This window comes from Miscanthus floridulus, chromosome 18 (assembly GCF_019320115.1).
Source record: "Miscanthus floridulus cultivar M001 chromosome 18, ASM1932011v1, whole genome shotgun sequence".
Lineage (NCBI taxonomy): Eukaryota > Viridiplantae > Streptophyta > Magnoliopsida > Poales > Poaceae > Miscanthus > Miscanthus floridulus.
In genome coordinates, this window is record NC_089597.1 from 85,982,367 (window position 1) to 86,054,455 (window position 72,089).

At 44.1% G+C, this 72,089-nt stretch overlaps 1 protein-coding gene and 1 non-coding gene across 4 annotated transcripts; one reads left to right on the top strand and one right to left on the bottom strand.

Moving 5' to 3' along the window:
- The first annotated feature begins 22,968 nt into the window (after positions 1-22,968).
- Positions 22,969-23,076, top strand: LOC136524912 (small nucleolar RNA R71). The gene has a single exon (XR_010776260.1). It is a non-coding gene; the product is annotated as a small nucleolar RNA R71 (small nucleolar RNA).
- Positions 23,077-33,085: 10,009 nt separating this feature from the next.
- On the bottom strand, positions 33,086-35,414 carry LOC136521621 (cytochrome P450 711A1-like). 3 transcript variants are annotated; one of them, XM_066515371.1, is made up of 5 exons: positions 35,026-35,414; positions 34,728-34,880; positions 33,927-34,618; positions 33,853-33,890; positions 33,086-33,771 (listed from the first exon to the last, which is right to left on the bottom strand). In XM_066515371.1, exons 1-5 carry the CDS (start codon positions 35,253-35,255, stop codon positions 33,133-33,135), a joined length of 1,752 nt encoding a protein of 583 aa, XP_066371468.1. In that variant the 5' UTR covers positions 35,256-35,414; the 3' UTR covers positions 33,086-33,132. The 3 variants fall into 3 exon arrangements, with proteins under 3 accessions (XP_066371468.1, XP_066371470.1, XP_066371467.1); XM_066515373.1 differs by having other exon boundaries at positions 33,086-33,587; positions 33,676-33,771; positions 33,853-34,618; XM_066515370.1 differs by having other exon boundaries at positions 33,853-34,618.
- Between the last annotated feature and the right edge of the window lie 36,675 nt (positions 35,415-72,089).

Consider the following 72,089-nt stretch of genomic DNA (forward strand, 5'->3'; position numbering starts at 1 on the left):
ACTTGATGCAAAGTCATTGAAAACACTTATGAGGATGCATTCATTACATCATTTCATATTATACATGTCATCATATATGCATTCATGATATCTTAATTCATGCTCATGCATATCGGATCATCCAAAGAAATAACCCTGTTGGAGTTCAACGAAGAGGAGGAGGAGGATCAGCATGAGATGCCTTAGGCTGTAGCTCCAGGAGAAGAGGAGTAGACTCTCAAAGATCTCCCTGAGTGCTCGGATCATCGACCAACCTCTTTCCTCAAAGGCAAGCCCCAGAGCATTCTAAGTCTCCTATGTTTTACAAAATATTACTTGAGTCCTTTATGTTTGATGCATTAGGTTATAAGAGTTGATTGGAAACACTTGGTGCATAGAACTACCTTGTCTACTTACATATACTTTTAACCGTGTGTAGGTCTAGGATTGAATATATGCTTAGCCATGCTTAGACCGATAGAAGTCGGGTGATTTCCTATTGCCTGTGAGATATAGGTGGATACCGAAGCACGGTTGGCTATATTTGCTATCGTGAAAAAGAACCATGGATTAATGTAAATGGAGGCCAGATGGAGTCTATGTGTAGGTTGACTCATGTGATTTCATCTATACCGATTAAGGACCGTACCGTTGTTGGGCGCTTCTAACAAGATTGAACACATGCCTATCACTTAGCTGGCTGGATAACTCATTCTGACCATGAAGCTGAGTAGCTCAACTCAGGTCAGGCCCTATTCTATAAAAGTGCACACTCTGGATGGTAGTAAGGATGTGCGGGGAGCCAGATGTGAGCCCAAGGGTAGGCCAAGCCTGAATGTCCTAGCAGCTGGTTGTCCCTAATTGTGCGGGGCTAGGTGAACCCATGAAATGTGGACCTGAGTTGTACCAAAGGTGACCTAAGGTGACCATTGATCTGGTCTACCTGGGATTGTGTTAGGAATAAATTCCCAGCTGGTTGAAATCGATTCGAATCACTATCTCTCCCGGACAGTGAGAAACTTGGCTAGTACCAACATCATAGTAACTATGTTATGGAACATGATGGTTCGAATAAATATGGAATGACTACAGTGGCTATGGTTACTATTGTATGCTACTAAATGATATACTACATGTTTGGCATTGGTTAGTTGCTAATCTAGAGATGAATAGCTATAATTAACTTGGTGACCGAATATTAATTGTACAACTGAGTTAGTCGCTTTTATGCAAAATGTTGTCAAGCAATCTCCACTTATAAAGCCTCGCATAATCCTTGGAGTCACTTTGTTTTTGGTTTATGATGGGTAAGTCTAGCTGAGTACCTTCTCATACTCAGGGTTTTATTCCCATTGTTGTAGATGGTACACTTTATCATAGCTATTGCAAGAACTGCTTCTGTCCTGCCATGGACAAGGAGTGACCCTAGGCAGGCATATCTTATTAATCCTTCTTATATGCTTTTGTGGGAGTGTGTGGGGGTATGGCCCCTGGTATACACAAGACAAGACATGGGCCGCACTAATAGAGGTGGCCCAGCCCACAAGATCAAGGCGTGCACGGCGTTGCTCGATGTGCACCGTAAGCTATTGTATAGTACCAAATAGGATACTTTTCGTGTAACCCTACCCCTCTAGAGTATATAAGGAGAGGCAGGGGTCCCCTAGAGGATATATTGATCTACTCGATATCTTAATGCAATGCATCAGAACACTGGATGTAGGTATTACGTCATACTGACGGCCAAACCTGTCTAAATCTTGTGTCTTGGTGCTTGTATTACCATCTCGCTCCTGATCTCGCTCACCTCTATGACAAATCTACAATCGTGGGATACCCCTCAATGGACTGCCAAGCATCTTTTGTTGATAGTTGGCACACTAGGTAGGGGTGTGCGCTTGATCCTTGGTGGGCCAGATGGGATCTCAAGATTGACACAGCTTGTGGCAACCTAACTTCCTACGGCGGTGTCCTTCAGCAGCCCTATGGGCTCGACATGTGGCGCATGCATCACCTCCCGATGACATCGATGTATCAACTATGCCCATGGGTTCAGTCCCTCGCACGGCTAATGCAGTCCAACAAGGCTAGCATCAACTATGGCTCACCGAATAATCCACTCAACCGCCGATCAAGCTAAGTCATAGCTTTAATAGTTTTCTAAATATTCTACAATCTCCGTATATCACCATAATGTTTCTCCGAGCTATTTTCTCCATGTTTGCTCTCCAAATGATTTTCTAAACCACCGAATAGTCATGTTGATGCTCGGACACCTCTAGAGATGGCCCTATCTCTGGCTCCTCCCTACACGTGCACGAGCATCTGCCCTCTGCGTTATGGGTGATCGGCAGCGGCTTCTTAGCCATGCCTGTTCCTCCTACACGTGCACGGGCTCCGCACTCCGCATTATGGTTAACAGGCTTGCTAGGGCTAGAGACTTAGCTACACACTAACTGTTCGGGTAGTTTATATTAAATACATCTTCACACAAACTAATCACCGAGCTACTTACGCTATTTCATCGCCATTGCTCATTTTTCTCCGGAGTTCATATATTTGTACATCATGTACTATCCGTTCTACATATTTGTATTGCAGGATCATTGGAACCACCTGGTGCTCGGGCTTCTCCATCGATCAACTGGTCGGACCGCTAGGTCCATAGACTTCGTCGCTGACTAGTTGATCGGACTATTCGTCGGTCGCTTCTACTCAATGTTCACTTCACCGCCGACTAGTTGACCAAACTGTTCATCACTCGTGCTTCATCATCAGCTACTCCAGTTACTCCTTGACCCTCAGATTCTTCATGCTCGAGGACTAAGTGGGCACACTTCACCTCACTTCACCTTGTGGACATTGCCAGCTACGCCGGGGACTCCTCGGTGCTCAGACATCGCTAGCTACGCTAGGAACTCCTCGATGTTCAGACATCGCCAGCTATGTCAGGGACTCCTCGGTGTGTGGACATCGCTAGCTATGTCGACAACTCCTCACTACTTGGACACCGCTGCCTACGCTAGGGACTCCTCGGTGCTCAGGCATCGTGATGTAGACTAGGCCTGATCTTTCGAAAGGTATGATAGCGTCGATTGGTGGAGACTCGACGTTCATGATCTAGGCCGAGGTAGACTTGAACTTGACTTGCTTTGGGCCTCCACCTCGGGGATTTGAACCGAATTAGCCTCGGACCTCCTTCTTGACTTGGACACCCTTGCTGGCCTCCTACCCCTCCATACCATGCGCCAAACATGGTCATATGCATGGGTGTCATGTCCTCATCATCCTCCCCTTCTTGACAAAAAGCCATCCTCGGCGTCGATTGTGCTTGAAACTGATCCTGCACAACATAAAGGAGAACGGGGTTATGAAGACAAAGGGAACTAAAATAATTGTGAGAAGGAACGTGGCCATGTTTCCAAGTTTCTAGCATGTCATCTCGCATAAAAATTTCAGCAAGCATGTAGACTCCATGATTCAAATGCACATGATGTATGTCAACACTATCTTGCAAAAGATTAGAACTAACCAAAGACAATGTAGGAATAGATGGTCTAGCAGACATAGGTAGCAACCAATAATGCTTCCCTTCTTGGAAGTGAACTTGTTTCTTTGAGGAACATGAGGAAATGTTTGTATTATTATGGCTGCCCTCTAAACGATCATAATCTTGTACAACAAAAGGAGAATTCATATTACTACGAATGTATACTCGATGTATCATATATTGTCCCTTGTTGTTATATTTGCTAATAACATGTTATGTATGTTTAGAAAACCAAGGCAAATTAGCATATTTAAAAAGTCTCTCCTCCAAACAATCTAGGTTACACAAAACATCAAATTCAATGTAACCCAAAGTATGTAAAGAAGATAACAGTTTGAACTCATCAGTTTTAGTAGCAATATGAATAATATGTTTATTTTCAGCACAAGTGACTGGTTCCAAAACATGTAAAACTGAAGCATCATCAACCAATTCATCTTTATCACAAGGAACTTCAAGCAAATTATAATGGTATAGAGATAAATTAAGAGAGGGTTCCACTAACAATTGCTCTATGATAGCATGGTTTGTGGAAAAAATTAGTACATTAAAACAATTCTCACCTTCCATGAGTGTAGCACCATGGGCATTACCTGTGTTCTCAGCAAAAGTAATAGGTGCATTGTGAAGTGATGGTTCTGAATTTGCATATGAGGTTGTGAGCTCCTCATTTGCTTCTATGTCATCCTCTTGCTTATGTATGTTATCCTATAGAAGGTTAGTCAACAACAGACTCTTCCTCTAAATGGTGTACTTCATCATATAAAGTCAAAACAGGAGGTGGATTAACAAAGGTTTCTCGCATAAGAAGTTTCATATCATTCCAAATTTGAGGTTTATCAGAAGGATCTAAAGACTCCCACCAAGATAAAGCAGAATGTCACAAAACACTAGCTGCATTTTATACCTTCCTCCTTGGACACATAAAGCGAGTAGCAAATATGTTATCTATGGCAATTTCCCACTCCATGTACTCATCAGCACCTATACCATCATAAGTCGGTGGATACAAATAATCTGTCATTGTTAGAAGACAACAAAAGACAACAAAAAAGTATTATCCCTACCAACTACTTAGGTTGTGGACAAGGAAAAACAAGGCACTCAACTCTCAAGCATCTTACCATGGTCTTACAATTGTTCTTATCAAAGCAACATGCGGTGCAATCGGTCGGTGACTATGATACTGTTGTAGTTTGAGTGTAACAGTTGCAAGGCGAACCTATACTTGGTTAGAAGAAAGTGGAGCTTGGACAGACACAATATAGTAGTAAGGAATAGTAAAATTAGCAACTGAATAGCAAAGCTGAATAAGTATCCCAAGTACTTGTCTTAGTTGCTAGCCTACTCACGTTCCAAGTACCAGATGTATCAAGTGATGTGAACAGCAAGAAGATTAGGAATAAGGTAGAAATCAGCACATACAAACATAGCTCAAATGGCGCTCTCTATGTGCTCCTCTAGATATTGTTCCACTTTGCCCCTATCTTTTTTCTCTATTTTTGGGTTGTCGTTGTTTTTTTGGGATTCTTTGACTTTTTATTTTTATTTTTTTGATATTGTTTCTTCACTTAGGAGCACAAAAGAAGTAACCATAGAAAATATGAGCTTAAACAAGTGAAAGGCGTGGCCTGTGGAAATTTTAGAAGATGTGCTCAAAATCGACAAAAATCTTGTGACCACGAAAAGATGATCTTGTGACCAGTTTTTGGCCAAAATAAAAATTTTCGAACCCGATGAGGCTAGGGATGGACGAATCTGAAATTTTTTTCTAATTGATTTTGATATATGGAACATCGAAATCCGTGTTCGTATGTGAAAACTAGACTAGTTTTAAGAACTGACTCTGAATTAGAGGACAAAACAGGAATAATGCGTGCAAAATTGGTCACGGCAGCAAGGATTTGATGGAAACAGTGAAGACAAGTGTAACAAATTAGATGGCGTGGACTAGGGTTTGATGGATATAAAGGAAACATAGCAAGACTTGAAGGTGTTCACGGATTATGATGAAAAACAAAGAGAAAAACACAAACTGGACTAAAAAACGATCTAAAACTAGCAACCAGAACTTGTCCTAGGACACAAACTCAATAACGCAAACCAGAGATGAAATTGCATGGCACAACGAGGCTATAGGATAGGGAATAGGTGGTGGTGTACTTTTTTGGCTTTTTGTGGACTATAGGTAATGCAAAAACAGCAATAATCTAAAGGGAAAAACAAAGTTATACCTAACGGGCAACAAGGTCTCTGATATCACTTTATGTACACTAGGCCTAATCTTCTAAAAGATATGATAGTGTCGATTGGTAAAGACTTGATGTTCATGATCTAGGCTTCGAACCAAGACTGATTCGAACCCCCACAACTATTACACCACTGCTCTGTTGGTTATCAATCACGCGAACGTGATTGACCTCGCCGAGAAGGCTTTCCTGCAAGCGAATCGAGAACACAAGCAAGAATGGGATGAACGCAATTTGAAATTGCAAATAAATATGAGGCTTATGATAATGAGAAGGAATTCAAGTCTTTATTTAAAATGACTAATTGCCACAGGCGAACAAGATCAAGAACTGGGGCCCAGGTTCACAGCAAGCAGCCTTGGCGGCACAGTTGCAGCAAAATGATGTCTGTTTCATGAGGAAATCAAGAACTAAACAAAACCCCAAACCCTAAGGAGAGTGACAAATGCTATTTATAGAGTCTTGGGTGTCACCCCCCTGGACGCTACACCTAATGGGCCCAAACACGATACACAGTCCAACGGACCAAAAGAGGGTGTCGCAGCACTATGGCAGATTTTGGACACTAACTTCTTTCAATGATTCCTATTGATTACGAATGTCTTTTGATGTGAGACCACTTGTATTGGATTCCTTATCAAATTAGCTTTCCAACCATATGTGGATTGTCAAAAACAGAGTCCGGATGTGTCCTGGGTGACCGGTTTAAGGTAGACTAGTACTAGAGGCCGAGGCAGACTCGAACTTGAGTTGCTTTGGGCCTCCACCTCGGGGATTCGAACCGAATTAGCCTTGGACCTCCTTCTTGACTTGGACACCCTTGCTGGCCTCCTACCCCTCCATACCATGCACCAAACATGGTCATATGCATGGGTGTCATGTCCTCATCACATCACCGCCTACGCCGGGGACTCCTCGGTGCGTGGACATCGCTAGCTACATCGGGGACTCCTCACTGCTCAGACGTAACCAGCTGTGCCGGGGACTCCTCGGTGCTCAGACATCACCGTCTACACCGGGGACTCCTCGGTGCTCCAACATTGCTAGCTACGTCGGGGACTCCTCGGTGCTTGGACATCGCCGCCTACGTCAGGGACTCCTCGGTGCTCCGACATCGTTAGCTGCGTCAGAGACTCCTCGGTGCTCGGACATCACCGCCTACACTAGGGACTCCTCGGTGCTCAAACATCACTGCCTACGTTGGGGACTCCTCGGTGCTCGGACATCGCCACCCATGACCGGGGACTCCTCGGTCCTTGGACATCGCCACCTACGCTGGGGACTCCTCGGTGCTCCAACATCGCTAGCTAGGTCGGGGACTCCACGGCGCTCGAACATCACTCTTGGTGGTCAGATCTTGCTATGTCTCATCAGTATGCTATCAAGTTGTTCCATGTTGTTCGGATCAGGGTGTTGATCTTGGGCAGCACATCTGGGGTCTTGATATGCGCATGTCGGATGACGTCGGCAAAGCTTTCAGACTTCTTTTTCTTTGACCCTGCTACAAGATTCATTCTTCATCTTCCAGCAGGCTCGAGGACTAAGTGGGCACACTTCACCTTATGGTGAATGTGCGCTTTTCTCATCTCAAGCCTACGCCCGGGGATTGGCTGCCTGCTTGGCTAGTCTTCTACTTTCTGACCCTGGCACCACGTGACTACGTCACCTACTGTCAGGCTCGAGGACTAACTATGGGGGTATGGTCCCCGGTATCCACAAGACAAGACATGGGCCACACCATCAGAGGTGGCCTAGCCCACAAGATCAAGGCATGCACAGCGTTGTTGGCGTGCACCGCAAGCTATTGTATAGTACCAAATAGTATACTTTCCTTGTAACCCTACCCCTCCATAGTATATAAGGAGAGGCAGGGGTCCCCTAGCAGACAAGATACATACATCTACAATCATGTGATATCATACGATAGCTAATACAAACCAACAGACCATAGGAGTAGAGTATTATGTCATACTAATGGCATGAACCTATCTAACTTGTGTGTCTCTATTGCCTTCTTGTTCTTGATCTCACGCTCCTTTGCCGATCAATCTACCTTTGTGGGATACCCCTCAGAGGACTACCGATGATATTCTGTCGATAGTTGGCATGCCAGGTAGGGGTTTGCGCTTGATCCTTGGTGGGCCAAATGGGATCTCAACATCGACACCGCTCGTGGCAACCTGACTTCCTGTGGTGGCGTCCTTCAGTAGCCCTATGGGCTCGACATGCGGTGCATGCATCACCTCCCGATGACATCGATGTATCAACTACGCCCATGGGTTTAGGCCCTCGCACGGCTAACGCAGTCCAACAAGGCCGGCATCAACTATGGCTCATCGAATAATCCACTTGACCGTCGATCAAGCTAAGTCAAAGCTTTAATAGTTTTCTAAATATTCTACAATCTCCGTATATCGCCATAATGTTTCTCTGAGATGTTTTCTCCATGTTTGCTCTCCAAATGATTTTCCAAACCCCAGAACAATCATGTTAATGCTCAGACGCCTCCAGAGATGGCCATATCTCCGGCTCCTCCCCACACGTGCACGAGCGTCTACCCTCTACGTTATGGGTGGTCAGCAGCGGCTCCTTAGCGACGCCTATTCCTCCTACACGTGCAGGGCTCCGTGCTCCATGTTATGGTTAACAGGCTAGCTAGGGCTAGAGACTCAGCTACACAGAATGGTTCAGGCGGTTTATATTAAATACATCTTCACACCAACTAATCACCGAGCTACTTACGCTATTTCATCACCATTGCTGATTTTTCTCCAGAGTTCATATATTTGTACATCATGTACTACCCATTCTACATATTTGTATTGCAGGATCATCGTCCAGGTGATCAGACCACCTGGTGCTCGGGCTTCTCCATTGATCAACTAGTCGGACCGCTAGGTTCATAGACTTCGTCGCCGACCAATTGATTGGACTGTTCGCCGATCGCTTCTACTCAATGTTCACTTTGCCGCCAACCAGTTGACCAGACTGTTCGTCGCTTGTGCTTCATCACTAGCTACGTTGGTTACTCCTCGGTGCTCGGATTCTTTATGCTCAAGGACAAAGTGGGCATACTTCACCGCACTTCACCTTATGGACTTCACCACCTACGTGGGGGACTCCTCGGTGCTCAGACATCGCCACCTACACCGGGGACTCCTCGGTGCTTGGACATCACCAACTACGTCATGGACTCCTCGGTGCTCAGACATCGCCAGCTACGTTGGGGACTCCTCGGTGCTCGAACATAGCCCACTACACTAGGGACTCCTTGGTGCTTGGACATCATCTCCTACGTGGGGGACTCCTTAGTGCTCGGACACCGCCAGCTACGCACGGGGACTCCTCGGGGCTCAAACATCGCCGCCTACGCTAGGGACTCCTCGATGCTCAGACATCACTAGCTATGCCAGGGACTCCTCAGTGCTCAGACCTCGCCAGCTTCGCCGGGAACTCCTCGCTGCTCGGATGTCGCCAGCTATGCCAGACATCGCCGCCTATGCTAGGAACTCCTTGGTGCTCGAACAATCGCTAGCTATGCTGGGGACTCCTCGGTGCTCAGACATCACTAGCTATGCTAGGACTCCTCGGTGCTCAGACATCGCTAGCTACATCAGGGACTCCTCAAACATCGCCAGCTATGCTGGGGACTCCTCAGTGCTCGGACATCGCCAGCTATGCCGAGGACTCCTCGGCGCTCGGACATTGCTAGCTACGCTAGGACTCCTCGATGCTTGGACCTTGCCAGCTGCACTGAGGACTCCTTGGTGCTCGGACATTGCCGCCTATGCTGGGGACTCCTCGGTACTTGGACATCGCCAGCAACACTAGGGACACCTTAGTGCTCGAACATCGCTAGCTACATTGGGGAGGGACACCTTAGTGCTTGAACATCGCTAGCTACGCTGGGGACTCCTCGCTGCTTGGACATCGCCAGCTACATCGGGGACTCCTAGGTGCTCGGACATCGCCCGCTACACCAAGGACTCCTTGGTGCTCGGACATCACTGCCTATGTCGGGGACTCCTCGGTGCTCGGACATTGCCAGCTAAGCCGGGGCCTCCTCAGTGCTCGGACATCGCCAGCTATGTCGGGAACTCCTCAGTGCTTGGACGTCGCCAGCTACACCGAGGTTCCTCGGCGCTAGGACATCGCCCTTGGTGGTTGGATCTTGCTATGTCTCATCGGTGTGCTATCAAGCTGCTCCATGCTACTCGGATTAGGGTGCTGATCTTAGGCAGCACATCTAGGGTCTTGATACGCGCATGTCGGATGACATCGGCAAAGCTTTTAGACTTCTTTTTCTTTGACCCTACTACAAGATTCATTCTTCATCTTCCAACAGGCTTAGGGACTAAGTGGGCACACTTCACCTTGCGATGAATGTGCGCTTTTCTTATCTTGAGGCTACGCCCGGGGACTGGCTGCCTACTCAGCTGGTCTCCTACTTTCTAACCCTGGCACCATGTGACTACGTCACCTACTATCAGGCTCAGGGACTAACTATGGGGGTATGGCCCCCGGTATCCATAAGATAAGACATGGGACGCACCATCAGAGGTGGCCCAGCCCACAAGATCAAGGCGTGCACGGCACTGGTCGACGTGCACCGTAAGATATTGTATAGTACCAAATAGGTTACTTTTCTTGTAACCTACCCCTCTAGAGTATATAAAGAGAGTTAGGGGTCCCCTAGAGGATATATTGATCTACTCAATATCTTAATGCAATATATCAGAACACAGGATGTAGGTATTATGTCATACTGATGGCTGAACCTGTTAAAATCTTGTGTCTTGGTGCTTGTATTACCATCTTGCTCCTGATCTCGCTCACCTCTACAACAAATCTACCATCGTGGGATACCCATCGGTGGATTACCGAGCATCTTTTGTCGACAGAGTGAGATCATGAACTGGCACTATGTATTTGAACTATGATGGCAGATGTTAGTTTCAAACTTTAATTTGCTTCTGCTACTATTTACTAAACTTGGTTTGTAATAACCTTAATTCATACTCTGATGAATGAACGGTATTTGTGAACATTATATAACATGTGACATGTATGTTGAATCATGAATGATCTTGGTTGTATGTTGATGGTTAATCGAGACCTGTTGTGGTACTCAACGGACAACTGGGTTTATATGGGCTCAAGTATGACAGTGCGACCGCTTGTGGGCTGCCATTGTACTTGTGCTCTTATAAATTGGTTGGTTCTGTGACAAGGATTATCTAAGAAGGTAGCTACCAATAATAAAATTCTAGAAAATATAAGCAATAGAATGGATAGCTTTGCTTCTACCATTAAGAACCAGCATAGCTTTAATAAAATGATAGAATCATAAATAGCTTAGCTAGTGGCTGCTGTTCCTCCATCCGACAAAGGTAAGATTCCAAGGCAACCAGAAGATCTAGAAACTACAAATCTTGTCGATATTCATAATGCAGCTTACTACTACATGGAGCCATCGATGAGAAGGTGGATAGATTATACCTTGCCAGAAAAAGAAGAGCGATCCAGGGAGACCTATCATCCCCATCGCCATTGGACCTCACATCTTCTAGGAAGTTGTTTGTGATTTCAGAGCAAGTGTCAACATCATGCCAAAGGTAATTTATGAGAAAATCCTAGGAGATCCTTTGTTATACACAAATATATGTTTGCATCTTGCAGATCAGTCACTCTGCTACCCCAAGGGAGTTCTTGAAGATGCCATTATTCGAGTGGGACAATCATATGTTCCCGTAGACTTTATGGTTTTGGAAATAGGTGGAGATGAAAGGGCACCCATCATCTTGGGCAACCTTTCAAACAAGAAAGAAAAGTTTTCTTTCAAGAATCATCTCATGCAATCTCCTAGACATCGGCAAACACCATACCCGTCCAAAGAGACAACAGTGACTAAGAAGAAGAACAATAGAAGAAGAAGGAAGAACAAGGTCAGGCAACCACAAGAAGAATCAGTCAACATGATCAACACACTTAGATCAGAGTACGACCACCTCCTCGCTTCACAATTCCTTACCAAGAAGGATAATCCTAGTGTGCCGACAATTGAGTGTACAATTGGACAAAGAATCTTACATAAAACCTTCTACGACATTGGATCAGGTGTCAATATAATGTCCAAGGTAACATATCAATATTTATTTGGTGACAAACCTTTGTTCCCTACATATATGCAATCGCAGATGACGAACCAATCAATCCGATTTCCGGAGGGAATGGCGAAAGATGTCATGGTAAGAATACATGATCACTTTGCCCCTGCCGACTTCATGGTTCTAGACATAGGTGAAGAAGATGATGATACACCCATCATCCTAGGAAGATTGTTTCTCAACACCACCAATGCAATCATCTATGTCGGATCTGGACAAGTCCACTTCTAATTCCCTAGAAAAAGATACGTTGTTATTTCAATAGTTATACTATTTATGAGCAGCTGAAGAAGAATCGCTCTAGGAGGAGATGTCGATCATCCCAATGTCAAGGGAACCAACCCCTGTGGAATGAATGGGAGGAAGATGAACAACCTAAAGAATTTGTAAAAAAGGAACTTACACCACATAAGCCAAGCCCACCAGCCAAGTAGGTGTGGAAGGAGAAGGTAACATCATCAGAATCACAAGAGGTGCAACCATTAGGGTCTCCATCACCGAGATCAGATGATGCACCCGAAGAATGCATAAGACTAGAGTAACGTCCTATCCAGAGGACTTAAAAATCTGAACCCTCGCCGTGAGGTAATATCGGTAGTTATCCATATTTATTTTTAGTATTGCATGAATTCTTCTTACTTTAGCATATGTACTTTTCTACATTAGCATTGCATTAGTTAAAAATATATGCATACATCTAGTTGTATTTCATTTTCTACATATAAAGAAAAATAAAAAGTTTTATTACTATAGATCATCATCGCATAAGAAAAGAAAATAAAAATATTATTGCATCCTTAATCCCCATGTGAATAATTTTCATGGTGTAATAAGCTCAAGGAATATTCACTGTGGTGGCATAAATATAAATATATATATATATATACTATGCCTACATATTTTCTTTCTTGCATGAAAAAAATATAGAAATCCAAAAATATTAGATAGACATCCTGTTAAAATTCTGCCATTAGAAAATCTATCTAAACCCATAAGAACAAATCTCTGAATGGCTGACCACTAACCCCTTATCTTAATTGAGCCATGAGTTTGTTCTTGTTGGAGTATTTTGTAGGATGATTCACATGATCAAGAGCAAGTTCCCTTAGTTGTCTTCATCTCGCTCACTCATGGATGAGAAGGACATACACCGACAAACCCGCTTTGAGAAAGATCAATCAACATCCAACAATCGACCGCGACAACATCTAGCTTAGGGGAGGAGCATCCCTCGTGTATCTAGCTAAGTATTTTCTTCCCTTAGTTTTACTATTAGTAAGTTTGCTTTATATTAGCTAAAGAAATAAAAAGATGCATAACAAAATAAAAATTTATCTTAGCCAGTTATATATATATTATAAGGTGTGATCTTAAAACTTGAAAATAAAATAAAAAGGTGTGTTTAGTTTGATTTTTAAGAGTTGAATAAAAAAATAAAGGACTATGAAGATAATCTCTTACAATGAAAATGATGAATAGTTGCTCTATCGTAATTCATTTCAAGTACCTAGTTTTCAGCCTTGAATTCTTCCAAGTTTTGGATAAGATTGTTTTGATATAAGAATTTACTCTGAGCTTGAAACTCATGGGTAGCATATGCTTAATCTAAGTCTAGATAATTGATGGATATGATATGATATGAGAAAGTCTGAGCTGTTGTTTATCTTGTTCCAAGTGATACTAGAGTTCCGTAGATTTATCTTTTGAAAAATATAAAAATGCTTCATGATGAGTTCCTTGTATGACAAAGCTTGAATTCCTATGAGAGCCATAAATGATATTTAGACTAGGAAAACTTCTACTCATATATACTGCATATTTTTGCATTGAGTTTAGTCAAGCTTTGTTGACCCTTATGAGAGGTTTATCATGCTCTTAAAATCATGATCACATACACACCACACGCATATGCACTACTCCTACACTGGGGGTAGGCGCAAACACATGTCATTCCATTTAGATCCACTTAAAAATGTTTTACTCCTACACTAGGAGTAAACACCAAAAATATACCCTATAGGATATCCCCTAAATAAATGCTCCAAGTTCTTGTTAGTATCTCTCAAAAGTTTTGTAGCAGAAAAGAAGCATTGGGCTATGCAAAAGTTATTGCAAAAAAAGAAAGTGTATTGAAAAAAATGGATAAGTGTCCGAGATATCTAAAACAATGGGTACTCAGATGCTCGCCTAAAAAAGAGAAGAAAGAAAGAGATGAATAAGATAGCCCATGTTTTCTTGCAAGGTTATGTTTTCAAATTCCAGAAAAAGAGATAAGTTTTCAAGGAGCAAAGTAGAATTAGGTTAGCCACCATATATATCATACATTCACACACATGAACATCTTGATTTGATTGTATGACTCAACTCTCTTTGAATCTGAGGTTTGACTTTACAATATATGTATTGCAAGTATGCTCTTTCATGCTTTTTCCACTCCTATGAGCTCCACATAAGCCTTAGTTGTAAGAAAAGAAAGGCATAACATCATTATTGTCTTAGTAAGGATCCACAAATACCACATATATTAAGAGACTTGAGAGTGTCATACAATGGAAGCTCTGAGTTTTATTTTGAAAACTTACAAAAACTCTAGAATAATGGTTGAGCAAAGAACTTGAGACATAGTGCTTGACCTGATCATTCTATCTTTCAATTGCTCAAGACCCATGTGAAGGCTAAGAAGCCCCATGGTTGAAGGTAATATGGGTGAGATTAAAAGTCAGATCAGTTCATTCTAATCCGGAGGACAATTCTTGTTTGAATGCATGTGTACTTTTAAGGAGTTGCTTCGATATTTTCAAAACTCCTAATCCATTTTGCTAAGTTTAATTTTGCTAAGGGACTAGCAAAGGTTAAGCTTGGGGGAGCTTGTTGATGGTAGTTAACAACCATTATAAACCATCAAAGAAACATGAATAAGGGCATAAATATGATCACCAACAAAGGTCTTCAGGGTTTAAACTAATAAATTGCATGAGTTTTGGTGAATTTGTATTTTCTGCAGGGTTTAACCAGAAAACTATCAAGGTGGACCTACATGTCAGATTTAATTGCACTTATCCACCATGAAACGGACACTAGAAGGTTCTAGAGGACACCAGAGGACACCCCGCCGAGACAGAGAGGCAGAGAACAGCCCCACCTATAGGCCACCTAGCCCCTAGGGCCCACTGTCAGCCTTTGTGTTGCAATGTTGGTTCTCCACCGCCTTCTAGGTTGTATCTACACCGTACCTTAAGTTAGTTTGATCCAAGGGCTCATGTTTGATGCTATGGGCTATATATACCAGCCCCTGCCACCCCCTAAGGCATCAAGTCATTTGAGAAGACAGAAACCCTAATCATACTCAGAGCTCCACCATATTCTAGGGCATAGCTAATTAGGTTAGGTCTAGAAGGAGAGAAGCATCCTTCACTTGGATTCCCGATCGTGTCAAGAGCGTGGTTTGGTATAATCCTTGTACCCCCTCTCTTTTGTATCTCCATTATTTTTATATGCTTGCTACAATTGTTATGACAATATTAGTATTCATCTTATTCATGTTCTTTGTTATAATGTTCATCGTCTACTTTGATTATATACTTAGTATAGCTAGTTTATTATTATGTTTATGCATAAGTTCGTAAAGCGCTCGCTCCAAAGTACACGGGGTGAGTGGTCGACATTGTGTAAGCGTGGTGCTTATATGTTGTTTACGTGCAAATACACCCTATATTTTGGGCCATGTGGTAGATCATGGATGTGACACTCCCGTTGAGTCCTTTGTAGTCCATTTCCCAAATATAGATATACAAGTAGGATCTAGTTATGAAGGAAGACAAGCTCTGTTCTTAATCTTCCTTAGTAATATCCCTTACATGTAGATATAAAGATGATCTAAGCCATGATTACTAAGTGTAACTGCACTAATCAATGTATGCTTTGACTTGTACTTAAGAATGACTTAGGAATTATTCCTCTAATATTCTACCTGATCATGCTAATGCCATAGAAAGGAGTACTCTGAGTGATTTATTATTATTGATGATCAATACTTATCATATATATATATATATATATATATCTTATCCTATGACTTGCTCCTGTTATGAGTAGAATATTGGTTATGGTTTACTTCTCTATCAATAGTATAAGTTATCAATACATGTCCATGCTAGACCTTCCCTATGGTAAAATATAAATAACGATACCTAGAATACTCTTGGGTGAAGTGCTATAATGGTATAATTATCCGTGTGCTTGCATATTCCTTTTCATTCATATATCTTTATATTCTTTCTAGTCACATAAAATGATAAAGAACTACTTAGTATCATTCTAGTACTGATGCTAGGTAGTACCAAAAAGCATCTCTGGCACCATCACTAGGGATGACAACCTAGTAAAGTAATGTTAGGAGATGTAGGTAATTAATAGGTGGCTACTAAAACAAGTGACAAGTTAATAAATTCCAACTATCGACCGTTGTGCAACTTGCTGAGTAGCTAGAGAGGTTGGCTGTTGGACTGAATAAGCTTGGTTTTGTCTAGTAGGCTATTGATCCCTCTACGTGATAGGGGCACTTGGTGATTGTTGTGCTAGTGGTTGCCCCCTGTCATCTGACCTTTGCCCCCTATCGTTGGTAAGGCTTGATCTTGCCCTCCTGCTATTCGATAGGACTTGACCTTGCCCTCCTGCGGTTAGCTGACCATGAAAATCTAGGGCTTGTCCTCCTTGAAGCCGCTACATTGGTGCCTGCTTGAACTGTCCATCATTCGGCTACTGACTAGAGCTAGGTACACTACCTCCCATAGCTGAAGCATTAAAGCTATTAAAATATGATGGCCCTACTTGATCAACCGATACCCTAAAGAAAACTTCTTTCATGATGTTGCCAATCATATTGGCTAGCACCTGATTGTGAATCATGAAGGCTTCATGAATAGTCTTGTGAACCATCTAGGTGGCAATTCTGGCCTCAGCTTCTTTATTCGGATCACTCTGCCCATGCAGGAGGACCCTTAGCAATGGAGTCTTCTGAATGACTGAATCACGCGTCCTACTGTAAGATAGCAGGCACTTCTCTCTGAATTCTTCTACTACCTTGTTGATGAGTGCCCTTTGCTTGTCGGGCAAGTCTTCAAGGTTGACCTTGAGGATCGTCTGATTGTCCATGTCGATGATTGTGGTCCCACTAGGCGTGCCAAGTTATGTGTCGACGGCAAAAAGTGACAGGCCACCAGGACACATAGCAAGCTGAGAGAAACCACGTGGAGTAGATCCCGAGCTCTCCTCGAACTTAGAAGGACAGTGGACTAGATGATCGTGACCAAGGGCGTGCCAGTCAATTTGACCCTGTAATTGACAAGGATAGAAAATTGATCAGTAATTTAAGGTGGAACATGCCGGTGTTTGTCCAGATAGTTCCAAATATGTGGCTAAGTAGCCGATGAAATAGGCTATCGACTAGAGAGTCGATATCCAGCATGTTCACGATGCATGGTAAGCAAAATAAACATATCAGCAAGGGAAAATTGGTCTTGTACCATCGAAAGATTGTCATATCCAAAAAATACCATTCAAATTTTGCCACTCCATAAAATACCATCGAAAGAATGCATCGTCGCATGGGTATAGCATTTAATCATGTTTGAGCAAACGTCGTTGCCTCCGACAAGCTCCTCCCCTTCTCCTTCCTAAGGTGAGTGCGGCCGCTGCCTCTGCTCTAGGTGGGACCCGTTCCAGAGGGAGAGAGCAGAGCGACGGTAGAGACTACCTTGGTGCTGGTGGTGCTCAGCTCTAGCCTGGTGCGGCGTAGCTCCAGTGGAGGCGGCTTTGCCGAGACGGGGCGAGTCACGAGCATGGCACCAGTGGTGTAGGGCATCGGCGTAGGAGTGCTCGACGGTAGCGTCCAAGGCAAGGATAGGCGCCGGGCTTGAGCTCCAAGTGACAAAAGACAGAAATGCTCTGGCTCATCACGGTCAAAGGCACGAGACGCTCGATCACAGCAGTCCAGGCTACCCCGCAAGAAAGCAAGGCGGCAACCAATGCAAGAGGGCAACACTTATGGGCTATGGGATGTGGGGGAAGCCGCTAGTGATATGATACATGAAGGAGACACAACGTCGCGCTATCGAGTAGCAGACAACCACGCGTGGCCAAGCGCCGACCTAGTAGATCTAGCCGCCCGTGTCCCTACAAGCCAACAGACAGCAGCAGGACGACGGTGACACCAGGCAGGTAGGCTTGTGCATGCATGAGGAAAAGGTGACAACGATGGTGTGGGATGCTGCATGATGACTAGGACGCGTCCTACCATGACCTGCAACTCAGCAATGTGCGGCGCATCGACACCGCGGTAAGGGTGGGGTATGGGAGCTCCTATAGGTTCCCGACCAAGACCGATGCCACGCAGGAGCCCATCATGCACTCCTTCTCCATGGACTACATCATGGGTGGCCTCGGCCGGAAGCTGCAAACTAAGGAGCCTACGTCTGGTAGCTCAGGGAAGGCCAGTCCGAGCCATGCCAACAATGGCAGCAGTAGCAACGTTACTGACCACGGTGCTGGCGAGATGAATGGCTGATTTCAGTGGCTGGTGGCGGCAAACTTAGGTGAGCACCGACCGGCAGTAGCTGGAGCAGTCCCACCTAGAGCAGAGGCAGGAACCATACTCACCTCATGAAGGACAAGGGGAGGAGCTTGATGGAGGCGATGATGTTTGCTCAAAATGTGATAGAATGCTATATCTAGGTGATGATGCATTCTTTCAATGGTATTTTATGGAGCGGCAAAGTTTCAATGGTATTTTCTAGATACGGTGATCTTTCAATGCTGAGACCAATTTTCCCTATCAGCAATTGTCAGTTACTCAAATATATAGATCTTAACTAGCCGATGATCATGAAAACATGCCAAAGATGTAAGGATGGGCATGTAAGCATTCATATGAGAAACATACTAGTTTTCAACCAAGATGAAAACAAAAAAAAGCATGTAAATAGCCAGTACATCCTCAATAAAATAGGCTATCGGCTAAAACAGCCGATTCCAGTGATCTTGTCGTATAGCATACGATCACTCATCCGTTGAATATGAATAAATCTACAAACAACTAGACTCAATCTATTGTACCATCAATAGGTGGAGTCATCTGATGTGGCATTGACAATAGGACCCTAGATCAGAGACCAGCAGTCGATAGATCTACTTATATTGCAAACAAATTGTGAACGCATATTATACGCATGGAAGCTCATGCCATCGGCTAAATAGCCGATGGACACATAGCGGGTGATTGACGCCATGCTCTTCTTAATAGATAGATCTATTAACCGACAATGTCCAATCTAACACGCTATCAACAAATCAAGTCGGCTGATGCAGCATTGATAGCAGAGTCATATCGGATACTGGTGATCAATGAATCTATCTCTTAATAGAACACGACTTCAAACACCCACCTTGTGTGATCAGGATTGAGGTAGATTAGTAATCAAACAAGATCTAATGTCAAGAATTGAATTCAACCATAAATATGTCTAGCAGACGATAGATCAAAATAATAAGACTAATAAAACTCAATCTAGATCGAGCAATTGGTGATATTGTGTTAAATAGTAAACTATTTAGCACAATATCGATAACTTTGATTAATACCAACGTTTATAAGAGATTAGTCATCTGTTGCAGCCTTGTAAAGGTTGATATGAATCAATAACTAATCTATACCTTGATTTGTAAGAGATCAATCGTCTGTTGCAGCCTTACAAATAACAATATAGATCAATAACTAACTTATACTATGACTTGCAAGATATTAGTCATCTGTTGCAGCCTCACAAGTAATAATATAAGTCATGATGGATACTCACAGACAAGCCAGAGGTTAGATTGTCCGATGTAGCCCTGCTTGCCCAAAGAACTCGTCGAAATCTACTCTACTCCTACTCCTAAGGGGTGGCATAAGCCAAAAAGTAAAGGTACTTGTTTGGTTGATCGATGAAAGATGTCCATTATAATAGATGGGGTTCAATATTTATACCCAAGGCTAGACTATGAGTCCTGCTCGAATAAGACCGATCTCAAACTTTGGAAAAGAAAATGAAACATCCTAATTTAAGATAACTTGGACTCCAAGCTTCCCTTTCTATAGAGTCCGCCATGCTTTCCTGCTCCCGATCAATGCCATTCTCATCGCCGAAGTCTCTTCGAGAAGATGATGTTATCAAAATCCAGCCAACTCTGAACAGCGCTTTGACCAGCCGATTCTGAATTCATCACGGCTCTTTTTGGTACATCCTGAATTATGGGTCTCATGTAATGAACCAAATTCTAGTGTCAACGTCGTTGCCTTGAGACACCCATGGATCATAACCCCGACAATATCCATCAATTATCTAGACTTAGATCAAACATATGCTAACCACAAGTTTCAAGTTCAGAGTAAATCTTTATGTCAAAATAGTTTTAACCAAAACTCGAGAGAACTCAAGGCTAAAAACTAGGCACTTGAAAGGAATTACAACAGAGCAACTATTTATCAGTTCCATATTTAGAGATTAGACGAAGTTCCCTTTATTTATTATCAGCTCTTAAAACAAGACTAAGGCAAATGCAAACACACTCTTTAAAACTGATATAGATAACCATTTATTTTATTTTTTTAGATTATGCATTTTTTAACTAAGAAATTATATATATAGCCAAAAATAAAAAGGTAAATAAAACAAAGGAAAGAAATTCTTATCTTGATACATGGGGGTGCCTCTCCCCCAAGCCAGATGTTGACGTAGTTGTTCAATCTAGCGGCCTGATGTTGAAGTGCTCCTTCTCCGAACGGATTTGCCAGCAGAGATGTGCTTCTTTCAACAGGTCGCTGGTTATGGTTGATAATAGATGCAGCGGTGCTCTAGTTCCAATGGATAGAACATCTACCTGCATGTTAGTGCTTTTCTCTTCATGATCTTTCAAATCCTGCAAAACTCAAATAGACAACAAAACTCATGGAACGGATTAGAAATAAAATGATTAGTGGTTGGATGTTTGGGAATTAGTTGCCCAGAGGTTTTGAGATTGGTTATGATTTTTCTAAGCAGAATTTTAGCAGGATCTTTTCTTAATATTTTAGATTTTTTGTATTTTCTATAGCACTCAAAACTTAGAATTTAAAACAATGTGCTATGCATAAAACATTTTATGACGCAAAAGGAACATAACTAGATGCATGCATATTTATTTTATTTTTATGCCACCACAGTGAATTTTCTCATGAGCTTTTACACATCGTAAAATTATTCACATGGGGCTTGAGATTTTATAATGCAGTACAGATGCATAAATGAACTTTTTTTTATTTTCTACATGCAAATGCGAATGCAAAGAAAGTAAATATGCTAATCAGTTATGCAGTGCGGGAAAGTAAATATGGATAACTACCGAGTTTACCTCCCAGTGAGGGTTCAGTGCTTTGAGTCTTCCAAACAAGACTTCTCTTGTCTTGCCTCATTCTTTGGGTGCATCATTCGGTCCCGGAGATGGAGACCTTGATGGTTGCACCTGTTTTTGCGCCACACTGTCTTTACCTTCTTCATTTCTTGATTTTTTTGCGGTGCTTGTGGTTCTTGTGGCTCTTGTTCTTCTTGAGTTGATTCCTGTACTTCTTGAGCTTCTTGAATTAGGGACGTGGTCTTTGCTTTCCTTGATCTCCTACGCCTGTTCCTTCTCTTCTTCTTGTTCGTAGTTGTGTCTTCTACCTCAGTCACCATTTGCTGATGGGAAGGATCAAGCAACACACGGTTCTTAAAAGAGAACCACTCTCTTCTGTAGTTGATTTGGAGGCGGATTTTGGCACTAGCGGCATAGATGATAGCTTTTGTAGTGCTTAGGAAAGGATGGCCCAAAATGATGGGTGCCCTTATGTCTCAGCCAGTGTCAAAAATTACAAAGTCTATAGGTACGTATGATTCTTACCCAGACATCCTCAAGGATTCCTTTAGGGTAGCAGAGCTACGGGTACGTATGATTCTTTGATTCTTACCTAGACATCCTCAAGGATTCCTTTGGGGTAGAAGAGTGACTGATCTACAAGCTGCAAACACATGGTTGTATAGAGCAAAGGTCCATCATTAAGCTTCTCATAAATTACCTTAGGCATGATGTTGACACTTGCTCCAAGGTTGTAGACAACTTCTAAAAAGTGATGTGGTCCAATCCAGATGGGAATGACGGGGCATCCAGGATCTCCTTTCTTGATGGGCATCGACTCGTCTCGCCATCCTCCAGTTGTTGGTTCTTGATAGTAACCTGCATTGTAAACTTTGACAAGATTTGCGGTGCCCCAAAATCTTACCTTTCTCGATTAAAGGGACAACATCCGCCAGCTGAGCTATTTGTGATTCTATCATTTTATTAAAGATTTGCTGGTTTTTAATGGTTGAAGAAAAACTATCCATTTTATTGTTTACATTTTTTAAGACCTTATTAGTGGAAGCTAACTTTCTAGATAAACCTTCCATAATTTTAGCTTGACCAAAGACTAAATCTCTCAAGGATGATTGATTATTGGTATTATTATAGGAATTATTACCTTAATAGTTACCTTGATAATTTGGCCTTTGTTGTTGACCCCATCTTTGATTTTGTTGAGGATGATAGTTATTGTTGTTGATGAAGTTCACATCCTCACGAGTCTTGGGACAGTTGTCCCCTAAGTGTCCAGTGTTTCCACATTCTTCACAAGTCATGCGGGAATCATGGATGTGCATGCCTTCTTGCTTATCATTAGCTCAGTCTTCAAGCCTCTTCATCAGCAAATGCATCTTGGCAGATAGCATGTCTACCTCCTTGACTTGATGCATACCTCCTCTCTTGCGAGGTTGAAGACGTTCCTTGGACCATCCTTGGCTGGAGGCTATCTTTTCAACAAGAGTTGTTGCTCATGGGAGTGTAAGTGATAAGAATGCTCCTCCAGCAGCAGCATCCATATTTTCACGAGTGCTATTGGTCAGTCCATAGTAGAAAGTCTGCATAAGTAGTCAATTCTCTACCATAATGAGGACATTCTGATATGTAATCTTGAAAGCATTCCCATGCCTCAGGGATAGATTCATCAGGTTGTTGCTAAAAGCTTGAGATTCTCCCACGTAGGGTGTTGGTCTTGCCCACAGGGAAGAACTTGGATAGAAAAGCATTAGAGCAATTTTCCCAAGTGTTGATGTTGTCTTTATTGACATAGAACCATTGCTTCGCCTTCCCCAAAAGTGAGAATGGGAAGAGGCGGAGTAATATGGCATCTTGGGTGACTCCTTTGATGGTAAAAGTGTTGTAAATCTCCAAGAAGTGTTGGGGATGGGCACTAGCATCTTCATGTGCCTTTCCACAAAACTGGTTGGCTTGCACCATAATGATGAGAGCTGGCCTCAATTCGAATGAGTCGTTCCCCGTGTTGACCGCCGGTCCGGTACGGATGTTGGCCGCACTTGGAGCAGAGAATTCATGGAGGGTTTTGTCAGCCATGGTCTCAAGGACTGGTGTTAAGCTCCTACTTGTCTTGTTTGATTCTTCTTCTAAAGTTAGAACTTTTGATAAGCTCCTTTTAGCTCTAGGTGTTTCTGATGGTGATTCAAATACTTCTTTTGCTTTTTCAAACTTCTTTCTTCGAAAGAGGGATTCTGGATCTTCAATGTAGTTGTCTGGAAGGTCAAAATCAGACATACATTACCCTACATAAGATATGAGCAAACAAAACAAGGTTAAGCATGTTTGAGCAGAGGTGGTTTGGTTTATGATCTCATCCATAAGTGAAGTTATCATTACTCTTTCTAGCGGCTTTCCAAAGTTATCAATACTTGTCTACATAATTATCAATACATTAATGCCTAGCTACCTTCCAAAGTTATTAATACTTGTCTACATAATTATCAATACATTAATGCCTAGTTGCCTTCCTCGGTAATGGCGCTAGAAATACTTGTTGATATTTCTTAGCATCGTTATTAAGAATGGAGTTTTAAGTCTACCCCTAACAACGGCACCCAAAATGCTTATGGTATGAATGTGACTTAGAAATAATATAAATATATGAAATCTGCAAGTGCACAGATATAGCATTGTAGCACTTCACCCGGGAGTATTCCAGGTATCGTTATTTATATTTTACCACAGGGGAGGTCTGGCTAATGTATTGATATCAATAGTATTGATGATGAGTATTGAATGTAAACTAGTATTGATAACCGATAACTGGTATTGATAACTTGTACTTATGATGGATGAATAAGCCAACACTCTTACTCTAAACAGGGGTAAACCAAGAGATAGAATAATATATGAATGACAAATGTAATACTCAGAGTACTCCATAAGATAGCAATAGCAAGACTAAGTAGATACAAGAGAGGTTAACTCCTAAGTTATTCTATAGCTACAAGTCAAAGCATACATTGATGTGCAGTACATACTTAATATAGTAAAAGATTATCTTCCATCTATGCATAAGGGACATTACTAATGAAGAGCAAGAACAGAGCTTGACTACTTCCGTCGCAACTGTGTCCTACTAGTCCTACAGACGGGAGGTGGATTACATAGGATTCATTGGGGCTGTCACCCCTGCGATCTACCACATGATCCGGAATGTAGGGTGCATTCTCAGGTAAACACGGTATAAGCACCACGCTTACACAATGTCGACCACTCACTCTGTTCGAACTTAAGGATGAGCGCTCTACAAACATATGCATAAATATCACAATAACTCTGACTACACTATTGACGGTCGTTAACATCAATTATAAACTGTTAGTATAACCTGCATATATACTTAATTCCATCACTAAGGGGTTTAAACTAATAAATTTCATGAGCTTTGGTGAATATGTGACTGCAGGAGGATTTAATCAGAAAACCGTCAAGGAGGACCTATTCGTCAAAGTAAATCACGTTTATCCCCTACTCTATAGCGACAGGTCCATGACTCCATATTGAGTTGACTTTTTGAGGTTTCGCGAGTCGAATCGTTCGTTTATGTCGGTTTGCTTGTTTAGAATGTATGACAGTGGTCCCATGAGTTATTTTCTGGATAAATCCTCCTACAATATATAAGTCACCAAAGCTTGTGGAAATTATTAGTTTAAATCCCTAAACCTAGGTTGATGATCTCTTTCATGCATTTATATAAGTTAAGTTGATGGTTTATGATGAGCATTAACTGCCATCAACAAGGAGTGCTTTTCCGTTGATGGCTTGGGATCTCGATCCAACTAATTGATTAAGTTGACTTGAGTTTACTAGAGTTCGACTGGAGACTTTCATAGTATTTGTTAACCAGTTCCCGAGAATTTCATCATTGAGATTAAGGTTGGTTGATATCCACCTTGTTGACAAGCGTAACCATTGCAGGAGAGGGAAAGGAGAGTTGTTTGCGAGCATGATCAAGTCAGGTTCTAGAAGTCGAAGTTGATCAAGAGGTGATGAATAGGAGGCAGGGCTTCCAAGGAGATTTTCGAAGAGTTTAAATTTGGAACGACCGTTGGGTTCTGATATAGAAAATGTTGCATTGCAAGACATCGCAAGTCCAGAAGGTGGCCTTGTTCGCTTGTCTTATAAGTCCTACTTTTTCAGCGAAGGAACGTTGTTTTTCTCTCACAACAAATCAGCGAACAACACTTTTAAATAGTTAAAATCTCAAACTAGAATCAATGATCGTGGGGATTTTTTAATCTACAATTCAGATCTTAGAATTCGTATTCCTATAATCTCTGGGCTATTCAAACGATAGCTCAGTGTTTATCGAAACTAGCTCCTAGAGATGATAGTACTGTGATTTTGCCCCTGTTAGAAAGAACCCCAGAAAAAAAAAACTATTCCTTTAACTTATCAGTCTGGCTTTGCTGCATGGGCCGAACTCTGCTGGCGCATCTGAGCGGTCCATGACCATCTCGACGGAACCAACGGCTCTGATCGAACGCCGAGCAGACGTGCAGTGCACGGCTCCTCCCCCTCGGATTCCTTTATCTACCGGTACTAGTGCTGCAAACAACTGCAAGCGAGCAACCGAAAAAGCATTTTGACCAGAGCGAGACACCACGCGAGCGAGCGAGCGAGAAAGAGAGGAGAGGAAGAGCGTTCAACAAGATGCAGTCCGCGCTGCGCTCGGCCACTCGGCGCGCGGTGGCCATCAGCAGCCGCCGCGGCGTCGCCACCACCACCACCAAGGCCGCCACCGCCACCGCCAGGGAGCCCGAGAGGGATTTGGTGGCCGAGAACGAGAAGGCGTGGGTGGCAGCGCTGGTCCAGCGGGAGGTGCGCGCGCAGATGGTGGCGGAGGAGGAGAGGCGCATCACGCGCGACCGCCTGCGCGCCGCGGTGGAGGAGTCGGCCGCCCGCCGCTGCCGGCTTGCGGACGAGGTGGAGTTGTGGGCTGGCTATTGCGCCTGCTCCGCTGCTCTGGGCGGGTGGGCTGTGGGCGCCGGGTTGGCGATCCTGCTGTTTGCTCGCTGAAAGGGATGGTCTTGTCAAGGCGGGTCAGATCGATCGGGATGCCAGTTGAGAATGTTAGAGGAGATCTTTCAGTCTAGGTTTTTCTGGTTCTGTGTATCGGGTTAAGTATGTGCCATGTAGGCCTCTTATCTAGTTATCTTAGTGATTTGGGATGCGCTGCTACCGTCCTTGTTAACGTTGAACGAATTGATGAATGATGAGTAAGAAACTGAAGCAAAAATCTGATCCTTTAATTTCTCGCGCTCATGAGGTGTTTGGTGAACTGTCTGTTTGGGTCGTGCGAGCTTGCCCAAAATGCTTGTTGCATATCAGCTTCTTTGTGTTCTGTTCGTACAGAAGAGACGTTCTGTGAAATGTCTTCTACACTGTCGCTTGTTTCTGTCACGCGCATGATGTGTTTGGCGGAATGCCTGTGACTTGCTAGCTTGCTTTACCTGTTTCCTTTATGCATACTAGTTGTTCGATGAAATGCTTCTGGTGTTAAGCTGATGTTATCTTAATGCATACTAGCTGTTTCCTTTATGCAAACAGTAGTTTAATCACTATGATGTTATCTTCTTGCCTTGCTTGGAGGAAGGAAGCATGCACCTATTAGCGTGATGTAGCATTAGGACTTTGCATTACTGAAAGTCATCGCATGGGGTGTGTCTCGGCTGAGAGTGGAGCAATGCATACTGATGGTGAAAGAAATGAGGCAGTCGCCGAACTTTAGGAGTGCAGAGAATTGCTAAGTGTAGACAGTAAAAGTTGAAGATGACCATGCACATGCATATGAGAGAAGCTGTTGCGTCGTCTCTGAAAGAAATTGTGCCAGAATTGATAGGAAGCAGGTGAAAATTAGTTTTAGCAGCTGCAGAGGATCATGTCTTTATTCTAATAACTCGGAGTACCCAGATTATATTATATATATTGGTTGTAGTGACTAATTGACCCAAGTATAATAGTTGATGAGCCTTGGTAGTCACCATTGTCCACACATTTTAGCATTTACAAGTACTTGTTTGTGATAGATGTCTGTCTTAGCATTAGCATATAACTGCTTGGTGTGTGGACAACTGACGGCCAAACAGAAACAATCACTAGTTCCTGCAGCAAATACTCACCTTGTTTTCATTTGATCTGTCAGTGCTTTATGTCTTTCCTGTATAATTCATATTAGTCCTTATATCACAATTTATTAACAACTGATTGTGTTTTGTTTTGATAGTCAAAGAAGACGAGGGAACCCAAGGAGGAGACCGTCACTCTTGGACCCATTGTTTGTGAACAACAACTCTACCCTCACTGTTCTACAGCCAGGTCAGACCATGCCACTCTATTTTTCCTTATTTTGCTTTGAGCTTGGTCGCCGTAGTTTGTATGAAAATGAATTGAGATATGATTAGTTCTAGCAACGTATGTGGATGCATCCATGCCTAGAAAAAGAGTGTTCGTCAGATTTCGATGTGTATGTATGGAGGGGAATCATTTTTCCTCGAGCCCTTCATGTTCATGTGATGTTCATACTAGATAGTACTGATTTTAAAATTTTAAATGGTCTTCCAGTAAGTTTATTTTAAAAATAATTTTTTTGATATTTTTTCTGATTTGATGATTACTACTAATGTTTATATTTTTCCTGATTTTTTGTTGATATTTTCTGAGTTTTTTATCGGTTTCCAACAAGTAGCAACCACTTCGTACATGGGTGAAAACAACCGCAGTAGTCTGGTGGCATAGTCCTATTTGCTAGGCATTTCTGGAAGCACTAGCAGGCACCAGGCAGCAGTAGAGTCACTGTTCTATGAATTTAGATCAGTCACTGTTCTATGAATTTAGATCAGTCACTGTTTTTAGCTAAGAATTTCAGTTAGTCAAACGTTTTGAAATTTGTGTCTCTGTTTTGTTAGTAACTGGATTCTTTCTCTTTTTGTACTTCTGGGATCGAAGGTAGTGCTTCTGCTAACAGAAGGCATTGGACTTTTGCTGGCTAATTTTACTTGTTCTGCCACTGTTCGCAAAGACACAGGTTTGGGCAAATTTTCTCTATTGCTTAGCCACCTTAACCATGACAGGATTGTGCTACATATAGGACCAAGAGGTCTGCTTTTACAACTGAAAAGAGATAGAATTGCAACAACTAAAGTAGGAGATAAGGTAGATGATAAGGTGCTGACATATGCACCAACTACTACTACTAATCTGAAGTTTACAACAACAAAGCCTTTAAGTCCCAAACAAGTTGGGGTAGGTTAAAGTTGAAACCCAGCAGAAGCAATCAAGGTTCAGGCACGTGAATAGCTGTTTTTCAAGCACTCCTATCTAAGGCTAAGTCTTTCGGTATATTCCATCCTTTCAAGTCTCCTTTTATTGCCTCTACCCAAGTCAACTTCGGTCTTCCTTACTACTAATCTGAAGTTTGAACTCCAAAATATCTTAGGCACAAGGCTTACTGATTCAGCCACAACGTTGCACATCTTAACTGCGTCCACTTGGTTCTATAGGTCTTGGATAAATTCTTGAGCTAATAAGTACACACCTTTATTATTTTGTAGCCGCCTTTGTTTTTGTTGTTATTGGTTTTACAGCTAACGGAATGCTTTGCAATATAGACTGTCATTATATATGTGTGAGAACTTCTTTTTACGTTTACCAATGCTTGTGTTCTTAGGTCCATTTTTGTTCAACAGTCAGATTTCTTGTTTTGGGGTGGTGGTCTAGCCATGATTCATCCTTGTGCAGATCCTCTGCTGAACCTATTTCTTGGTTTATCTGAATAAATTACTCGTGTTCCATGTACACGCGCAGTTTTCTGTTTGCCAGGTGCATGTATGAGTTGGGTAATATCATCTTCATTGTTCTGTTTTTTTCCTAGAACAAGAACTTAGCTTGTATTAGTTATGTACATAGCGTCTCGGCCTTGCGTGTTCATTGCTTCTGGACGTCTTTGTGTGCATTGCTTCTAATAACATCGACTACACAGATTAAGCATATTTCACATATGCTGGATGTTAGGTGTAAAGCATCTCAAGAGTATCCTAAAACTCCTTCTAATCCTTGTTTTTTAGGAAGATTTTGAAAAATCCCTCCCCAACAACTCATGGATGAACAGCAAGAGGCAATTGAGCACGCCGCTGGAGCGGTCCATGTCTCGCAACAGCTGATCGATCCACGGGAACGGTGGCATCAGCGGGCCGGCGGCCTCCAGCTCCGCCAGGCGCACGTCGGCGTCGGCCTGCACAGCGCTAGGGCACAACGAAGGAAGGAGGAGCATCGGCGGCGTCGAAGACTTTCGCGGATAAAAAAGTGCCGCAAAAAAAACCAAGTGGGATCAAATTTTAATTTTTTTAGGAGTGGGATATTGGGTACTATTGGAGATAGGCTCCTTTTTCTCTCAATATCTTTTTAGGAGTTGGAAAACATAGTGTTTTGGGGAGGAAGTTTTAGGAAACTCTCGGAGATGTTCTATTTCACTACCTTTCCTGTATAAATCATATTAGTCCTCGGATCACAGTTAATTGGCAACTGAATGTGCTTTCTTTTGACAGTCAACACCACAACAGCTCTGCTCTCACCCTCGGGCAGCGAGGTCAGACCACGACCCTCTATGTTCTTGGTGCTTGCATGTAGCATGCTAATACGCCTGCCTGTAGCAGCACTTACAGTTACTGGTAGTAAAAGACAAGTATGGGATGGCTATGCCTCAGTTGCATGCGAGAAAATTGCATATTTGGGACTCTAATCGTCGCCCTTCGTAGTTTTACAACTCCAATCGTTGACTTCGTAAAAATAACTCTGAAAACGTTGGACTCTTGATTTTCATGACATTATGTGTATTTTCTTTCTTTTTTTTATCTTATACATGTATTTGCCGAGACCGCTCCTTCTGTTCCAATCGTACGTAAGTCCATACTTCATGGCCGAGACTGCTGCCTAGGCAGGTAGGCTGGGCTGCCTGGCTCGCCTAGATTTTTTGCTAAAATTTCTGGACATAGCAGTGGCCGGCGGTGGAGCTTCGCCATCCATGGAGCCCTCAGGCACAGCCACGTCGTCAACGGCCGCTGCCAGCCAGGTCATCTCGGGCAGCGGTGGCCACGGCCAGGGGAAGCGAAGGGCCGGCCATGCGTCGGGAGGCTGGTCCTCCATGACCACGGCGTCGGGAGCCTGACCCTCCATGGCCACGGCGTCGGCAGGCTGTCCCTTGGCGACGGGAGGCTGGGCCTCCATGGCTGCTGTCGCAGCGTTGGGATCACGGTTGAGAGAAACGTCGCGGAGTCGGGCGACGGCGATACGAACAGACGAAGGGTTAGGGCTTCTCAACGTCGGGCGGCTACGAAATGTCGGGCGGCTCGGACTTCCCTTCCCAGGTACGTACGATGCCAAATACATGTATATGTGCAAGAAAAGAAAGAAAATACACGTAATGTCATGAAAATCAAGAGTCCAACCTTTGGGGGGTTATTTTTACAAAGTCGACGATTGAAGTCCTAAAACTGCGAAGCGCGACGATTAGAGTCTCAAATATGCAATTTTCTAGTTGCATGCATATGATTTGTTGCTGCAGTCCATGTTTAATACTTATAGCGTTTGTTTTATGGAGACGTGCTACAACCTGTTTCATACTTAGAAGATGACCTGATGGTGTAGTGTTCTATTTCTACAAAGTTCCATTTTTATAAAGAGTAGAAGATCTAAATATGTTTTTGTTTTTGTATGTGTAGCCTAACTACTGCCTAAGCATCGAGCTATGCTATTATGGTTATGCAGGGAAACTAGAGGTCAAGTCAGGCAACACCCGAAAGGAAATGGAGGACTGTGCTGGGTCAACATTGTATTCGTAGTTCATTTACTTTGATAAACATTGCTAGTTAGTAATTACATACTATGATGACGTGTGATGTGTCTTTGTCCTTGTGGCTTCAGGAGTAATACAACATCATCATTTGTTCAGAAGAAAATTGAAGAATGCCATGTTGAGACAAATGTTCAGAGCAAAGTATTGTATGGAGTACTGAGTTTTTAACTATTTATTTATTTATATGTATGTATGTAATAATGATGATACAGAGCATGTAATTATATCATCAAGTAACAAATTTTTTTAATCTTTCTTACGATCTTTACATTTTTCGTTTTTTTCTTGATTTTGGCATGCTTTTATGTACATTTTTCTAGTCCTGTGGATGCATTGTCAGCCTTCTATTCATCTCTTTTGGTTCACGTGTGTGAGATCTTCCCTGGATTCAAATGCTCTCAAACAGCAGCGGGGAACAGGGTTTATCTTCCCCTGTCCTGCCAATCGAAGTCTAAGTGTTTATTATCGAAACTAGCCCGTAGACATTCCAGTATTGTGATTTTGCCCCTCTCAGAGAGAACCAAAAAAAAAAATTTGTGCTTTGCAGCAGGGGCCGAACTCTGCCGGCGCATCTGAGCGGTCCATGACAGATCGACGGAACCAATGGCTCTGATGGAACGTCGAGCAGACGTGCAGTGCACGGCTCCTCCCACTGGGATTCCTTTATCTGCCCCGTTGCCAGTCCTGCAACTGCAAGCGAGCAACCGAAAAAGCATTTCGACCAGAGAGAGACACCACACCCACGCGAGCGAGCGAGCGAGAAAGAGAGGAGAGAAAGAGCGTGCAACAAGATGCAGTCCGCGCTGCGCTCGGCCACTCGGCGCGCGTTGGGCATCAGCAGCCGCCGCGGCGTCGCCACCACCACCACCAAGGCCGCCACCGCCAGGGAGCCCGAGAGGGATTGGCTGGCCGAGAGCGAGAAGGCGTGGGTGGCAGCGCTGGTCCAGCGGGAGGTGCGCGCCCAGATGCTGGCGGAGGAGGAGAGGCGCATCATGCGCGAGCGCGACTGCCTGCGCGCCGCGGTGGAGGAGGAGGAGTGGCCCGCCCGCCGCCGCCTGTTGATCCCCTTGTGGGCTGACTACTCCTTGGCTGCTCTGGAAGGGTGGGTCATGGGCGCCGGGTTGGCGATCCTGCTGTTTGGTCGTTGAAAGGGAGGGTCTTGTCAAGGCGGGTGAGATCGATCGGGATGCTAGTTGAGAATTAATCTTGGGGGTTCATGATCTTTCAGTCTAGGTTTTTCTGGTTCTCAGTATCGGGTTAAGTATGTAGTTATCTTAGTGATTTGGGATGCGCTGCTACCGTCTTTGTTAATCGTTGAACGAATTGATGAATGATGAGTAAGAAAATCGAGCCAAAGTCTGATCCTTTAATTTTTCGCGCACATGAGGTGTTTGATGAAATGTACGTCTGTTTGGTTCGTGCGTATTTGCCCAAATGCTTGTTGCTTTTCAGCTTCCTGCTACATGGTCTCTTGTTTCTGCCATGCGCATGATATGTTAGGCGGAATGCCTGTGACTTGTTAGCTTGCTTTACTTGTTTCCTTTATGCATACGAGTTGTTCGATGAAATGCTTCTGGTGTTAAGCTTGCTCATTGTCACTCTCTTGCTGTGATGGAAACCTCAGGCCCTTATCAGTCATGTTCCTGGAAGGAAACGAAAATGTGGAATAGAAACGGGAACTTAGAGCGATATTTTGTAACGTGGGAACGTGGACGTTTCGTTTTCCGGCTGCCAAACTCTGGCCTAGGAAGTTTTGAGCACGGCTACATGGGCACATGGCTATGCTTGGGTGGGCATGATCGCCTGGTTGTATGGACGGCCAGCGATATTGCAGTCACATTTTATTATGCTTCTTCCCGAGATCCAAGATGGCTAGGCGCCTAGGCGTGTCTTCAGTAGCTGCAGAGAAGCACTGGAACACTGTTTACACCAAAGTTTCCACGAAGGCAGTGCGGCCATCCCTTGCCATCCGTCCGTACACGATACTACGGCATGGCAGCGCACCGCTCGACTGCGACGAGTTTGACGCCGTTCTTGAAGTTGAGCACGATCCCGAACTGGAGCTCCGGCGGCGACTCCATCCGTGGCGACCGCCGGAAGAGGAAACGCCGGTACAGGTGCACCATGGACAGCTTCACCTCCTGCAGCGCGAACCGCTGCCCCACGCACGCCCGCGGGCCGATGCCGAAGGGGATGTGCGCGCACGGGTGCCGCCCGCGCTGCTCCTCGCTCGCCGGGTCGAACCGCTCCGGCCGGAACGCGCCGGGGTCCGGGAAGTTGGCGGCGTCGCGGGACAGCACGCCCGGCGCCATCCACAGCCATGTGCCCTGGCCGCGGTGAACCATGCGTGAACAGAACGAACACCATGCCAATGCCAATGCCCAACGCCTGGTGGTGAGATGTGTCCGTCTGTACCTTTGGGAGCGTGTGGCCTCCAAGCTCGGTTTGTCGAGACGTCACCCTGGCGATCAGTGGCGACACTGTGTAGAATCTCATGGCCTCCTTTATGACCTGCAAAGATGCAAATGGAAGCTTAAGTTCGCGCCCGTCGTCCTACTCCTACACGTGACGCTGCGTTGTCATGTCACATGCCTGATCAAGGTAGGGGAACCGGTGCTGCAGGTCGTCGGCGGTCGGCACGGCGCCGCGCGGCCCGAAGCCGTCGACCTCCGCCAGCAGCCTGGCCTCGACCTCCGGGTGGCCGGCGACGAGGTACACTGCGGACGAGAGCGTGAACGCCGTGGTGGCCGACCCGGCGAGGAGGTGCTCGTAGGTGAGCGCGCTGACGTGGTCCGGCGTGAGCAGCTCCCGCAGCGCCGCGCTGCGGTCCCGGGCGTCGAGCACCGCTGACAGGAAGTCCTTCCTCCCTTCGCCATGGTGGCCGCCGCGCCCGCGCTCCCGCGCCGCCACGATCTCGTCCACCCGCGCGCGGAGCCGCGCGTTGGTCCGCGCGACCCTCCAGTCGGCCGTCCCCGGGACACGGCTCAGCAGCCGCCGTACCGGGCCCTGCAGCGCGGGCGCGACGAGGCCGAGCGCGACGGAGAGCGGCGCGGACAGGTCCATCTTCAGGGAGGTCGTGGAGTGGACGTGCTCCCTGATGAACTCCACGGCCTCGCCGCCGGGACCGCTCGCCGTGAGGCCGAAATCCACGCCGAACGCCGCCTGCCCGATGATGTCCGTGGCCAGCTTGAGCGAGAGGTCGGAGAAGTCGACGTCGCCGTTCTCCTGAACCCCCGCCGCCAGTATTGCGTCAGCGGCGCGCTCGATGCACTGCTGCATGGTGGGGACGAGGCCGGCGAGGTGCGATGGCTGGTACAGCGAGATGATCGTGTTCCTCATCGCCGACCACCGTTCGTCCCTGATGAGATCGCAATGGTATAGTATTGATTTGATGATACAGATGTGGCGCACTTGCTCGTGGCTCCAAATGCGTCACGGTGGAGAGACGAAGACGAACTAACAGTCACCTGGTGAAGAAGAGTCCCTTCTGGTGGAGAGGGGAGCCGGCGATCGGCGCCGGCAAGCTCCTGTTGGGGATGAGCTTGAACTGCCTGACGCCAACCTCCCTGCAGAGCTCCGGGTCAGCGACGATCACCAGAGGCTGCCTCCCCAAATGGAACCTGCAGCCATGGCTAAACCTCATTCGCACACGAATGCTACTTCCAAACAGATGAAAACAAACTGAAATCTAGGAGAAGTGCTGAAAAAGAGCACTCGATTCTGCAAGATCAAGCACACGATCGAATCGTTGTGGCCTTTTACCACCTGAAGATCAGGCCATATTCCTTTGCGAGGAGGCCGAAGACGTCAGGCCCGTGGCGGGCGAGCAGCGGGAGGTGCCCCACGACGGGCAACGCCGGCAGCCCCGGCACGCCCCTGACCGCCCAGTGTGGCGCGTAGAAGTAGAGCAGGAAGAAGACGCCGACGGCGCAGGACGCCACCGCGGTGACGTACGGCAACAATGCTTCCGTTCCTGCGGCGCCTGCCATCTCCATTGATCCCAGCTTCTTCCTAGGTGCTGTGCTCTTTCTCTCCTGCGAATCCGCAAGATTCACAGCTTGTCCCCTGGGATTGCAGGATGTTTGAAGGGCTCATTCGTTGCCCTTGATAGTGCTTGCGACGTTTGCAGTAAACAAAGACATGATGAGTGGAACCCGGTGTGTCGAGCACATTCCTCCAAGCAGGGAAAGGGGAGGGCACAAAAGTTCTTTTTTTTTTTCAAGTTGTCAAAGAAAAATAATCACAGAAACTGGTCAAGCCAAGAATTATGGCATCGACATCTGCTTTTGAAAGAACATATTACACATAAATTTCAGAATCTATTCTATTGGAACAAGTCATCTAAACCACGGTAGTGCTGAAAATGCATCTAACCCTATCATAGGTTTTCGTGAATTAATCATAATGCAAATAAAGAACTAACAAGATTAATAAAGTATTTCAATTAATGATTCGTCTTATAAAAAAATCTTCCAGGGATGAACGCTACGGCCGGCAACGATTGACAAGAATAAAAGTTTGATATTTTTATCATTAATTTCATCTTCTATGGACTTTAGGAATGTTGTACAACTAAGAAGACCACTGCTAAGTGATTTGCAGGTGTCCATGCACTCAAAGAAGTCTAATAAAATTATAGACACCATAGAATTTACTTCGAGCCACACCCCTAAGAATGCTAATTGCTTCAGGGCTAGAAATTCTGACGGAATTTCCGATCTAAGAGTTGAGGTTGGGCCTTGTTTAGATGCCATTCAAATTCCAAGTTTTTTCACTCTCTCTCCATCACATCAATTTTTAGCCGTTTGCATGGAGTATTAAATGTAGGTAAAAAATAACTAATTACACAGTTTAGTTGGAAATCACGAGATAAATCTTTTAAGCCTAGTTGGTCCACGATTGGACAATATTTGCCAAATAAGACGAAAGTGGTACTATTTATCAGGTTCAAAAAATTTGCAAAATGAACAAGGCCTTGAATTGATTCTTCCTAAACGAAAAATCCTATGTAGACCAGAATTTTCTATAACTATCGCTTTTCATGTGTAGTGCGTGTTTTTCCTATATGCTAATCTTCTTAAGGTCGGAAATTTCGATGTGACCTAGAATTTTTAGTTATTGTCTCACCAGCAGCAATAATCAGCCTGTTCGCTTGCTCGTAAACGATCGTAAATTTTCAGCCAGGAATAGTGTTTTTCTCTCACACCAAACCAGCCAGCAGTAAATAATCCACGATACGATACGGCCTCCCGAACAGGCTGAATGATTAGGTGAGAGAGTAAGGATATTTATACCCCTCTCCTTTCTCTGCTCATTACTCTCTTACCAACCACGTGACAATAGCCACTTCTCTCACTTTCTCAACTTCTCGCTGTGTTTAGTTCCCACAAAGTTTTTTAAAAAGTGCTACAGTAGTCATCACATCGAATTTTGTGATACGTGCATAGAGCATTAAATGTAGACGAAAAAAAAACTAATTGCACAGTTTATTTGAAAATCGCGAGACGAACGTTTTGAGCCTAATTAGTCCATGATTAAACACTAATTGCCAAATAAAAATAAAAGTACTACAGTAGCCAGATTCCCAAAATTTCGCGAACTAAACACCCCCTCACTCTTTCTTTGGATCTGAGATTCTTGTGAGTGTGGTTTGAGTTGAGTTGACCAATTAGAGCATGTTTGGTCGAGCTCCACTCCCTAATTCTTAAATGCAACTCTCTGGTTCTTTGATGGAGTGATGTTGGTGGGACGGGATGGGGAGCAAGGCATGTTTGGCTTACCTTATATTCTGGCTTATTCGGCTTCTTTTTTCAGCCGGAACAGTGTTTTTCTCTCACAACAATTCAGTCGGAACCCAAACAAATGGGGCCTAAGTGTGAATGAATCTGGAGTGATTCAGGTGGGGATTGAATAAAAAGCAATTTGGAGCGAGTTTTTTTTAACTCTTAGCTCAGTGTAAACGAATAAGTGATTCTTATCTGATCTCTACCAGAATCTGTGACATTTTTCTACTTGGCTAAGGACGAATAATTCTCATACCTGTTCGCTTGGAGGAATTTTAGAGGAATCTGGATGAATCTGGAGGAATTTATGAGAGGAAAACACTGTTCCGGATGAAAAAATAAGTGGATATAGTCAGGTTTAAGGGCACGCGAATGGGGCCCTCTAGAAAGGTTTGTACCACCCGTATAATTATAATGAAACTGTCGGACTTGATCTTTGGCTTTAGATAGCTGTGGTGAACATAGGTGTTACACTATAAAATGAATTTAATCGATTTCAAGGAATCATGTCAAGATCACTATTTATCCTTCACTCGACATGCGTTCGTGTTCTATCCGGTTCTCATACGAAGACCAAATATATGTGTCCTCGTCCGATACGAAGTCTTCAAAGCTTACGCGTTCGCATTCTACCCAATTCCAATACGAACACAAAAAACTATGTGTCCACGTCCAATAAAAAGTCCTCATAGCTCACAAGTTTAGGTTCAATCAAAAAAATTTAGGCCCCATGCAACGCACGAGCATTTATCTAGGCAATAACATAAACTATTACTCGAGTTGAGAAGCTAGATGAGAACGACAACTGAGAAGGCATGTCGGTAGAGAAAAAAAAAGTTAAATTAACAAACAAGAAGTACTTATTGGTTGACAGGTGGCAGCTTCAAGGAACTTGTCGTGGCTAGCGCCGTCTCGTCCCATCAATAGTAACGACGATGTCGCTCCACTAAGCGATGGTCGATGCCAATCTTAGGTGTATTGGTTTGTTAAGTGGAAGGCGAGTAGGCATGGTGGACTTTATAGAATCGGAACATTGCAATGGAGACACGTAGGTAATCGGTGAATGCTTGCATGGAAATTCTTGTGGGCTGCGTCAAGAAACTTAAAAAAAAGCAACACTACCTTAGGGTTATTGGGTTTAAATTAATTTGGTTTAGTGACTAATTACTGATAGAGATAGAGATATAGATACAGATAAAATAAATAATATAAGTACAAATATGCTTTAAAAAAGTTCACAACTTTTTGTGGTGAAGATCAACTTAAATACAATCCATTTTAATTTATTGCACTTAGAAAGGAAAATGAAAAAAAAAATACAATTGCTAATGTAGAGAAGAGGCAATAAACAAAATCGTAACACACGTGAGTGCATAGGAGAATATAGCGGGCATTAAATTTCAATTGATTTACTACCATGGGATTTTATTATCGGATATCCAATGTTTCTGATTTTTTGATCTACTAGATAAATGCTCGTGCACCGGGATCATAGAATTTTTATTGACACCTACAACAATGGATTTGCAAAAAATGATAAAAATCGTATCGGACGTAGACATGTGGTTCTGTTGTTTATATCGGAACCGGGTAGGACGCAGATGTGTAAGCTCCGATTGAAGGATGGTTTGTATTGGATGTGGATGTGTATGTGAAAGGTCCTAATGGTAAGAGAGGGGTGAATAACCTATTTAAAAATTTCTACAACAATACTTAACAAACCGGTTAGACAATTATGAGACGAAGCGAGTGTTACGCTAGCCTACTAAAAATGCAAGCCACCTACCATAATTCTAGTTTATATAGATTCTATCCATACAATAGCTATGACACTACACTAAGTTAGTGTGCTCTCAAAAGCTAACTAAAGAGCCACACTAACCAAACCAACAAACTCTCACAACTAGCTACACTAAAGAGCTTCATAACTAGTTGTGGTAATGTAAAGAGAGAGCAAGATAGTTATACCGCCGTATCGAGTAGTGAACCAATCAATCACAAGAATCAATATCAACAAAGATCAATCACCTCGGAATCAAATAATGAACACACTGATTTTTTACCGAGATTCACTTGCTTGCCGGCAAGCTACTCCTCGTTGTGGCGATTCACTCACTTGGAGGTTCACGCGCTAATTGGCATCACACGCCAAACCCTCAATAGGGTGCCGCGCAACCAACACAAGATGAGGATCACACAAGCCACGAGTAATCCACTAGAGTACCTTTTGGCTCTCTGTCGGGGAAAGATCAAGAACCCCTCACAATCACCACGATCGATGTCGGAGACAATCACCAACCTCCATTGGTGTACTAATGGCTTTGCTATCACTATCCAAGTTGCTATTTGTTTTCATTGGTGTACTAATGGCTTTGCTATCACTCATGCCAAACTTCTTGATCATGTCCTTGATATACCTGCCTTGACTCACAAATATACCATTCTTTAATTGCTTGATTTGAAGACGAAGAAAGTAACTTAACTCTCTAATCATGGATATCTCAAACTCATTAGCCATCATCTTTCCAAACTCATTACAAAAGTCTTGATTGGTTGATCCAAATATGATGTCATCAGTATAGATTTGCAACATAAACAAATCTTTTCCAATCTTCTTGATGAAAAGAGTGGTGTCAGCCTTATCCATTATGAACCCTTTAGAGAGTAGGAAGTCCCTTAATCTCTTATACCATGCTCTAGGTACTTGCTTCAAGCCATACAATGTCTTTTTCAACTTATACACATGGCCAGGCTTCTTGTCATCTTTAAAATCGAGAGGTTGCTCAACATATACTTCTTCATTGATGTAACCATTGAGAAATGCACTCTTAACATCCATTTGATATAGCTTGATATTGTGGGCACAAGCATAGGCTAGCAAGATTCTAATTGCTTCTAATCTAGCAATCGGGTATATGTTTTTCCAAAATCAAGACATTTAACTTGTGTATATCCTTATGCTACCAATCTAGCTTTGTTCCTTACTACTATCCCATCTTGATTTTGCTTGTTTCTAAAGACTTATTTGGTTCCAATCACGTTGTGTCCCTTTGGTCTCTCTACTAATTTCCATACTTAATTTCTTGTGAAGTTATTCAATTCTTCATGCATAGCATTCACCCAATCAACATCCTTCAATGCTTCATCTATCTTCTTTGATTCAATGGATGACACAAATGAGAAATGCTCACAAAATGAAACCAATCTTGATCTAGTTTGCACACCTCTTAAAATATCACCAATGATAGTATCCAATGGATGATTCCTTACAATATTTATTGGTTGGAGTATTAAAACTTGATTGCTTGCACTTGCTTGATCATTGGGTTGAGATGATATACTAGCCACTTGATCTTGTTCACTGTCATGAGAGCCACTTGTACTAGATTAATTTATATCATCTTGCACATTTGAGTTAGAGAGCACTTGCACTTGATCATCTTCATCATCATTAACTTGCCTAGGTCTCAATTCATCAACATCCATGTTCTTCATGGCATTTGAAAGTTGAATGCCTCTAACATCTTCTAAGTTCTCATTCTCTACTTGTGAACCCTTAGTTTTATCAAATTCAACATCATGAACTTCCTCAAGAGTACCACTTTCTAAATTCCAAACTCTATATGCTTTGCTAGTGGTTGAGTATCCAAGTAGGAATCCTTCATCATATTTTTTGTCAAACTTACCCAATCTAGTGCCTTTCTTTAAGATATAACATTTGCAACCAAAGACCCAAAAATATGTAATGTTGGGCTTTCTACCATTCAAGAGCTCATATGGTGTCTTCTCTTTCAATGGGTGACAATAGAGGCGGTTGCTACAATAGCACACCGTGTTGATAGTTTCGACCCAAAAAGATTGACTCATATTGTACTTACTAAGCATAGACTTTACCATATCAATAAGTGTCATATTCTTCCTCTCAACAAGATCATTTGATTGTGGAGTGAACTTGGCCGAGAATTGATGTCTAATTCCAAATTTATCACACAACTCATTAATTCTAGTGTTCTTGAACTCACTATCATTGTCACTTCTAATTCTCTTGATGGTTGTTTCAAACTCATTGTGAATGCCCTTGACAAATGATTTAAATATTGTAAACACATCACTTTTGTCCACTAGAAAGAATACACATGTGTATCTAGTGTAATCATCCACTATCACAAAACCATATTTATTACCATCAATGCTAGTGTATTGAGTTGGCCCAAACAAGTCTATGTGCAATAACTCAAATGCTTTAATAGTGCTCATCATGCTTTTCTTAGAATGGGTGTTTTCAACTTGTTTGTCGGCTTGACAAGAGCTACAAAGCTTATCCTTTTCAAACACAACATCTTTCAAGTCTCTAACCAAGTCATGCTTAACCAATCTATACTTAATGAATAAGCATGTAGATAATTTAGCTTCACTAGCATTGAAATCAATTAAGTATAGATTCTCATATCTAAAGCCTTTAAAGATCAAGTTAGAGCCATCTGCACTTATGATCTCTATATCATCTACCCCAAATATGCCTTTGAATCCAGGATCACACAATTGAGCCACGGATAGCAAATTAAAGTTCAAGCTCTCTACTAGCAACACATTGGATATGCTCATGTCATTGGATATTGCAATTTTATCAAGCCCTTTGACCTTGCCTTTGCCATTGTCACCAAATGTGATACTATCATAATCATCATTGTCATTGATGTTGATTGAGTTGAACATTCTTGCATCACCGGTCATGTGTTGAGTGCACCCACTATCAAGAACCCAATGCCTTCCTTTGGCTTTGTAATTGACCTACAAAAGAAGATCAATTCCTTTTAGATACCTAAATTTGCTTGAGTCCTTGAAGGTTAGTTACTAAGCTCTTTGGTACCCAAATGGTTTTCTTCTTTGAGCCCATCCATGGTTTACCAATGAACTTAGCCTTTATACCATTTGCACCCTTGGTAAGCACATAGAAAGAATCAAGCTTAATGGAGGATACATTAGCTTGTGACTTCTTGTTCATGCACTTTTGCTCTTCATGACCAACTTACTTGCAACTAATGCTAAACTGACCATTGTTCTTCACAAAACTAGTTTTGTGAGGAGCAAAGGCCGCCTTATCTTTCCTGGGGGTATAGCCCAATCCCTCTTTATAGAGAGAAGCTCTTTGGCTACCCAAGCACATAAGCAAGCGGTCCTCACCACCATAGGCCTTAGCCAAGGTGTGAGTGAGCTTATTGACCTCCTTCTTGAGGTTCTCATTCTCAACCATTAGTGAGGCATCACAAGTGAGACCATCACTACTAGATGGGATGGAAGTAGAAGTACTACAAGAAGGGTTAGCGAGAGGAACAATGATAGGCATAGATAATGATTTATCAATTATATCACAAGTTAAGCCTACATTGAAAGTCTCAATATACTTCTTTTTATTTTGCTCATCAAGCAAAGAGGAATGAGCTTCTTCAAGCTTCTTATGAGCCTTACCAAGCTTCTTATATGCTTCCTCTAGCCTCTCATAAGATGCATTGAGCTTATCAAAGGCTTACTTAAGGGCTTTTAGTTCCTTACGTAAGCTTTTGCATTCCCTTCTCTTAATATCAAAGTTTTCTTTAGCATCTTCTAGCATGTCAAATAGTTCTTCCATAGTAAGTTCATCATCATCACTATCACTATCATTTTCAATTTCATTATCATGTTCCTCATCACTTCCATCATCACAAATTTGTATCTTAGTGGCATTAGCCATAAAGAATGATGAAGTGTCGAAGAGAGAAGGCTTCTCATTGATAGCAATGCTTGCAAGTGCCTTCTTCTTGGTGGTCTTGTCATCATCACTATCATCATCATCACTTGAGGAAGCATCACTATCCCAAGTGACCATATATGAACCACCCTTCTTCTTTTTGAAGGTCATCTTGTCCTTCTTATCTTTCTTTTCCTTCTTATCCTTCTTTTTGTTCTTCTTGTTGTCATCATCATTGTCGCTATTATATGGACATTGAGCAACAAGATGATCTTTGCTTCCACATTTGAAGCACCTTCTTAACTCTTCCTTGGCCCGATCTTTCGAGAGGTAGCTGGTAAGTTCTATTTGTGGAGATCTCGACGTTGGCGATCCGGCTTCAAATCAGACACGATTCGAACCCTGCAATCGTTACACCACTGCTCCGTTGGTTATCAACCAAGCACAACTTGATTGACCTCGCCAAGAAGGCTTTTCCTACAAGCGAATCGAAGAGCACAAACAAGAAGGTAAAACACGCAATCTGAAATTGCAAATATGAATGACGCGAATATCAATAAAGGATTCAAGAACTCGGTTCTAAAGGACTAATCGACATAGTGGGACCAGATTGCGGGTGACCAGATTGTTCACGTTGCACGTCAGCTCGGTCATAAGATTGCGTTGTTCAGTCATGAACGTTGCAAGCTCGCCCTTGGACACGCACTCATTGAAGTCCGTCGGAGTTACTGCCATGGTTAGAAGATAGAAAAAGACAACACCAAAGTATTATCCCTATCAACTAAAAGGAAACAAGTGGTGGTGATGGTGGTGAAAGTGGAATGCAAAATCACAAGCGGCTTACCACCGTCTTGCCTGTATTCTTACCAATGCCAAACATGAGCAAAACCAAAGTGGCGAAGCAATCTGTTGTTGAGCGTGGGTAACAGTTGCAAGATGAACCTGTGCTGACAGAAGAATATGTGGAGCTATGGGTAGGCACACAATATGACAGCAAGGATTAGCAATTAACGAGTGCCGAGTAGCGATTGTTTAATCTGGATCCAAAGTACAAATCACAGGTGCTGGCTAAGACGTGTTGAGACGTAGCGCAACAAGGTGAAAACAAAGGACGATCGAAAGAACTCACAGAACAAGCAAATAGCCCGGATTTCTCCTTTTTCCTGAATTTTTCCCGGATTTTTCCAAAAGGCACTAGTAGGAAACAAACTTTTTTTCACTATTTTTTTTATACTTTTCTCCGAACAAGGTTCACAAAAGATGCAACCACAAAAATTGGCACCTACAACTGAGGTGGAATGTGGTCTACAGAAATTCAGCACGTTCTCTGAAAAGCGTGCAAAAACTTTGACAATTTTTTTTCTATATTTTCCTGAATTTTTTTGGCAATTCTGATGAAACCAAACAGGGCAAAGCCGAGTTTGGGTCAGGTCCAAATGGTGTCAAGAAGCTACTGAAAAAATTTCAGATTTTTCTGATAAACGAGCGAAAAGTTATGCCTGTTTTACCGAAGGTATCTCAAGGTATGTTTTCCGGGAGGCACAACACGGCGGCGGTAGTTAGGGCAAAGTGTCCCTAAACTCTAACACCGATCACAGCAGTAGGTATTCACCTGATGATGTAAGGAGGGCTGCGATGCAGGCAAAATAAGAGCGGCTGGCAACCTATCTAGGGTTTGCGCGGCGACGAGAAGTTACACAAGGCGGCTAGCGGGGCAAGTCAAGTAATGTGGTGGCTTCGACTTGTTGTTTGGGAACGGTGGATGTGATAGTGGCAGAAAACAAAATCACAGCAATGGGTGATTGAACTATGACCACGAACACAATCCTAAACCAGCAACAAGACTCGACCACGGACACAAACTCAACAACACGAATCTGAAATGAAATTGCAAAGGCACAAAGGGCGATAGGACAGCGGAAATTGAAATATTTTTGGGCTTTTTGTGGACTCTAGGTAATGAACAATTATGAATCTAAGGCAAACGAGATTATACCTCACGGTAAACCTGAAATCTCTGATACCAATTGATGAGTACAGGCCCGATCTTCCGAGAGGTAGCCGGTAGGTTCGATTTGTGGAGATCTCGACGTTGGCGATCCGGCTTCAAATCAGACATGATTCGAACCCTGCAACCATTACACCATTGCTCCATTGGTTATCAACCAAGCACAACTTGATTGACCTCACCAAGAAGGCTTTTCCTGCAAGCGAATCGAAGAGCACAAGCAAGAAGGTAAAACACGCAATCTGAAATTGCAAATATGAATGACGCGAATATCAATAAAGGATTCAAGAACTCGGTTCCAAAGGACTAATTGACATAGTGGAGGAGATCAAGAACGGGGGCCCTGGATCACTGTAAAAGGATTTGTCACCACAGTTATAATGAACGATTCAGTTCCTCGATGGAAAACTAAACTCTAAACAAAACCCAATTGTGTAGCAGCGGCGGCGGCTGTGTTTATAGTCTAAGACTCGACCTAGGGTTGGGGACAGCCAGGGGTTGGGCGCCCACAACTTGGGCTTAAGGCCCGACACGATACATGGCCAAGTTGGCCCAAATAGGTGACGCAGCACCTTGCTGTGGTCACACAGAATGATCCACGGACCTTCTGGAGCTGGGACCAGATCCAAAACGACGGCGTCGTCGTCCCCTTTCCAACGCATCCAAGAATGGCCCGTTTCAATGTCGTATGAGGAAGTTATGACCGAAACAGTGATGACATGTCTACTGAATCCGAGGGCGACGTGGCAGCTGAGTTGGGAATGAATTAGAACTTGGGGAAGACCATGGCGTCGGTGTGTCCAGCGTGGCGATGTCCTCATCACTTTCTTCATCATGAACTTGCCAAATTTCTTGACAAAGAGAGCCATCTTCTCATCATCATCATCATCATCATCCCATGAGCCATCATCTTCACTTGATGTATCTTGCTTTGCCTTGTCCTTGGATGATGTGGCCTTGAATGCCACACTCTTCTTCTTCTCATCTTTCTTTTTATCTTTTTTCTCCTTCTTTTCTTCCTTCTCATCATCATCTCTATATGTATCATCGGTCATTATATCTCCCAACACTTGATTTGGTGTCATGGTGTCCAAACCACTTCTCACTAGAATAGTGACCAATGTGCCAAATCTTGAAGGTAAGCATCTCAATAACTTGTGGGAGAAGTCCTTATCCTTCACCTCTTCTCCAAGTGCTTTGAGATCATTGACAAGTACTTGAAGCCTATGGAGTATCTCTGGCACACTCTCACTCTTCTTCATCTTGAAGCTTGCAAACTTCTCTTTGAGAATATATGCCTTTACACCCTTCATGGCTTGAGTGCTCTCAAATGATTCTTCCAACTTATTCCAAGCCTCATGAGCCATCTCAATATTCTTGATTTGCTCAAATATTCTCTCATCAATTACATCATGAATGGCACTTAAAGCAATGCCATTGTTTTGGAGAAGCACTTCTTCGGCCACGGTGGGACTCTCTGGATCACCAATCTCAATTTTGGTTTCTACCACCTTCCACACTTTTCTATTGATTGACTTGATATGTGTGGCATCTTTGATTTCTAATACAGATAATTTGTGCCATCAAATTAGGGTGGCTTCTTGGTGTTGTTGATTTGAGCCATTTTTACACCGAAGGTTGTTAAGCCTCAAATCACGGTGACCTCGACTCTGATACCACTTGAAAGGTCCTAATGGCTAGAGGGGGTGAATAGCCTATTTAAAAATTTCTACAACAACACTTAACAAAACCGGTTAAACAATTATGAGGCGAAGCGAGTGTTGTGCTAGCCTACTAAAAATGCAAGCCACCTACCATAATTCTAGTTTATATAGATTCTATCCATACAATAGCTATGACACTACACTAAGTGTGCTCTCAAAAGCTAACTAAAGAGCCACACTAACCAAACCAACAAGCTCTTGCAACTAGCTACACTAAAGAGCTTGATAACTAATTTGTGGTAATGTAAAGAGATAGAGAAAGATAGTTATACCGCCGTGTCAAGGAGTGAACCAATCAATCACAAGAATCAATATCAACAAAGACTAATCACATCAGAATCAAATGATGAACATAATGATTTTTACCGAGGTTTACTTGCTTGCCGATAAGCTACTCCTCGTTGTGGCGATTCACTCACTTGAAGGTTCACGTGCTAATTGGCATCATACGCCAAACCCTTCATAGGGTTCCACACAACCAACACAAGATGAGGATCACATAAGCCACGAGCAATCCACTAGAGTACCTTTTGACTCTACGCCGGGGAAAGGTCAAGAACCCCTCACAATCACCATGATCAGAGCTGGAGACAATCACCAACCTCTGCTTGATGATCCTTGCTGCTTCAAGCCATCTAGGTGGCGGCAACCACCAAGAGTAACAAGTGAATCCTGCAGTAAAACATGAATATCAAGTGCCTCTAGATGCAAACACTCAAGCAATGCACTTGGATTATCTTACAAAAATGATGAATCAATGATGGAGATGAGTGGGAGGGCTTTGGCTAAGCTCATAAGGTTGTAATGTCAATGCAAAATGGCTAAGAGACTGAGCTTGAGCTGGCCATGGGGCTTAAATAGAAGCCCCTACGAAATAGAGTTGTTGTACCCCTTCACTAGGCACAACATGGGGTGACCGGACGCTCCGGTCATATCGATCGGACGCTGGACCTTAGCGTCCGGTCACGCGATGCGTGCCACGTGTCCCCTCTCTTCAAATGCTGAGCACCTGATCCCAATGATCAAGTGATGGGTGGACGCGCTGCTGCGAAGTGACCGAACGCTGGACCTCAGCGTCCGGTCATTTCCAGTAAGCATCTAGAAATGATTTTTCCTGACCGAACACATCCGGTCATGCTCAACCGGACACACCCAGCGTCCGATCACATGGCATCTCCTCTGTGCAATGCCACATCAGCAGGACCAGACGCAACCCTCCACCGTCTGATCACTAAGTGACCCAGCGTCCGGTCAGAGACCGACGCCAGCGTCTTCGTAGCTTCTACTGATCGGGCGCGCCGATCCAACCGAGGCCAGCGTCTGATCACTTACAGTGACCTCCGTCTTTTCTGTATAGGGCGTCGGTGGCACCGTCGGACTATCTGCACTCCGCCGGTAAAGTTCCTAACCCTTGCTCAAATATGTCAACCACCAAGTATATCACCTTGTGCACATGTGTTAGCATATTTTCATAAACAATTTTCAATGGTGTTAGCACTCCACTAGATCCTAAATGCATATGCAATGAGTTAGAGCATCTAGTGGCATTTTGATAACCGTATTTCGATACGAGTTTCATCCATCTTAATAGTACGGCTATAGAACCTAAATGTGATCACACTCTCTAAGTGTCTTGATCACCAAAACAAAATAGCTCATACCATTTATACCTTTGCCTTGAGCCTTTTGTTTTTCTCTTTCTTCTTTTCAAGTCTAAACACTTGATCATCACCATGGCATCGCCATCATCATGTCATGATTTTCATTTGCTTCATCACTTGGAATGTGCTAGCTATCTTATGATCACTTGATTAACTAGGTTAGCACTTAGGGTTTCATCAATTCACCAAAACCAAACTAGAGCTTTCAGTATGCAGGCTGGTAGATGATGACTTTACAATTTTTGTATGTGTATATATATACCTAATATTAAAAAGATAAAATTTCTCTCCACCCATTTTTTGGTCCGGCCCTCCCTAACTAACTCTACGAAGGAAACTGTCTAGAAGTCTCTCGTATTATATATGACATATGCACATAGATAATAAGGTAACTTGGATAGCTGCGAATACTAATCCAAATAGATCCCTTCGATCCTAAACAATCTAAATAGGAATCCTACTTCAAATAGAAAAGGATAAAAATAGAAATCTGTCAAAGCTTATCATAATATCAAACCACGATGAGTTTTGGGTTTTGGTCCTTTTTTCTTTTCTTTTCCTGTTTTCTTATTAGCGTGAAAGGTTTCTTTGTATTTACCTTTTTTTGTCCGCTTTACGGTATGCGATTGGCTTCCTTTTTTCATGGTCCTCTTTTTCCACGTCCGATTGCATCTGTCCTTAACTTCCTATTGCTTTTTGCCATCCTTTTTTCATTTTTATCATATAAATAACAATGCGCCTCATCAACAACAAGGGTGTAGGCGCGGCTTGATTGTGTGGCCGAATCTCGAGTTAAATCTTTGTATCCTCATGATAAAAGGTAGAGCATGATTTTAGAAAAAAATATGAAACTAGTTTTATATTTTTTTGAGTTAAAACAAAATTTCTAATATTGAATCAGGTATTTGTATTTTTAAAATTCATATTTATTCTAGAAAAAAAGTATTTGGATAATATTTTTAAAAAAATATTTGTACAATTCTTTTTATAAAGTCTAATTGAATTTTTTGAACTACCGCAAAAGTTCAACCTGACGCAATATCTGACAAAATCAATTTCAAAATTGGAGTTACAAAATATACAAATCTAATTTTTATAATTAATAGAGTAAACTAAACTCACGCAAAAGATATCAGTTAGACCGTTTTCTTTCAAAATCCACATTCAGATATGCCCCAAAATCCACATTAAGATAGGCCCCCATTAAATTCCTTTCAATCCATGGACCAGGCCAGCTCCTGGCCTCCCGGTCAAGCCCAGCCCAAACTCGCGTTCAAATCAACTACTGGCACGGCAGTTTGGGCTGGGAAACTGCCAAGTGCCAACTGCCAACTGGCCAAATGATTCTTGCAACTGGCACGGCAGCGGGTCACTCACATCCCATCAATCTAATCAAAATCATGCACAGTACATTTAAAAAAAAAATCATCCAAAGAAAGGATAAAAAACTTGAAATCCAAAGACCAGGCGACCCGCCAGCAAAACTTATCTCGCGGCCCAGCCGTTCCCGCGAGCTGTGGCGCCAGTGAGAAGCTTCCAAAGAAAATATCTGACTCCGATCCTGCTCGGCTGCTCCTTCATCCCTTCTCGTACTTTCTAGAACATTCCATCCCCTCTCTATGAATAGTAGAACACCACTCAAGACCTGGCGACCCACCCACCAGTACTTCCTCTGTCCTACAATATTTATATTTCTGGGCTTGGACACGTATAGCAAGACAGGTATAAAATGATGATTCTACCCCTTAAAGAGGATGCATCTTCTATCACAATTTCAGTGAAGAAAAAACAAACACAATTTCAGAGGGAGAAAAAAACAATTTCATGCCGCGATATGCGATGGTGAACGAACGACCCCGTGCGTGAGGGCGAAAAGAGGATACGTGAATGAGTGAACCAGGAGTTTCTCGAGATTCCATTGTAGGTGTGGACGTGCTCGGTGGGGATTTTTTTTTGTCCTCAGCTCGTTGGCAATTCAAACGTGACAAAAACACTCCGACAACTTTTTCATTTCCATGCCTACACTTGTAGCTACTAGGACTGCTCTGCTTCAGATGCCAAGGAGCCCTTTTGTCGGTGCGAAAAGTGACCAACAAGTAAATATTTATAGTTTTACCGCGCGTTGTGATCGGATGTGGCTTAGTACTCAATGACACATGATTTATACTAGTTCAGGCAACAGACCCTACGTCCAGTTGAGGTCGGTTGATGATTTTATTCCTAAGCCCAGGTGCTCGAAGTTTGCTGTGGGGTTACAAATGAATAGGAATGAGAAGGGGGTGTTAGAGGTCCGGTCGGACTCTGAACCAAGTGGCCGAGAGTGATGGGGCTCTAGCGTATGCTAAGTGTTGGAGCGTATGCTCTGTGTGTCTCTAAAGCTTGTTGAGCTGTTGTGTTCTCGAGTCGTCGAGAAAGTCTTCGAGAGAGAGAGCCAGCGTCGTTTTTCAGGAGAGAGCACATCCCCTTTTATAGTTGAAAGGGATGGCCTTACAAGTCAGAGAGAAAGAGAGAAGATATATACGTGTGCTACCTAGTCTTGTTGCTCATGCCATCGGGTACGAGATGGTTGCCAGCACCCATAATATTGTTTATGCCCAGACGCGTCTGGCAGGCTCTACCGTGTTCGCCTGGTACGACAAACGTTGGCGTCCACAATACTGTTTGTGGTCTGACGCGTCTGGAAGGTTGTATAGTGTCCGTCTCTCATGACTTGGAGGCACCGTCTTGTAGGTGCGCATGGTATGGCAGGGTACGGTCTTCGGTATTACGGTTGACTTGAGTGTCTTAACTTATCTGCTGCTCCTGCTCCCCTGGCCCACACCGAGCGGGCATCCCTGGTCGGTCGTTCCCAGTTGTCCCCGATCATGTCGATCAGAAAAGAGCAGCGAGTAGAGGTCCGGCGTATCCTTGGTCGGAGATAGAGGTCGGGCGAGGCGGAGCCCGCGACCCAGAGGTCAGAGGTGCCGGTCGGGGACCGAATCGTGGTCTTAGCCTGTTATTGTGTATCTAGGCCGGGCCAGGGATGTGTTGTCGTTGCGCCGCCTGCTGGGCCGAGTTTTGTAGGGAAGCGAGTCCATTAGGGACCCCGGGTTTATGAACCTGACAGGAGCCCCCGAGCCCCTTTGAGACTTTTGTGAAGTTGTGAAGGGGCTGTTATTGGAACTTCGATGTTTTTTCCCTTGGTTTGTTGTACCGCATAGGGTAACTGAGTAGGATTTAGACACCCAGCCTCTATGTGGAGGACTAGCAAAGGGGTTACGGGTGTCTAGCCTCTGTGGGGAGGACTGGCGAAGGCCGTGGAGCCGCGTCGATGGGATATTGGCACCCAGCCCCTGAGGAAGGGACTGGCGAAGGCCGCAGAGGTGCGTCGTGCAGACATAGGCGCCCAGCCCCTGAGGAGGAGACTCGCTGGTAATCTATTTTCCACCGGGTGCGCGCAAGTGTATTCGGTGGGTGTAGCCCCCGAGCCTACGGCCGACTGGGGAGTTGGTCGGAGGCTGAGCACCTTGGTACTCTTTTTTGGGGCTGTGGACTCTTATGTCTCTTTCGATCGGGGTGTTCACCCGTGTCTGTTCTGACCACAACCTGTGCGGTCCGCTGGACTCCCAAGTCAGGGTCGGTCGAGTTTCATGCGTCACCCTATCCGCGGTTTTCACAACTAGAGGGGTTGAGCTAATGTCGCTTGCCTCGATGGCTCAATTGACGCGCTCGGTGAGCTCATTAACGGGTATGTTCGAGTGGAATCTGGGTTCGTCGTTCGTAATGAGGTTGGCATAGCCCTCATGTGGCATTCCACTACTCCTTAACCCGCCTCTCGGCAGATGCCCGAGCCATTCTAGAGACCAACTCAGGTGGCACACTGGCCTCCCCTAGATGGAGATTCTATGGGCATGGCTCGAGGTCAGGATCGAACGAGAAGGTTGAGATGACCATGTCTACTTCTGAGAGGATCGGGCAAAGGCTGCTAGGTCTCATCTGTGTTTTCTCCCCTGGCTCTGTTTGATACGAGGTGGCCTTAAGCCTTTCGCAGGCCAGCCTTCGAACCCCCGATCGCCGCTCATATCGAATGAGACGACTACCGCTTTGTGATGTGACGCGAAGCATTGTGATGTAACAATTACATATGCAATGCTTGGATGTATGGGATGAATGTATGGATGAATGTATGAATGCATGCATTATAATGGATGAATGTATGAATGCATGCATGAGAATGGATGAATGAATGATCATGCACTGGAAAAGTAGAATGGGGGTTGGTAAAGTTACCTCGGTGGCTCAAGTGACGAGTTCAGGGAGCTCCTATCAGATATGTTAGAGTAGAATCCAGGCCCATCGTTCGTGATAGAGTCAGCATACCCCGCATGGGGCATCGCACTGCTCCTTACCTGCATCTTGGTAGCTGCCTGAGCCGTTCGATCGACTCGGGTGACCCGCTGGCTTCTCCTCGATGGAGATTCCATCGGTGGACTAGAGACGGTCAAAGCGGCTGTCGGTCAGAGCATGAAAGCGCTAGCCCAGTCCCTTGAGGAGCGATGTGCTCTCGAGGGAGAGCTCAACCAGCTTTGCAATGTTGCACAAGTGGTGGTCTCCAAGGTGCTCGGGTTAGGACCAAGCACCAGTACGCCCGCCATCGAGGTCCCGAATGAAGTTTGGGCACTCATCTCTGATGGCATGTTCCATGAGACATCGGGGGTGCTAACCTCGGTGGTGACCCACCACCCTGATATGGACTTTGCGCCCATAGGTGGTCGCTGAACAGGTCACCTCACAGTGGGTGATGGAGGCTTGCCGTTCGATCGTGGCCACAAATGTGCGCTAGGAAGATGTCTTCCAGCCTGTAGAGGCAGCGGAGGCCACGTCGGAGGCAAGCATCGTCCTGCCCCCAACCGAGTAGAACGTCATTCCGATTGCAGCCGAGCCGAGCGCCATCATCCCCACCAATCGCATCGTCAGCCGACACAGCCAGGGGCCATAATGGAATTAGAGTAGAAATTATCAGTTTTTGAAAAAGATGAACTCATGGGGGAGCCCTCATGTGAATGGTTTTACATTCATGAATATTTTAAATTCATTTTGTGATGAAATCACTTATGAGGGGAAGCTTGTCCCGTCCGCCCTTGTTTTTACCCTTGCATACCTTTGTTTTTTGTCCTTTCTTTTTCGTACCTACCTGTTGACCCATAGGCTGCAACCTTAAGAATCTAGGCATGGCCCATGAGGCTTAGTTGCTCATAACCATAAGTCATGGTGGGGTGTGATTTGTCGAGAGGTTAAAGCGCAAGTTACGTAGGGTAATCAAAGGAACGGAATGCCCTTTCATTTGGGTGACGCCCTTTCGTTTGGGCGAAAAGTATTACTACATGATAGTAAAAAAGGAGGGTGGTATCGCACCCCCGTTGAGCCCCCGAGCGACCCAGGCCAAGAGTGCTCGGGCTAGGGCATTGTAGGAGCAAACATTGAATGGAAATAAGCGATAAGACTGAGCTTTAGGCAAAGAAATGACGTAACTGTTCGATGTTCCATGTGTTGGTAAGAATGTTGTCGTTGTCATCCTTCAGCTGGTAGGCACCCAGTCGGATCACCTCGGCTACTACGTATGGCCCTTCCCATGGTGGAGAGAGCTTATGTTTGTCCTTGGTTGATTGGGTCCTCCTGAGTATGAGATCACCAACCTCGAGGATCCTCCCCCTAATTTTTCTTTCATGGTACCTATGGAGAGTTTGCTTGTAACAAGCAGAGCGGATGATAGTCATCTTACGAGCCTCCTCGAGCAGGTTGACCGTGTCCTATTGAGCTTCTGTGGCTCGGTCTTGGTCGAAGGCCTTTACTCTTGGGGCGCCGTGATCGAGGTCGGATGGTAACACTACTTCGGCGCCGTATGCCAGGAAGAAAGGGATGAATCCTGTGGATCGGTTTGGGGTTGTTCTTAGGCTCTAGAGGATCACTGGGCCCTCTACAACCCATCGCTCGGCATACTTTTTGAGTCGGTCGAAGATGCAGGGCTTGAGTCCTTGGAGGACCATGCCATTGGCCCCCTCGACCTGACCGTTAGTACACAGGTGTCCGATCGAGGCCCAATCGATCCTGATGTCGTATCCATCATAGAAGTCCAGGAACTTCTTCTCGGTGAAGTTTGTTCTATGGTCGGTGATGATACAGTTAGGGACACCAAACTGATAGATGATGTCAAGGAAGAACTTGACCGCCTCTTTCGAGTAGATATTGGTGATGGACTCCGCCTCTATCCACTTGGTGAACTTGTCCACTGCTATGAGTAGGTGTGTGAAGCCACCTAGGGCCTTTTGAGGGGTCTGACCATGTCGAGGCCCCAAACCATGAATGGCCAGGTGATGGGGATGGTTGGAAGCTCCTATGCTGGCATGTGAGTTTGCTGAGTGTAGAACTAGCATCCTTCACACCTGCGGACAACCTCCTCTGCATCTTAGAGTGCAATGGGCCAGTAGAAACCTTTGTGAAAGGCTTTCTCGACCAGCGACCTCGAGGCCACATGATGTCTGTAGATTCTAGTGTGGACCTTGAGGAGGAGCTGTTTCCCCTGGTTGGTCGAGATGCACTTCATGATTACTCCTGACGGACTCCATTTGTAAAGATAGTCACCGATGGCGATGAACGTCTTGTCATGTCAAGCGATTCATCGTGCTTCGGTCCTTTCTGGTGGGAGAACCTCCTCGAGGAGGTAGATGAGTAGTGGTGCTCTCTAGTCGGTCGGATCGAGTGCCATCATGGTGATGTCACCGGGGGATGTTGCCATGGAGGCGCCAAGGTCGGAGCCCCCGAGCACTTGGTCAGGGTCGGGGCACATCGAGGGGTTAGAGCCCCCAAGTGCCAGATTGGTGTTGGGGTGCATCTAGGTTGGATCCTCTAGAATGTGGGTAGATGGCTCATGGAGATCATTGATGAAGACCCCATCTGGAGACAGAACCCGTCTGGCGGCCAATTTCATGAGGAAGTCGGTGGCATCATTGTCTTTCGAGGGACATGATGCAGTTTGATCCCTCAGAACTTGTCCTCGAGTTTGTGCACCACCTGGTAGTATGCTGCCATGAGAGGGCTCTTGTAGGAGGACTCCTTTATGACTTGGTCGACGACCAACTCTGAGTCACCGTGGACATACAGCCATGTGGCACCGAGCTCGACGGCGATGCGTAGTCCATTGATGAGGGCTTTGTACTCCATGGCATTGTTCGAGGCTGAAAATGGAGATAGATCACGTAGCAGAGCCTACTCCCATCTAGGGAGATTAGAACCACTCTAGCCCTGAGCCGAACGCCATGACCGACCCATCGAGCTACATCATCCAATACTTGTGGGTGACGTCCGAGGTCGAGAGCTGGACTTCTGTCCATTCGACGATGAAGTCGGTGAGAGCCTGAGACTTTGATACGATGCGAGGTCCTGATCTTCATGACATAGGATCAATCACCAGATAACTAGCTGAAGAATAGTTAGATAACTTGCTGTAGGCAGCGATAACTAGTGCAACCTGGCAAATAAAACTCGAAGCCAACCACCATCTTTAACCGGCAACCTAAATCGAGGATTCGCCCAACCACACTCTCAAAGAACCAACCAACACAACCTACAATCAATCAAGGCAAACCTTGAAGGGAGTAGGAGCACCAATTGAGAGCGGATGAAGCCGCCGCTTCTGTAAATCCCATGAAGGAAATCACAAGAGCAAAGGGGTAGAGATCACTCTCAATATTTGTTAGCACACAACTGAACAAAAAGGAGGGTTCTGTATTTTGATTATCAAAAAGTCTTTTTTCTTGCTTAGGAGTACATGGATATTTATACTAGGAACATCCCTCCTAGATAGGTATAAACACGAAAAGGAAAAGAAAGGGTAGTCTATGTGAACAAGCTTCCACGAAATGAGTTTCTGAGTAGTTTCCGCATGGCTGTTGGTCTTCTGCGCAGTCTTCAGTGTTTTGGCAATAACTCCATCTTGAAAAATCCAAATGACGTGTTGTTGGTTGCGTTGGAAAGCTAACTTGATAAGGTTTCACACCATGTATAGCATGCTCCACGAAACATTGTAGAATGGTATAGTTTAATATGAGAAGTTGTACCAATATCATGTCCTGAGAGGACTGTTAACCCTCTGAGCAGTCTGCACAAATGCTGGTCGGATCTGCACTAAAACTGGTCGGATCTAGTCAGCCTTGAAGCATTAGAAACTAGATTTCACAAGCTTTCCAAAAAGTCCTCATGGACCTCCATAGCCTTCGGAAATAAAAAGTTATGATATTTTCTTCTTGACAGTTCTGTCAGTTTCAAGAGGTCTGACCAGTATGTACTAAGCTGGTCAGATTTCATTAGTTAGAAATCCAAACTGGTCGGCATTAGCATCATTGGAAAGTAGACTCGACAAGCTTTCCAAAATGTGCTCATTCACCTTCATAGCTTCTGGAAATCAAAAGTTATGAATATTTCTTTCCGACTGTTCTGCAGGACTGGTCTGGTTCGAGTGTGGTTCTTCTCTGTGGTCATCACCTTGTGTGTTCTTGCCATACTCTTTAGTGAACCTAAGCAACAACAACGTGCATAACTTAGGCAGTATATAATTCTCATTAATATTAAATTGAACTTCATAAAGTAGCGTGTTCACCTCTTGTTGTAGTTTCTTTGCTCGACTACGTGTAATTAGGCCACCAAAGGCTTGGGCTGGTATCAATGTATGTGATACTTGAGTTGGTGTTACTTGAATTAGAGGTTGTAACATGTTGGTTGATGAAGTGGTCATATCATCCTCACCCCCTTGAAAAGGAGTCGTCCTCGACTCTAAAGTGTCTTCTCTTTTGAATGGAGATAAGTCAGAAACATTGAAGGTCGTACTCACACCATAGCTTGCTGGAAGATCTATCTTGTATGCATTATCATTGATCTTTGCAAGAACACAAAATGGTCCATCTCCTTGAGGCAACAATTTGGATTTGCGCTTATCTGGAAAACAATCCTTGCGCAAATGTATCCACACCAAGTCCCCTAGTTCGAATAACACTTTCTTCCTATGTTTGTTCATACTTGTAGCCTTGCATTTAGCACTTAGTTCAATTGCTTCTTTGGTCTTCTCATGTATCTTCTTTACATATGCAGCACGCTTGGAAGCTTCCATGTTGATTCTCTCCTGCAATGGAAGGGGCAACAAATCGATTGGAGTAATAGGTTTGAAACCATATACGATTTTAAAAGGATACAAGTTAGTGGTAGAGTGTACTGCCCTATTATAAGCAAACTCCACATGTGGCAAGCAATCCTCCCAAATCTTCAAGTTCTTTTTCACCATGGTTCGCAGCAACATTGACAATGTACGATTCACCACCTCAGTTTGTCCGTCGGTTTGAGGGTGACAAGTTGTTGAGAACAAGAGCTTGGTTCCAAGTTTAGCCCATAATGTTTTCCAAAAATAGCTCACGAACTTGACATCACGATCAGACACAATGGTCTTAGGCATCCCATGTAGCCTTACAATTTCCTTGAAAAATAAATTAGCAACATGTGAAGCATCGTCGCTCTTGTTGCAGGGGATAAAATGAGCCATCTTTGAAAATCTATCAACCACAACGAATATAGAATCCTTTCCTTTCTGAGTTCTAGGTAAACCTAAAATAAAATCCATACTTATGTCTTCCCAAGGAATGTTAGGAGCAGGTAAGGGAGTGTATAAGCCATGAGGATTTAGTTTTGACTTAGCTTTGTGATAGGTGATGCATCGTTCCACAAATCTAATGACATCTCTCCTCATCTTAGGCCAATAGAAATGATCACCTAGCAGTTCGTATGTTTTCTTCTGTCCAAAATGACCTATTAGTCCACCTCCATGTGATTCCTGCAACAAAAACAATCTAACAGAAGAATTTGGAACACAAAGCTTGTTAGCTCTAAATAGAAATCCATCATGTATGTGACATTTTTCCCATCCCTTTCCATCTTTACAATGATTATACGGTTCTGAAAATTTAGGATCATTATTATACAAACCTTTCAAACTTTCGAGACCCAACACCTTGACCTCAAGTTGATTTAACAACACACTCTTTCGAGACAAAGCATTAGCAACCACATTGTCCTTACCTTTCTTATATTTCACAATGTATGGAAATGTTTTGATGAACTCAACCCACTTGGCATGGCGATGGTTTAGCTTAGCTTGTCCCTTCAGGTACTTCAAAGCTTCATGATCGGAATGAATAACAAACTCCTTCGGCCATAAGTAGTGTTGCCATGTCTCAAGTACACGCACCAAGGCATACAATTCTTTGTCATACACAGAATAATTTAATTGGGCACCTCCCAATTTTTCACTAAAATATGCTACTGGTTTTCCTTGTTGCATTAAAACTCCTCCTATCCCAATTCCACTAGCATCACATTCTACTTCAAAATTTTTAGTGAAATCAGGAAGAACAAGTAATGGTGCTTCAGTCAAACGTTTCTTTAATTCTTGAAAAGCAGTTTCTTGTGAGTTCCCCCATTTAAAATCAACCCCTTTCTTTGTCAATTCATTCAAAGGAGCAGTGATGGTACTGAAATCTCTCACAAATCTCCTATAAAAACCAGCAAGGCCATGAAAACTTCTTACTTGACTTACATTCGTAGGAGCTGGCCAATCCTTGATGGCTTTCACCTTTGATTTATCTACTTCTATGCCCTTTCCTGATACAACAAAGCCAAGAAACACAACATGGTCTGTGCAAAAACTGCACTTCTCAAGATTAGCTAATAATTTCTCCTTTCTAAGCTCATCCAAAACTTGCCGAATGTGTTTCATATGCTCTCCAGCAGACTTGCTATAAATTAGAATATCATCAAAGGAGACAACAACAAATTTTCCAATGAAAGCTCGTAGGACATGGTTCATTAATCTCATGAAAGTACTAGGGGCATTAGTCAAACCAAAAGGCATAACTAACCATTCATACAGCCCAAATTTAGTTTTAGATGCAGTTTTCCATTCATCTCCCGCTTTCATTCTAATTTGATGGTAACCACTTCTCAAGTCAATTTTAGTAAATATTGAACCACTCATTTCATCAAGCATATCATCTAACCGTGGAATAGGATGACGATAGCGAACAGTGATATTATTTGTAGCTCTACAGTCAACACACATCCTCCAAGAACCATCCTTTTTAGGCACTAATATCACAGGAACAGCACAAGGACTTAAGCTTTCACGAACAAAACATTTATCAAGAAGTTCTTGTACTTGCCTTTGTATTTCTTTCGTTTCTTCTGGATTGGTGCGGTATGGTGGACGGTTAGGGAGTGTAGCCCATGGAATGAGATCAATTTGATGTTCAATTCCACGAATGGGAGGTAGTCCAGCTGGTGTTTCTTTTGGAAAAATGTCTTCATAGTCCTGCAAAAGATGAGACACAACACTAGGAAGAGAAGTGATATCATTAGGTGAAATTAAAATGTCTTTGCACATAAGTACAAAGAGTACTTGATCTAGGTTGTTCCTCACTTCTCTCAGCTCAGATTTTATGGCTATCATAACTAGATGCTCTCCCTCTCCTTTCTTTTTATCTCTCAAATTTGGCTTGTGGCACTCACTCACCGAATTAGGGATGGCACTCAATTTCTTTTGCTCCTCTTCCTTCACTTGCTGGACTAATTTTAGTTTGTTTTTGTAAGTGCTCGGCCATGATTTGTTGAGGCGTCATAGGCTTGAGGACAAACTTCTTTCCTTTCAAATCTAGTGTGTACTAATTTGTTCTCCCACAATGCTAAGTATATCGATCATATTGCCAAGGTCTTCCAAGCAGCAAGTGGCACACAGACATTGGTGCCACATCACACTCTACTATGTCAACATATTCACCAATTTTGAATGGAACCTTTACTCTATATCCAATCTTAATATCTCCTGAATCATTCAACCATTGGACATGATATGGATGAGGGTGCTACTGTAGTTTCAAACCAAGCTTGTCAACCATCTCACAACTAGCAAGATTATGGCAGCTCCCGCCATCAATGATCACCTTGACTACCTTATCTTGCACTTTAGCTCTGGTTTGAAAAAGATTATGTCGTTGTCCATTTTCAGCTTCCTTCATTTGAACGCTCAAAATTTGAGCCACCACAAGAGCAGCACCTTGCTCAAATTCACATCTAGTATGTTCCTCATCTTCATGAGCCTCATCATCATACTCTTCCTCAACTTCCTCTTCACTAGCCGATTCATATTCTCCATTGTCTTTCACAATAATCACACGATTATTCAGACACTCCTTGATTACATGCCCATGACCTCCACACTTGAAGCATTGAATCCCACTACTCTTGGCTGTAGAACCCACTAAAGTAGTGGTGGATGCTGATGGTTTAGAGCTCATGCCTTGGGCAGCAGCATTCTTCCCTGTAAAGACACCCTGCACATTAGAACGTAAGTCTCCACTTGAGCTTTTCGCTGATGAGGGTGCAGCAGTAAATCTCGAGATTGACTTGCCTCCTCCTAACATAGTCCTTGTGCCATATGACAAGGGCTTGCTGTTCTTAGCATCTTGCTGCAATTAATGTTCAGCTTTAGTTGCTTGATGTACCAAATCAATAAGATGACGGTACGGCTGAAACTCAACAATGCGCTGGATATTGCGATGTAACCCAACCATGAAATGTGCAATAGTTTGCTCTTCATCTTCATACACATTAGCTCTAATCATATCCTTCTCCATCTCTTTATAATACTCCTCAATAGAGAGGCTTCCTTGCTTCAGATTCTGCAATTTATCAAAAAGATCACGCCGATAGTGCTTTGGCACAAAATGAATTCTCATTTCTCGCTTCATCTCATCCCATGTTGCAATAGGGTTTTCTCCATCTTCTTCTCGATCATGCAGAAGTTGTTCCCACCATATCAGAGCATATCCATCAAACTCAAGAGATGACATGGCTAATTTCTTCTCCTCTAAATAATTATGCAATCGAAATATCTTGTCTACCTTCAACTCCCAAGTGAAGTAAGCTTTAGGATCAGATCCTCCATCAAATTTTGGCATGGTAAATTTCAGTTTGCCAAACCTCTCCTCATGGTTGCCTCTTCTATGATGTCGGCGACCACCACGATATTGGGAATGATTATCTTCATCCACATCTTCAGATTCATCACTATCATCATTTCTTCGACCTCGTCCTCTTCCTCTACCATGTGCAGCACCTTGGTTTCTCCTTACTTGTTCTCTTGCTCTTCTAGCAGCAGCTCTTCCATCACTATCTTCTCCATCTTCACCATGGTTGCTTGCACCATCATGAGGTTGATGACGCCCTCTGATTTCAGTCAAAAGAGCCTAAAGATCTTGGGTTAACCGATTGTGCTTCTCTTCCATGCTTTGCCGGAGTTCATTAAATTGTGCCATAGTAACACAATCTTCTATCTCAACACCACCCATCTCCTGTGTAAGGTTAGCTAAATACAAACAATAGGTAATTATGGAAAAAAATAAAATTTGGTAGCTCTCACAACCTCACCTCTCGTACCAACCGAAGCTCTTATGAAGTCCCTGCGGGTTATAGGAAAAACAGTGTGTGGTGGTAACGAAAGTGATGGCTAGGCGAATACAAGACCAGAGAGTACCAATTACGATGGCTTGTATGTGGAGCTTGGTAGGGAGTGATACACAAGGAATGAAATCTGAAATCTAGTTGTTGTAAAGTTAAATAACAATCCAAACTAGAAGTTCTCTGCCTAGTGCTGACCACAGGATATGAATGATGTAAATAGATCAAACACACGCACAAATAAATTTTAGATTTGCAAACAAGGAGTATGATTGGGATGCAAGTGTTGCGATCAGACCCAACCAAAATTTGCACCAAACAAAGATAGCAAACTGGTTACTCACTTGATATGAAAAACTTTCAGCATGTGTGCACATAAACCAACTGATCTTCAACTTTTCTTTCACAACTTTTCTCAACTCTCTGTTTTTTGTTGCACTTCTTTTTTTATAGAACTAAATACTGGGATCAGATATAACACTTGCACACTTTATGATAGAAATGAAAGTAACCAGTAACTATAATTTGACAGGATCAAAGTTTACGCGAAGGAGATGATATGGGTTTCAGATTTTTTTGTGGGAATTTTCAGATATATGAAAGAGGCACAAAGGACACGCGAAGGAAAAAAAATGATCAGCAACTAAAACAAGACTCTAATGGACTGAAACTTAACAAAACTCACTAAAATAATAGATTGAAACAAAGGGCTATGGCAAATATTTTTGTGGCTTTTTAGTGGATAGGACGAACACAAAATATATGTAGCTAAGGGTAAAGAATCATACCGTGGTAACAAAAGCTCTGATACCAGATGATACGATGCGAGGTCCTAATCTTAACGACGTAGGATCAATCACCAGATAACTAGCTGAAGAACAATCGGATAACTTGCTGCAGGCAGCGATAACTAGTGCAACCTGGCAAATAAAACTCGAAGCCAACCACCATCTTTAACCGGCAACCTGAATCGAGGATTCGCCCAACCACACTCTCAAAGAGCCAACCAACACAACCTACAATCAATCAAGGCAAACCTTAAAGGGAGTAGGAGCACCAATTGGGAGTGGATGAAGCCACCGCTTCTGTAAATCCCGCGAAGGAAATCACAAGAGCAAAGGGGTAGAGATCACTCTCAATATTTGTTAGCACACAGCTAAACAAAAATAGGGGTTCTGTATTTCGATTATCAAAAAGTCTTTTTGCTTGCTTAGGAGTACATGGATATTTATACTAGGAACAACCCTCCTAGATAGGTATAAACACAAAAAGGAAAAGAAAGGGTAGTCTATGTGAACAAGCTTCCATGAAATGAGTTTTTGAGTAGTTTCCGCGTGGCTGTTGGTCTTCTACGCAGTCTTCAGTGTTTTGGCAATAACTCCATCTTGAAAAATCCAAATGACGTGTTGTTGGTTGTGTTGGAAAGCTAACTTGATAAGGTTTCACACCATGTATAGCATGCTCCATGAAACATTGTAGAATGGTACAGTTTAATATGACAAGTTGTACCAATATCATGTCCTGAGAAGTCTGTTAACCCTCTGAGCAGTCTGCACTAATGCTAGTTGGATCTGCACTAAAACTGGTTGGATCTGGTTTGCCTTGAAGCATTTGAAACTAGATTTCACAAGCTTTCCAAAAAGTCCTCATGGACCTCCATAGCCTTCGGGAATAAAAAGTTATGATATTTTCTTCTTGACAGTTCTGTCAGTTTCAAGAGGTCTGACCAGTATGTACTAAGCTGGTCGGATTTCATTAGTTAGAAATCCAAACTGGTCGGCATTAGCATCATTGGAAAGTAGACTCGACAAGCTTTCCAAAATGTGCTCATTCACCTTCATAGCTTCTAAAAATCAAAAGTTATGAATATTTCTTTCCGACTGTTCTGCAGGAGTGGTCTGGTTCGAGTGTGGTTCTTCTCTGTGGTCATCACCTTGTGTGTTCTTGCCATACTCTTTAGTGAACCTGAGCAACAACAACGTGCATGACTTAGGCAGTATATAATTCTCATTAATATTAAATTGAACTTCATAAAGTAGCGCGTTCATCTCTTGTTGTAGTTTCTTTGCTCGACTACGTGTAATTGGGCCACCAAAGGCTTGGGCTGGTGTCAATGTAGGTGATACTTGAGTTGGTGTTACTTGAATTGGAGGTTGTAACATGTTGGTTGATGATGTGGTCATATCAGACTTAATAGTGGTATAGGGGATATACTTATATCATGGTCCATGAGCTCGAGAGCCCATTTGGAGATTCGTCCCGCGGCGTTGCGATTGCGGATGATGTCTCCTAGTGGGTATGAAGTGACGATGATGACTTCATGATCGGTGAAGTAGTGTAGGAGGTTCCAGGTCGCCATCAATATGGTGTATAGAAGCTTTTGGACCTAGGGGTAGCGAACCTAGGCATCGGCGAGTACCTCACCAACAAAGTACACCAATCATTGGACCTTTAGGGGGTGTCCTGGCTCCTCCCTCTCGATGACCAGGGCGGCACTCACAGCGTGGTTGCTCGCCGTGATGTAGAGGAGGGAATCTCCCCGTTTAGGAGCAGCAAGGATTGGGGCCGACGTCAGTGATGCTTTGAGGCTTTCTAAAGCCTGTTGTGCCTCCTCTATCCAGACGAATGTGTCTGTCTTCTTGAGAAGTTTGTAGAGAGGCATCCCCCATTCGCCTAGTCGAGAGATGAACCGGCTTAGGGTGGCCAGACAGCCGGTAAGCCTCTATATGCCCTTGACATTGGGTATAAGGCCCATGTTGGAGATGGCCATGATTTTTTCAGGGTTGGCTTTGATGCTGCGCTCGGACACGATGTATCCGAGCAGCTTCCCCTTCAGAATCCCGAAAACACATTTTTCAGGATTCAATTTAACGCTGAACCTTCAGAGGTTCGCGAATGTGGTAGCAAAGTTTGCGATCAGGTCACTAGCTTGAGCCGTTTTCACCACTATGTCATCAACATAGACGGCGATTGTTGGTTTTCACCGCTCAACTTGGTCAGGTTGGTCGGGCAGGTCGATTTGGTCGATGAAGCATCGCTGCATGCACCATTGATAGGTGACACTAGCGTTCTTCAGACCGAAAGGCATGGTTACGTAATAGTACAAACCATACAGGGTGATGAAAGAAGTCACGACCTAATCGGACTCTTTCATCACGATCTGGTGGTAGCTAGAATAGGCATCCAGAAAAGAGAGGATTTCACATCCTAAGGTGGAGTCGACTATCTGATCTATGCGTGACAAAGGAAAATAGTCCTTCGAACACGCCTTGCTGAGGCCAATATAATCAACACATATTCTCCATTTCCTATTCTTCTTTTTGACAAGAACAGGATTAGCTAGCCAGTCGGAGTGATATACCTCTTTGACGAATCTGGCTGCTAGAAGTTTGGTGATCTCCTCGCCTATGGCCCTGCGCCTCTCATCGTCAAAGCGGCGCAAGAGTTGCTTAGTGGGCTTTGAGCCTAGGATGATGCGTAGTGCATGCTCGGCGACCTCTTTCGATATGCACGGTATGTCAGAAGGCTTCCACGCGAAGACATCATGATTTGCATGTAGGAAGTCAGCGAGCTCGCTTTCCTATTTGATCGGGAGCTTGGTCCTGACCCAAACCATCTTGGTTGGGTCGGTGGGGTCGATCTCCAGTGCCTTGGTTTCCTTGATCAGATGGAAGGCACTTGAGGAGGTCAGCTCATTATAGTTGGGGACTGCTGGAATCGCTGAATTCTCGAGCTCCGGGAGCTCGGTCGAGTTGATGATGGTAGTGGTGAGCTCGTAATGCTCACGATCGCACATGTAGGCATGCGAAATGGTGCTACCCATGGTGATAACGCCGTTCAGTCCTAGCATCTTCAGCTTGAGGTAGGTGTAGTTGGGGATCGCCATGAACTTAGTGTAACATTGCCACCCCAAGATGGCGTCATAGGACCCTGGAAAGTCTACCACCTCAAAGGTTAGGACCTCCGAGCGAAAGTTGGCTCGGTCACCAAACGTGATGGGTAGGTCGATCTGCCTGAGTAGGTATGCCTACGTCCTTGGGATCATGCCGTGGAAGGGAGACCTCACTAGGTAGAGCTCTAACCGAGGGATGCGCATGGCGTCGAGGGTGTCAACGTAAAGAATGTTGAGGCCGCTGCCTCCGTCCATCAGCACCTTGGTGAGGCACTTCTTGCGGACAATGGGGTCAACAACGAGCAGGTAGCGACCTAGTTGGGCGATGTGGAAAGGATGGTCTCTCTAATCAAAAGTGATTGAGGAGACTGACTAGCTAAGGAAAGAGGGGATGGTTGACTCAGCGGCGCATGCCTCTCTATAGCGTACCTTATTCTGGTGCTTAGAGTGGATGGCGTCAGATTCTCCAAAGATCATGAGGCATTCCTTGGGGATGGGGAAGTCATCTTTATCCTTTCTCGTCGTGCCTCCCTTCTTGGACGCGTCCTCCTTGCCTTTCCCTTCCTTTGGCTTGCCGACATGCTGCAGGAAGCGTTTAAGGAGCTCATAGTCCTTGTAGAGGTGTTTAATGGGATAGGCGTGGTTGGTGCATGGACTCTCTATGAGCCTATTGAAATGGTCAGGCTATCCCTGTTGGGGTTGCTTGACCGTGCGGTCGACCATGGTGACCAAAGCTGGGTTGGTCGGTGGTGCCGATCCTTCTTGTTCTTCTTGCCCCTTTGCATGGAGGGGCCCTCTCCTTGGTCCTCACACTTGGCCTTGCTCATGTCTCGACCACTGCTAAAGACTGCCCCGACTGCCTCCTCGATGGAGGCATGGTTTGTGGAGATGTCAAGTAGGTCGTAGGTGATACGGGGCTTCACACAGCTAAGTTTATGGATTAGGGACTTGCAGGTCATCCCAGAGAGGCACCATGTCGATGACATTAGGAAAGGGGTTGCACTACTTTGAGAACCTGTAGATGTAATCCTATAGGGACTCGTTGGGCTCCTGCTGGCAGCTCTTGAGGTGCCAAGAATTCTCGGGACAAACATAGATCCCCTAAAAATTTTTGATGAAGACCCTCTTGAGATCCGCCCAGTCGTGGATGCTGTCAAGTAGAAGGAATTCAAGCCATGCTCAAACATGCTCCCCCACATAGATGGGGAGGTACTAGATGATGAAGTAGTCATCATCCACTCCTTTGGCTCAGCAAGTGAGCCGGAAGTCTTCGAGCCATATATCGAGGTTTGTCTCCCCAGTGTACCTGGTGATGTTGGTGGGCGGTTGAAAGGTCCTAATATGGCTAGAGGGGGGTGAATAGCCTATTTAAAATTCTACAAATTAACTAGAGCAATTTGATTATTAAGACAAGTAGCGAAATGCAAACTTGCTCTAGCTCTATGAGGGTTGCAAGCCACCTATCCAACAATTCTAGTTGCAATGATTACTAGGCACACAACTTACAATATTACTACTCACTAAGAGCTCTCAAACTTGCTACTCTAAAGAGCTCCACTAGATGAACTTAAAACAACAAAGCAAGCTCTCAATTCTAATTTCACTAAAGAGTTTGCTACAACTAGTTTGCAAGTATATAAATGAGTGGGTAGGATGATTATACCACCGTGTAGAGGAATGAACCAATCACAAGATGAAGATTAAGTCAATCACCCGGAGAATGCAAATGACAAGAAACAACCGATTTTCTCCCGAGGTTCACGTGCTTGCCAACACGCTACGTCCCCGTTGTGTCGACCAACACTTTGTGGTTCGGCGGCTAAGAGGTGTTTCACAAACCTCATCCACATGATTGGACACTGCAAGAACCTCCCCACAAGTGAGGTAACTCAATGACACGAGCAATTTACTAGAGTTACCTTTCGACACTCCACCAGGGAAGATACAACTCCCCTCACAATCACCGAAGGCGGCCACGAACAATCACCAACTCATGCCGATCCTCCACCGCTGCACCAAGCCATCTAGGTGGTGGCAACCACCAAGAGTGACAAGCGAAATCCACAGTGCAACATGAATACCAAGTGCCTCTAGATGCAATCACTCAAGCAATGCACTTAGATTCTCTCCCAATCTCACAAAGATGATGGATAAAATGATGGAGATGAGTGGGAGTGCTTTGGCTAAGCTCACAAGATTGCTATGTCAATGAAAATGTGCAAGAGTGTGAGCTTCAATCGGCCATGGGGCTTAAATAGACGCCCCCACGAAATAGAGTTGTTGTACCCCTTCACTGGGCACAACGCGGGCTGACCGGACGCTCCGGTCAGTTGACCGGACGCTGAGCCCCCAGCGTCCAGTCGCTCATAGTCAGCCACGTGTCCTAACTTCAACAGTCATCAGTCTTGACCAGACACTGCGCTTGAGTTGACCGGACGCTGAACACCAGCGTCCGGTCGTTTACAGTAAGGTTCCAAAACCAATTTTTGCCGACCGGACACGTCCGGTCAAGCTCGACCGGACCCTGCCAGCATCCGGTCACACTGTGACTACTTACTGTGCTGACCGACAACACGACCGGACACAGCCCTTTAGTGTCCAGTCGCTGAGTGACCCAGCGTCCGGTCAGTTGACCGACGCCAGCATCTTTGCGACCAACTCTATTTCACCTCTAACTTCTTCACCCTTGCTCAAATGTGCCCACCACCAAGTGTATCACCTTGTGCACATGTGTTAGTATATTTTCACAAACATTTTCAAGGGTGTTAGTATTCCGCTAGATCCTAAATGCATATACAATGAATTAGAGCATCTAGTGGCACTTTGATAACCGCATTTCGATACAAGTTTCACTCCTCTTAATAGTATGGCTATCTATCCTAAATGTGATCACACTCACTAAGTGTCTTGATCACTAAAACAAAATGGCTCCTATATTTTATACCTTTGCCTTGAGCCTTTTGTTTTTCTCTTTCTTCTTTTCTAAGTTCAAGCCTTTGATCATAACCATGCCATCACCATTGTCATGATCTTCGTCATTGCTTCGACACTTGGAATAGTGCTACCTATCTCATGATCACTTTGATAAACTAGGTTAGCACTTAGGGTTTCATCAATTAATTAAAACCAAACTAGAGCTTTCAGCGGTCGAAAGCACTGTGGGAACGGCGCTTTCTAGATGCGGCGACCGAAGGCCTGTGGTCTCGAGCCATCGGAGCTAGGGCTCTGGTCATTCGGTCAGCCACCATGCCTAGGGTGCATGCCCTCACACTCCTCGATGGTCAGGCCTAGACCCACACCGCCTACTCTTGCCACCACTCGATGGACGTCATCATTGTGCCGAGCATGGCGTCGATTATTGATGACGCTGCGAGCATCATGGTTTGGCCTGAGCTGCTTGCACACAGGTGGTCGGTGTGGAGTGGGCACCAGTTTTGGCTATGGTGTAGCTGCTGAAAGGATCAAGATGCCCAAGAGGGGGTGAATTGGGCTAATTACAAATTTCTTTGCAATAATCAAATCCTATGGTTAGCCCAATTAACCCCTTGTGCCTAGAAAGTATTTCTATTGATCTAACGCACAAAAGTTTAGCACCCTAAATTCCAATCCTACTCTAGCATGGCAATTCTAGGAATGTAAAAGACAAGTATTGAATTGCTCAAAGTAAATGCTTAAAGTAAAGAGAGGAGAAGGAATGCGGTGATGTTTTGTCGAGATATCGGAGAGTCGCCACTCCCCACTAGTCCTCGTTGGAGCACCCGTGCAAGGGTGTAGCTCCCCCTTGATCCGTGCAAGGATCAAGTGCTCTCTACGGGTTGATTCTTTGACACTCCATCACGGTGAATCACCCACAACCGCTCATAACTTGAGTTGGGTCACCCACAAGCTCCGCCAGATGATCACCAAACTCCCAATCACCACCAAGCCATCTAGGTGACGGCGATCACCAAGAGTAACAAGCACGGACTCTCACTTGACCACGACAAGCCTAATGAGAAGGGTGGATGCATACTTTGCTACTCTTGCTTCACTAATGAGGGCTCTCTTTGGGATTCTCAAATCTCAATCACCTCACTAGGACCTTGCTCTTCTTGGCACTCTCTAAGGTGTTTCTTAGCTGTTGGAATAAGCAAAAGTACCCCCATACATGAATGGAGGTGGTATTTATAACATGGGCTGAAAAACGAACCATTATGTGCCTCTACGGGGTGATCGGACGCTTCGGTCATGTTGACCGGACGCGCCAATTAGTTCACCCTGAACTCCAGTGTTTACAGTGTGACCGGATGCTGGCCAGCGTCCGGTCGCAATTTTCCCTTACTAGAACCTTACTAATGTTGACTAGATGCTGGCCCTCAGTGTCCGATCACTTTCAGACGACTTCACCTTGATTAAATAAACTGACCGGACTTTGAGCCAGCGTCCGGTTACATCGATGCCAGTGTCCGATCAGTATTTGACCCTCCATTCACTTCCAACTCTCGATCATATGTGAATGAAGTTTGCCCCATTGGATCTAAGGACTATTTTGGAGCTACCTAGCACTAGTTTTAGCAAGTGTGCACCACACCTAACCCACTAGACTCACCTAGGTCAAGCTACCTGTCCGTACCCCCCTTAATAGTACGGCCAAAGGAAAAACAAAGTCCTAAACTACTCTAAGTATCACTCCAACTCCAATTGACACTTAGAACTAGTCCATCCTTAACCTTGTCGTCCATCCTTTGAAAATCGAAATGATTTCCATCATAGGGGCATGACCATCATGATAGCCCAATTGATCTCCATTATCGTGACCAAACTTAATTGCTTTTGCAAAACACACATTAGTCACAGTAATCACATATTGTCATTAATCACCGAAACCCAACTAGGGGCCTAGATGCTTTCAATCTCCCCCTTTTTGGTGATTGATGACAATACCACCTCGAGTATGTGAAAGAGATGAGGTTTTTAACATGCTTGGTTCATATAAGCTTTTGGGAATAAGAACAAAAGTGTTAGGCAAGCTTATATGACCCAAGCCAACATGATGTACTCAAAAGATATAAAATAGGCATGAGTACAAGTAATAAAGCTCATTTGCATCGGAGTAAAACATAGAAGCAAAGCAAAAGAGCATAGCTCAAGTGATATGACATATAAATGATTCAAAGTAGAGAGCACACATGTCACATATCATGATCACATAGATATCACTATCACATAGATATATTTTAATGCATAGAAGTAAACACACGACGAATGCATAGAAGTGTATCACACATAAAAATCCAAATGTACTAGATAATAAGCTACTAAGTAAGCTAAGCTCCCCCTAAATAGTCGCTCCCCCTAAGACTATCATACTCGAACCCTCTCCCCCTTTGGCGTCAAACACCAAAACCTAAGGGTCGATCGGTGGGGCTGTAGCAGACGAGCCGAGCGCTGAGGTACGAGGAGCAAGCTAAAACTAGGCGCCATCATCATCTGACCCTAAGCTCTGAGTAGTCTAACCCTCTGTAGCTAGAAGCGATGCTGACACAGTCTGGGTCAGATCACGAACAGGAGCTATTGTAGGCTGTGCTAGTATGACTAAAGCAGCAGGCTTTGATGATGCCACTAAGGAAGGGAGCGTCTCTGTAGTCCTGGTAATAGGTGCAACTGTAGAGGGACCTAGACATGTAGATATAGAGGAGTAGGCTGCCCTGTCAACTCACTAAAGGATGCACCAAGGCTCCTAGACCCTGTAGTCTCTGGCACTAGCAGCGAGGGTATCTTAGCCGGTGTGAAGCCCGTCTGAAGAGGTGTGAACTATGGGGCTATCACTGGCGAAGCAAAGTACTAGGACACCAGCTCTGTAGGTGAAGCAAAATGTGCTGGTGGCTGACCCTGACTCTGAAGCCCACTAGGTTGTAATGCTAGAGTCATCAAAGTGGTGGCAGGCTGACCAAGCTGGGGCGTAGGCTATGGCAGTGGAGCCCCAATCACTATCACTATATGCTGCATGAATCCGAGAAGCTGATGTTGCATGAGAAGCTGCTACTAATGCATGGCCTGCTACTGCTGTATGGCCTATTGCTGCTACTGGATGGCCTGCTGCTGGCGCTGGAACTCGTCCTGCTGAGTCTAAAACTATGCAAAAGTGGCAGCAGTCTCTTGAGCTTGGCGTGCCTGATCCTGCCTCATCCGCTCAAGTATAGCAAGTAGAGCGGGGTCTATCTGTGGTGTAGGTGGAGCTAAATTGGAGCTGCTAGCCTCATGATCATGTCAACATGCAGGCATCTGAGGAATGTTCTGGTAGTCCTCGTCCGAGCTATCACTGGGGTCACTCTCGACCATCCCCTCCTGCTGAGCAAGCTATCCTCCTCAGTAGCTGCAATACCCCTAATAATAGCATCTTGCTGGGCTGCAATCTCTGGTACATCTGGATGATGGCATGACTGACTAGGTGCCTATGGTGTACTATGGCAGATCATCTGAGTCAGGTTATATGTAGGGAACTCTATAGTAGCACCACT

What these genes read in the sequence shown, in the direction of transcription:
- LOC136521621 (XM_066515370.1), bottom strand. Translation starts at nt 35,255, where the DNA reads ATGGAGATGGCAGGCGCCGCAGGAACGGAAGCATTGTTGCCGTACGTC. An exon ending in GAATATGGCCTGATCTTCAG is followed by an intron (nt 34,881 to 35,025) that starts GTGGTAAAAGGC and finishes CCATGGCTGCAG; the next exon opens with GTTCCATTTGGGGAGGCAGC. An exon ending in AAGGGACTCTTCTTCACCAG is followed by an intron (nt 34,619 to 34,727) that starts GTGACTGTTAGT and finishes CGATCTCATCAG; the next exon opens with GGACGAACGGTGGTCGGCGA.